Source organism: Macadamia integrifolia, chromosome 3 (genome assembly GCF_013358625.1).
Source record: "Macadamia integrifolia cultivar HAES 741 chromosome 3, SCU_Mint_v3, whole genome shotgun sequence".
Taxonomy (NCBI): Eukaryota; Viridiplantae; Streptophyta; class Magnoliopsida; order Proteales; family Proteaceae; genus Macadamia; species Macadamia integrifolia.
In genome coordinates this window covers 19,554,904-19,620,499 of record NC_056559.1, presented here as the reverse complement: position 1 = coordinate 19,620,499, position 65,596 = coordinate 19,554,904, and the positions used below count along the sequence as shown (strand labels likewise).

The 65,596-nt window shown below is 39.8% G+C and overlaps 1 protein-coding gene and 1 non-coding gene across 3 annotated transcripts; both read left to right on the top strand.

Annotated features, from left to right (window-relative positions):
* The first annotated feature begins 8,567 nt into the window (after positions 1 to 8,567).
* Positions 8,568 to 24,183, top strand: LOC122072775. Of its 2 annotated transcripts, none has more exons than XM_042637179.1 (3): positions 8,568 to 8,713; positions 8,877 to 9,429; positions 23,577 to 24,183. In XM_042637179.1, the coding sequence occupies exons 2-3, from the start codon at positions 8,895 to 8,897 to the stop codon at positions 23,819 to 23,821; spliced, it is 780 nt and encodes a 259-aa protein (XP_042493113.1). In that variant the 5' UTR covers positions 8,568 to 8,713; positions 8,877 to 8,894; the 3' UTR covers positions 23,822 to 24,183. The 2 variants fall into 2 exon arrangements, with proteins under 2 accessions (XP_042493113.1, XP_042493112.1); XM_042637178.1 differs by having other exon boundaries at positions 8,583 to 8,690.
* A 24,672-nt stretch (positions 24,184 to 48,855) lies between these two features.
* LOC122075040 lies at positions 48,856 to 48,962 on the top strand. Its single transcript, XR_006139175.1, has one exon. It is a non-coding gene; the product is annotated as a small nucleolar RNA R71 (small nucleolar RNA).
* The last annotated feature ends 16,634 nt before the right edge of the window (positions 48,963 to 65,596 follow it).

Below are 65,596 nucleotides of genomic sequence, written 5' to 3'. Positions count from 1 at the left end.
CACTGAAATCCTTCCTTTCTTCCTCTTCCTTTCTTCTTCCCTTTCTTTTCTCTCTCCTCTTTACTTTTCTCACCAAACGTACGAGGATAATAAATGGAAAGAAAAGAAATCATAAAGCCTTATATACTATTCCTAATTAAGTGAATAGTGCTCTTGGATGGGTCACTCAGGTGGGTGCACCCACCTGTCCTACCCACCTGAGAGCCAAGACTTGGGATTTTGACCGGGTTCGGACCTCGGCGCAAACCCCACCCCAGGAGTACGATGTAGCATACGTGTATACCTTAAAATATGGATATAATACATGTTTTATCCGTACATAGCCTTATGGTAGGTGCACGTACACAGTTTGGGCACTCCCGTCTCTTCTGGCACTGGCTCGGACTTGTCGGGCCAGCCGGTGTTTAAGGTCACCCGTGCCATCATAGCCCATAAGGAACCCGCTCTAATATCCTCTAGCTCGGTTCCTGCATGGTTAAACCGGTTCAACCGCGAAATCAGACCGGGTTTAAGAAGCGGGGTATTACACAGGGCCCTCGAGCACAACCGATGGGCCACCCTGCCCGCCGGTCTTAGCAGACCCCCTGGCCCAACTGGCGGGCTAGATCAGCGGGACAACCGATGGGCCGACCTACCGCCGGTCCAGATCAATGGGTCTGACTGGTGGGTTAGGCAGGTGGGCTGTCCGACCCACCCGAGAGTCTCCGAATGTGATTCTTTCGTCCGATTGGACCCAAATCGGATGTGTGACCTTCTTTTAGGGTTTTAAACATGATCGTGTCATTGGATCGTGTTAATATTGATTCCAAAATGATGAAATACTAACCCCACTCACTCGTGATAGGTTCACCAAATCTCACGCTTCTCGCACCGGATCTCACCCGTACCGAACGGGAGTCCTTGTACGCTACAAGTAAGTGGGGAGAGGACGTTTGGCCTTATTTCAAGGCATTGTTTGGAATTCATTTAATTGTATCTAGTCTAGTCATGCCATCATGAAAATGCTATGTAGATTAGTCATCCTCACATGGTTATGCATGGGTGTTGTGTTTATTTTCTAAATGCCAAGTGATAATATGCTTCTGTGATGAATGTTGACATCATTGTGCATGATGCATTAATAGACTAGATGCCGTAGTCAGCTTGAAAACGAGTGCATCGGTGGCCTGTGGTATGGGACGCAGTGGTACTATGCAATCGTACTATTGTCATATAGGAGCATGCGGTTTAGGATTATCACCTTCCCGTGCTACGACCCTTCCCTACAGGGGTTAAGGTGTTGGGTTACCATTTGGGGGGAAGCAGTGGTCGTGGTTGTCGGGTCACTATGGCGGTTAGACATTACGCCCGGCTGGTCATTAGGACAGTTGGCAACCCCGGTGGTATATTCAAGAGGGCCAATCGTATTGCTTTTAAATTGCTGGAGTCAGCACCTTTAATTTTCAGTCATTTACTTTATGTTGAGAGCTGGTGGTCAGCATTATTTTTACTTTTCCGAGTACTCACGGTGGGCCTTCTCCAACAGCCCTATGGGCGTATCGCGGGATGGAGTTTACGGCTCGTACCCGGAGTATACTCACACTGTGGTTGTAGTAGCACTAAACCAAAGACTTAGTAATGTTGCTTAGGTGGATGTGATTTAAAATGTATTGCATAGCATATAGTGCATATAGTTGTGATTTGTTGTGTGGACTGTTGTGTGGTCCATCTTTCCACTTACTGAGCTAGTGAGCTCATCCCACGTGTGCACCTCTTTTAGATGATTTTGCAGGTCATCCATCTGAAGAGCACGGGGCGGGTCCACAGTCGAGTTCCCTGAAGAGGACTGATGGGCCCCTGAGGAGTTAGAGCACGACATTGATTGCTCGTGCGAGGGTTGTGCTGTGGGACCGCAGTTCTGATGCCGAGCTGAGCTCCCCTTTTGATGCCGAGCCAAGCTCTACCTTGTGAAGCCGAGCTGGGCTCAACCTTTGATGCCGAGCTGAGCTCTAGGGTCTGATACCGAGTCAAGCTGTATATTTTGATTTTTGATGATTTCTTTTATGTACTTGATATGTGAATTGTACTCTTATTTGGTAAATATCATGCCTTCGGGCCCACATGTATATAACTATTGTATCACAATTCGGGTATCAAGTATTATGGGAATATTCACAGATAAACCAAGTCTTCCGTTAAACTGATAAGCTTTCTATTAGTTGTGTGCATGCTGTGGTGGAATACTGTATCAGATGATCCTGGCAGGTTTGGGTTAACCGGTGTTAACCCGATCACCGGCCCGGTTCGGTGTGAATGGGGTGTGACAAGAACCCTAACCCATGGTTAGACAGTTTGGATGAAGTCATTTCTTTTTCTTTAACTATAGATCCTAGACCTTAATCTTGGTGGGGACTCCCATTCAATAGATGTCATCAAATTCATACCACTTTTTTCATAAGGAGAGGTTCGTGGAACCCCTTTGTCCTCACACTTATGTCTCTTAGAAGCCGAATATGCACGAGAAGTACATGAAGGAATGTGTGGCCAACATAATAACAGAAGAGCTCTTGCCCCCAAGATACTGCATAGGTTTATTATTGGTCAAGGATGCACAAGGAGGCGATGGAGTTCGTCTAGAGATGCGAAAATAGATAATACTTCATGCTTGTACCCCACTAACTAACTACTCAACTCACTTCACTTTCAAGCCCCTCACCATTCACAATGCGAGGGACAGACATACCTGGACCGTTCCCACTAGCTACAAGGCAGAGGAAGTTCGAGGTCATTGCTTTTTTTCAAGTTCTTAATGGCCTACAGGTTTGGGATCCCTATTGTACTTATTATAGACAACATAAAACAGTTTGACAATATAAAGTTCAAAACGTTCTTTGATGGGCTACGGATAAACCACAAAAAAGACATCAGTGGGATACCCTCAAACCAATGGCCAAATAGAGAATACTAGCCGAACATTGTTGTAGGGAATAAAAAAGAGACTTGATGAAGCCTAAGGCAAAAGGATGGACGAGCGATCGAGCATCTTATAGGTTATATAGGACCACCGAGTGGACTACAACTGGAGAAACCCTATTCATGCTTGTGTATGGTACTAAAGTCATAAGTCCTATCGAGATAGGAATCTCCTCCCTTCGCATCCAAAGTTATTATAAGCAGACCATTGAAGAAGGCCTCAAGGAAAATCTTGATTTTCTTAATGAAATAAGAGAAGAAGCTCAATGAGAATTCTAGCATATCAGCAAAAGGCAACAATGTACTATAGCTCTAAGGTTGAAGGAAGACTATTCCACCCCAGTGACCCAGTACTCAGGAGAGCCAAGGTGACAGACCTAAGAAGTTCAAGAAAATTGGAACCAAATTGGGAAGGACCAAAAAGTTATCAAAATGGTCCATAGGGACGAAGAAGATAAAGAGAGCCTAGAATTCAGACAACCTCAGGAAGTTTTATCAGTTTAAGATCCGCATTCTGCATTTTTTATATATTTTGTAATTTGAATATGTTCTTTCAATCTAAGAATGAAAAGTAACATTCACACTATCTTTAAGCTTTGGTCACATGATTTTTCATAGTAAACAACAAAAGAAAACCCTAAGGTAGTTGTTCGATGCACTAAAGCTAACAACCTAACCCTTAGAGTAACTAAGCCTAAGGTAGCTACACTAAACAGAGCAGCCTAAGCCTAAGGTAGATGTTTGGTGCACTAAGCCGAACAACCTAAGCCTTGGTGTAACTAAGCCTTAGGTGGTTGTTTGGTATATTAAGTCAAACAACCTAAGCTTTAGCGTAACCAAGCCTTAGTAACTGTTCGGCGCACTAAGTCGAACAACCTAAGCATTTTCATTAATAAACTCAATGTAGTTGTCCAGCGTAACAAACCAAATGGTTGAAATCCCTAAGTTATAAAAGAATTAAGACAACTATTTGACATAATGAGGCAACTATAGATTTGAAGTATATTTCAACAAATACAAATCCAAAAAATTTGAGATTTGTAAAAGAAAGGAAAAAAGAAATCATTATTCATCAAGCTTGAGGAGTGAAGGAGGAAAAGTATGGAAAATTCGGAGGGCCACCAATAGAGTCCAAAACTAAGGAAGTATCCACCTCAGCTTTTGTTACTTTATTGCTTTATGGTTAACTTCAGTGGAAGTCTTCTCAGCAATGGAGACTTAAGCTTCTTTAGGATTAGCCTAAACCCCTTCAGTAGCTGAAGCTTGAACCTATTTGGGGTTTACTTGAGCTCCCTAAAAGGACGTCCCCATCTTCCTATCGAAGGTTGGTGGTATCTCTTCAAGTCTAACCAGTTCCCCTTCTAGGGGTGGTTTCTCCAATCCATATTTCTTTAAAAGTTCAAGCTCCTTCATCGAGATCAAAGTTTGGGACAAATTTTATGGTTGATCTTTGTGCTAGCCATGACCAAATCCTCTTTACAAGATCTAGACTTCTTGTCTGCTCTACAACACTAGCAATAACTGCTTCTTTCTCCTATAAGCCACTTTGAATCTCTCATTGGCCACAACAACCTTTTGATTAGCCACCTTGATCAACCTTGAAAGAGTATCGTTATGATGTCGATACTCCCATATCTGAGCTCTCAGGGCTTTAATTTCCTCATTAACCTTCTACACCTGGTGTTGGCCTCCATTGATGCCTTCTCTAGAGACTTCCTCACCTCCATGAGGGACCGATAGTCCCCTTTCTTGGTATCATCCTTTCCTCCATCTTTTTCCTCTTCTATAGATTTATTTTTCTTTTCCTCAGCACTCTTCAACTTCTCCTCTAGTTCCTCACTGAGGTCATGATAATGCTTTAGCCGTGTGCATAACTCATCTATATATAATAGCCCTATATAGAAATAACGTCAGCACATAAGATAACGAATTGTAAAAAATGAAAAAAGCAAGTCTACCCAATAACATGAGTAAAAGACATTTCCAGATGAGTTTCAATCTATAAATTGGCTCCAAAAGCATGGTCTCAATGAAGAGTACCCTCAAGCACCATCTCTTTGGCCACCCTGGCAATCTCCAGAGCTGACTCAGTAATGTAAGCCCCCAAGAGGTGGAAAAAATCAATGACGTCCTTGAAGCCTCTCTGGTAGCAAGCATCTTCTTCGACATTTTTCAACCAGGGGTTAGAATAGGAGGACGAGCAGAAGCTAGAGGAGGATGAGCAGAAGTAGTTTGAGAACTAGAGCTTGAGCTAATTGGCGACGGTGATCCACAAGACACCATAACACTCTTCATAGGAAGGACTCATGTTTTGTTCTTGGAGGAGGTATCGTGGCTCTCCCTCTATGCTCGATTGCCGCTGACATCATGCTTTTGTTTCTTCCTTTGCATGGCCATAATCGAGGAGACACCAATGGTCTCCTTGTGGACTCCCTTAGATCGAGATTTCTCCTTCCTCTTGTTCTCCTCGGAAGCTTCAGAGGGTCTCTTGAACAATGAGCTCTGAAGGTCGTTAGGGTTGAAATCCACTGAAAATAAGTAAAAAAGAGATCAGAATCCGGAAGTAAACAGATGAGGAGGAAGAAAATCTCCCACTTCAGATATCGATGCTCACTAGGACTAAGCCTGTTCTTAGCCAAAACCTCCTCATACCCTAGCTCCTCTGAGAGAATAGTGATAGGATAAGTTTGGAGCAACTCAATGTTCTCCTCATCCTCCTCATCAAGAATAGTACTATTTTTAAAAGACTTGGTGTCTAGATCCAGCTAGACTGTCCTAAACTTGGAGGGCTCCACGTCCTTCGCCCATAAGAAATTATCTTTTCATCCATGGATGGAAGAAGGCATCACATCCAAAACCTTTATCTTAGATGACCGATGACGAAAATAATAACACCTAAGGTGTGATGGATGGCCATTCAAGGTGAAATAGTTGATGAACATGGAAACAGAAGCAAACTTGGTCCAATCTATAACATAGAATAATGAATCCCAATACACATTGCCAGGCATTGGGTAGAAGCTGACCAAGGATGATCTCATAAGAATGGAGCATTTGACTAATCAACCCATCAATCGGGAAATGGAAACCAGCCTTGGAAGCATCGTGTAAAGATTGATCTCCCCCTTACCTTCATTATAAACCCTCTCATCTGATGTGGGAACCCTTAGCTCGACATACTCAGGTATGTGGTAATGATCTCATAAGAGGAGTAAGTGCTCCTTAGTAAGGACAAAATCAACCTCATTAACCCCCTTTTTATAGGTCGGATCACTTCTAGCATTGGCCTTACTTTCCTTTCCTTTTGAGGGGTACACAACCCTAATGGCTAGGGTTACTAGACTATAGACGTCTAATGAACCATTGAAAGGAGGACCACTAGAAAAAGAAGACATTACAAATGGATGAAAGTGAGAAAAAATTATTGGCAGATGATCAACGGTTGGTTCAAGCAGGTGCAAAGGAATGATGAAGAGAACTACACCACTCTGGCAAAGGAGTAAATATACAAGCCACGAAGAAAATGAAGATAGTAAGGCAAAAAGCTACACCGTTGAACTAAGTTGTAGAGCACACTATTGAATTTCTTCACGACAACGAAGATGAAGGTAGGAGAAGACCAACATTGTTCTTTTCATATTTATATAATCGGGAAAGCATAGGTCCAACAAACCTAGTTCTTCGAGATGAATAGATGGAATGGCATGACTCATCAATCCGTAAAATGGCTTGACAAGTCCCCAAGCACGGACATGTATATACACTAAATCCAATGGGAACAAAAATTGTTCTAAATCCCATTGTAATTCCTTTAAGTCACACGTGACAAAGTTGACTTTTCAACTTCAGGTGGGGGCATGATAGATTCCAAAATCCACGTGTCAATTGACATTAAATTAGCCATGACATGTGTCGATATTCGAAGTTTGAGCCTTACTGTAAAGAGTAGTACTAAAGACATTATAAATGAGCAGGGTTAAAGGGGACCAAAGCCAAGCACCGAGCACTAACTACAACATATTAGATACTGAGCATAATTTTGAACATGTAAGCTGAGGTACCAAGCACAAAAAGGAATTACAAACAATCCCTCAGCTCTATCTAAGAGCCAAGGGAGGGGGCATCTGATAGGAAAAACACTTAACCTACCACTAATTAGGCGACGTATGGCAGGTTGGGAACCTTTGTTGACCAATGACCACGTGAAAATAACCATCAAAGACCTAATGATCGGGAGAATAACTCCCTTTGATCAATAGAGCCCTCCCACGATTCATCAACCTCATCCATTACGATGGTTGAGAGGCAAGGGCCACCCACAACAGTAGACATGGGTAACCAGTGCAGGTAATTGAACCAAGGAGCCATTAGCATCCTCAGGGGTAATAGAGGAAAATAGGGAAGTGAATCTAGAAGAAGGCACATATATTCAACCGCACAAAGCTCAATTATATTTTGATTCCCAAACTCCTGAAATTGCTTATCTAGATTTATGACTTAAGCATCAGAGAGTCCCCAACCAGAGCACCCTCTAGTCATCTTTTCGTTACCTTCTCTATTCTCTTTGTGTGCAGGTTAAACCAATCATGAATGATGTAGAAGAGGTCTCCGAGGCGTTCCTAAGCATTTGGATTGGTAGAAGACCACACAGTTTGGCCAAAGATACCTACTGATTTCCTTGAATTTTTAGCATTTTCAGTAATACTGCTAAAACCCTATCTTTTGACTCGGCTAATGTCATAGAAGCCGTAACTTCAATTCAGAAATTGTAGCAAATGCTCTAGAGGGTCATTCGTGTTAAAACGATATCTAACCCACTACACTTTCAACTGCATCAAGGAATTTGCAACATCACCTCCTAATATAAAAGCAATCAAAGACATATCACCCCTAAAAACTGCGAAAGCGATAAATGGATTCCTTGGAAGAATTCAATGCATCATTTTTTATTCATAGCTCAGTTATTTGTGGTATGTGAACTAGTATTCAAGTTATATAAAAAAAAGGATAATTACTTCGACACCCCCTGTACTATGGCCAGCTTTCTTGACACCCCAACCTATTGTCAAATTTACTCAAAGCCCTAGGAAACCTACCGTTGTTGGTCTGCTGTTAGTGGTTGAAATATGAAAAAGATGCCAAATCGATTTAAGTAGTGGGTTAAAGGATCCCCTGTTCACCCATCTTCCATCTTTGACTCTTTTGATTTCATTTTTTTCTTATGGAAATAAAAATTATATTAGGAATAACTATCCGATAATACATCATAATAACCTTGAAAATTCATAGACCTAATTTTATCACACATAGCTATATCCCATAGACACTTCAGCACTGGAGTCTTCAATAGGCATTTATACAAGAAAGGAAGGGACCCAAATTTAGAATATATTTCCCAAAAAAGGGCGAAAGAAAGAAATGGCCAACTTGTGCTTAAAGGTTTTGAAATAATATGAAGTGAGGTCTTTGTGGGAAACCACACATCACTGATAATATTGAATTTTCCCCGAAAAGGAATACCAAATATCCAACCTGCTTTTGAGTCCAAAAAGTAGTAATATGTGATATGACCAAAAGAGGAGATATAAGTATCTCTTTATGATGTCTTTCGAATCATCTGTAATGGAGAAAACAAGATCAGATGAGTTAGTGGGGTGCAATAGATTCAGATCATTAACCCAATTATTAATATTATGAAGAATAGCCATAGGATTCCTTTTCTTTTCTTGACATCAAAAGTAAACACAATTACACCAACCAAGTAATGGATATAAATTTATTTTTCCTATTTACCAAAAAATAAAACATATAAATTTTCCTTTTTATTTTTTGTGTGCCCTCCTCCTGATTTCTGCTGCTTTGTCTTCATGGGGCAGATCTATGATCAAAATTAACAAAACCGTCCTGTTCTTATTGTGTTGCAGTCATTCCAAACTGGTAAAATGGAAGCAAGCCAATTAGCTGGACAGCTTCAAAATCTTCAGACTCCTAATAAAGAGAAGGATTTGGAAATAGCAGAAAAACCCTGTCCTAAATCTCGGGTTATACCTTCTCGTTGCACTCGTTCTCAGGTTGCTGTCGAATGGACTCTACAGGAAATGTTAACTCTCGTGAATGAGATCTCGGCTGTTGAAGGGGATTCCCTGAAGGCCCTGCCCTCTTACCAGAAGTGGAAAATCATAGCTGACAATTGCAGCGCTCTTGATGTCGTACGATCTTCAAATCAGTGCCGCATAAAGTGGGACTCATTGCTTGTTGAATACAAAAAGATCAAGGAGATGGGATCTCATACAGTGATCGATTCATATTGGTCCTTGGAAAACGAAAGAAAAATGAAGTTAGGGCTTCCTACTACTTTTGACAGAGAACTGTTCAGATTAATTGATGATATTGTGAAGGGTCAGGATGATCAATCAGATATGGATCCAGGAACTGATTTGGAAGAGCCTGACATGCTTGAGGTCTTAATGGATCCTGGTATTCATCTTGTCTGTGAGAAAATTGTTATGCTGGTTACTTCTCATTATTCTTTATTTCAAGTAGGCAATCAACATCATGCATTGCCAATCTGAGTTAATTGCCATTTCGGTCTCTTTTCTTCCATCATTAAATATGAATAATTAATTTGTCTGAGATGACTCTTGGAGTATTTGAATGTCTTAAAAGATAACTTCATATATCAGTAATACAATTCCAGGAAGTGGATCTCACCATACTATGCTTGAGTAATTTAATTCCGTATTTGTATCTACATGTGAATGGCTACAGCTCTTTGTTTTAACATGTAATGACTATCAACTTCAATGTGCTCTTAGTCCTTTCGTGAAAGACATGATTGTAGTTCAATATAGATGGCAGCCTGATTATCACAATACATGTTGATAAACCTATTAGTTGGAAAACCAAGTTCTTGCAGAAAAGAATTTAACCATATCAACTCAGCTGCAGTATGAGCCACATCTCTGTACTTAAATTCAACATTAGACCTCATCACTATAGTGTGTTTCTTTTCCGTCAATGACAAGGTTTCCACCAATAAATATACAATTACTAGTGATAAGCCTCCTATCACCGTTAACACCAACCTACTTAGCGTCATAGTAATCAATAATGTTAACATGTCCATGAGGTTTGTAAATAAAACGCTTTCTTGGAGCACGCTTAAGATACTGAAAATACAACCTGCAACCTCCCAATGAACTTGCTTAGGTGTCTCTATAAATGGGCTTATAATAGTCATTGCGAATGATATGCCTAACCTAGTCACGATGAGATAAATAAGCTTACCAACCAAAAATCTATCTTGATGCTTGTTTGCGAACTCTTTACAAATAACATGTCCCAAGAGTTTGATGAGGATCCATGGGAGTATTAATAGGTTTATGGGCTAACATACATCTAAATATTTCATCTGAAAGTGTTGCTACAAGTAACCTTTGAGATCTTCAATACTAGAGAAATCATTATCTGATATGATGATATCGTCTATAGAAATAGCCAAAACTATCTCTCCTTGTGGCGATGAATGAACATAGAGTGATCATAATGACATTCTGTAAAATCTCAACCAATATCATTTTTTGCTGAATTAATCAAACCAAGCTCTTGGCTGTTGTTTCTAACTATAAATTGCCTTGTGAAGCTTGCACACTTTCCTCATCCTCTCCTAAGCAACATATCCAGAAGCTTCATCCATGTAGACCTCCTTAAGAAAATCGCCATATAGAAAGCATTCTTGATGTCAAGTTGGTGTAATGGCCAATCAAGATTAACAACCTTGGAGGTAGGTACATGAACAGAGTTTAGATGGGCAACAGGAGAAAATGTCTCAAAGTAGTCAATACCATATCTCTGATTGTAGCCCTTTCCCATGAAGTGAGTTATAAGCTGTTCAATGGATGCATCAAGGTTATACTTAATGGTATACATCCAAAGACACTTCACAAGATCCTTAGAAAGATCTTTAAGTGCAAGAAGGTATTCCTTTGTGAACGGCAACCGGTAAGTCAGCAGTAGTGGATGAAGGAGTAGGATCTGCAGAGAGAATCAGACCATGTGGAGGGCGTAGAGGAGCAACATCAACTGGTGTAGATGGCTTGGGACAATGCCAATACACTTGTAGTGGTGCGGACCGTGATGTAGATGGAAGATCTGCAAGAAGATGCAATGCAGGAATACGAGAACTAACGGGCTCATTTTTAAAACGCGACCTTCAACAAAGAAATATGGAGTGCTCTCAAATAAGGTAATATCAACATTAATAAAGTACTGTTAAGTAACTAGATCATAATATGAATTTCCTTTTTGAGTTCGCAAGTATCCAAGAAAGACATATTTGACAGCACGAGGAGACAATTTATCACTATCAGATTGTAAATTATGTACAAAACAAGTACAACCAAACACTCGAGATGGCGAAGGAAACAATTGAGAGATAGGATAAATAACAGACGTAAGGGAATGGTTTTGAAAAACAGACAAGGGCATTTGATTAACCAGGTAATAAGCAGTTAAAATGGCATCCCCTCAAAAGATAATAGGAACATCGAAATGAATTGGCAAGGAGCAAGCAGTCTATAGAAAATGTTGATTTTTCCATTCAGCCACACTGTTCTGCTGAGGGTATAAGAACAACTAGTTTGATGAATAATACCATGCTCAGAACAAAAAAATGAAAATTCATGTTGAGTATACTCAAAATGAATTATCAGAACGAAGCTTTTTTTTAAAGCAAACACTAAACTAAGCTGTTATTTCATTATAGAATTCCTTGAAGACATACAAGAACTCGGAACGACGTTTTAACAAATAGAACCAACTCAATCGACACAATACAGACCACCAAATATCAGAATAAGTAAAAATAAAAAATAAAAAATAATGATGGACTCCTAAGATGTCACAGGAAGGAAGAGAGGTGCGATGATGCTTGCTGAGCTCACAACCTTCACACTAGGCATGAGAAACGGGCTTGCAGCTAGGAACCATTTGTTGAAGCTTAGAGAGCGACATGTGTCCTAACAAAAAATGCCAATGAAGAGGGGACATACTACTAGAAGCATAGTTATTAAGGCGTCGCCAAGGCGCTGGTAAGACGACGCCTAGGCACTGAGGCGGTTGTAGGGGTCTTAAGGCAGTGGTCCACTTTATGTGCAACACATAAGGTGACTGCCTTAACAATTAAGGCGCTATAAGGTGTCCCCTTATGACCAGGGCAGTTGCCTTATGTAATTTTTTTACATTACTTATTTTTTTAAACTAATTTACACAGATTCCAAATGTCATTTGGTGATTGGCAGGTATATGGGGAAGAATACACTTGAGATGCATGGGATCAAGGCTATTAATACTAAATCTCTACAAAAAAAATTTACAAATCAGTCCTAAAATCGCAAGGTGTTTCTTGCAAGGGTTTACTGAATTGAAGAGGGAAGAACCCGCGCCTTCCTCCTTTGGATCTTGCTCTGGCGGCGACGATTCTTCACCGGCAGTGGCAGCAAACCTTCGTTCTTCTTCATTCTACCTGCTGTTTTTCTTCTTCTTTCTCTTAATCTCTTCTGTTTCACTCTATTTTTTTCTTTTTTCTTTTCTTACTGCAGCTTATACATGTATTTTTTTTCTTTTCCTAATTTCCTCTCCCTTCTTCTTCTTTTTTTTTTTTTTGGCTTCATTTACTCTGTTTTTTCATTTTTTCTGCTTTCTTTTCCTCTCCCAATCTCCCTTCTTCTTCTCCACTTCTTCACTGCAACAGTACAATTTTATTTTTTATTTTTTATTTTTAAAGAGCTGCAACCTGCAGCTCTCTTTTTTTTTTTTTTGGATGGGCAAAATGTGTTGCACTGTTGTCCCCTTTATTTTTTCCATCTTCCGCGTGTGCATGACTACTATGAATATTCATATGATTGTATGCCCTTTAGCATTTTACATATTCCTTTCTTTTTTTTTCCAATAATTTGCTTTCCTATAGAACAAAGTTTGACTATTTATTATGGCTGCCATCTGTGCATCATGTTTGGAGATGCTAATATGTCGTCCAATAAGGTTGGTGATGCAATTTGTCTCAATTAAGCTCACTAACTTGGTTTGCTATATGAACTCTATTAGCTGTAAACACTTTTTCATCTTGCTGTAAATAGCTCCTCTAAAGATATTTTGGATGTATAAAAAATATAACACAAGAACGCTTTATTCAATAAGGCGACGCCTTATGCCCGCCCTATCACCAAGCACTCCGAAAGACCCTCAAACGCCTTGGTCCCCTCACCACCTTAATAACCTTGACTAGAAGTAGCAAAGGCATTCGTAAATGACAAAATATCATCAAGCTAGTAAAAACCATCTTTCTCGTGCCCTCCACCAATCTTCTTCCTAGTCTAAAGATCCTGCAAGACATAATGAGAAGGAAAAATATGTAACAGAACAATTTCCAGCTTTGGTAATTTGACTTACAGTTAGAAGATTTAAAGGTAGTTGAGGTACATGAAAAAACAAAAGACAAGGATAAAGCTGAGATAGTAGGAACTATAACATGGCCAAAAATGTGGGTAGAAGACCCATCGGTTAAAATAACTCGAGATTGATGACTAGTTTTATGGAAAAGAAGAGAACACATTGTATTTACCTCTGATGCCATTCACTCTTGTATAGGTAATGGTTCTGCAACCAACCTGTGGCTTGACAATTGGCACCCAGATGGAGTCCTTTTCCTGAAAGTAGGCCCAAGAGTAGTCTACTCCTCTGGTCTTGCAAAGGACTCTTTAGTCTCTTCAATCATCTACAATGGCTCTTGGTCTCCTCCTTGTGCTTCTCCTACTATTTTTGCCCTTTGATCCTCTCTCCTTGCCCTTTCCCTTAATGGTGGAGATGATAGAATTGTTTGGTCCCAATCCCCCTCTGGCCAATTCTCCTCTTCCTCTTCTTGGCATCTAGTCCATCATCCAGCCCCACCATCCCTTGGCATAACATTGTTTGGTTCAAATCCCACATCCCGGCGCAGCTTCGTTGTTTGGAGAGCTCTCTCCAAATGCCTCCCTATCCGGTCTTTTCTCATACATCACCATATCTCCGTTCCCCCTGCTTGTTATTTGTGTTGGAATGGTATAGAAGATACTAGTCACTATTTTTTGAATGCCCCTTCACCTCGATCATCTAGAAGCGTGTCCTTGCCAAATGTTGGCCTGCTAGGAGAAGACCCCTCTCCCTTGGGAGAGAATGGATATGGGTTGACATGACCTTTGGTAATATCTCTATTTGCGACATTGTCGGGAAACTCGCCTTTGGGGTAGCCATTACCCATATTTGGATGGAATGCAATCGGTGTAGTTGGATTTCCAACTCCAGATCATTTGACAATATTTGAAATGCCATCTACTTTGATGTTTCCTCCAAACCTGTCGTGACCCCTCATCGATCGGTTGTTGATTCCCAAAGAAACAAGCTCATTGTTGTCTTATGGTAGGGGTGTCAATCGGTCGGTCCGGCTCGGTTTCGGTCCGGGTTGAGTCGGTTTCGGTGTGGGAAAGTTGAAACCGAAACCGAACCAATAAGGAAATTCCGGTTTCGATTTCGGTGCAGTTTGGTTTCGGTTTGTCTTCGGTTTCTTAAATCAATTTGTAACCGGGTTGGTTTTGGTTTTTGGTCCAGTTTGAATTCGACTTTCCATACAAATGTTTACAAAACTATGCAAATTTTGATTTTTTTTTAATGAATTTTGGAGTGTTTCGGTTTCTTACCGGTTTGGTTTCGGTTTCGGTCTGGGTTTTGAGCCGGTTTCGGTTTGGTTTCGGGTTCATCCGGTTTCTGGTGCGGTTCGGTTTGGTTTTGGGGTTGCAATACTCCAAACCGAACCGACCCAATAAGGCTTTGGTTCGGTTCGGTCCATGTTGTTATCGGTTCGGTCCGGCCGGTTTTACCGGTTCGGTTTAAGAATTGACACCCCTATCTTATGGGGTGTTCCTTTTGTCTATTTTGACTTCCCCCATCCCCCCTTAGGGGTGTATCCTCTTATTTCTTAGGCCTTTATAGGTCTTGTATATTTCCTCCCCCTTTTCCCCTTATTTCAGGTCTTGTATGACTTACCAATCATATGGGAGGAAGCACCACAATCTATAATCTAAGTGGTAGGAGATGAATAATAGTATGGTGGTGGATGAGTGAAGCTGCTGGACATCCTTCAATAATTGAGTGACCAAATTTTCATAAGACAATGATGCCGATTGACCACCTCTAGACGAAGAAGCAAAATTACTATCATTAAATGACACCACGTCAGAACTCCCCTCCGTCACTAAATATGGGCAAATTTGTATGCCCAATTGCCCACTGAGGTTTGCCATATTTATTTCAACACTTATCAATAGTATGATTGACCTTTCCACAATGTGCATAATGACGTAAGGCTTGGTCGGTTTGCTTTCCTCTCCCTCCACTAGTACCACTGTCACTACCACATCCAAGACTTCCCCATGAATTATAACTTCTTCCAGAGTTGTCCTTAGAAGAGGAATAATTCTCAGACTTAGGAAGAGAGAGAGATACAATGTGCTGAATACGATGAGTCGATGAAAGACTTCCATTCATGGAAGGGACTCTTTCACTAACAAGAATTTGGCTTTTAATAGGATGCAGATCAGAGTTCAAACTAGATAAAATTTTTCCAGTTGAAACTCTGTTTGTTGAGTCTTCAACAAGTCCAAGTCAGTAGTGAGGGGTTGGTGGACATTAAAGTTCTTCCTACATGCTCTTGAGGGTACTGTAGTACTCACTTATGGACTTATCACTTTGCTTGAAATAGAAGATTTTCTCATAGAGAGAATACACATGAGATATATTTTTATCTTGGGAAAAACTCTTTTTTGGATATGTTGGATGGGGTAATGACTTGTGTCAAATATGACACTAACACTCTTTATTTATAACAATGGAGAGAAAGTTCTAGAGAATTACAAAGACCATTAAATCCCTTAGGATCCGTTTGGCAGCTGACACTTTCCTTAAAATCATTATTACAACACTCCCTCTCAAGTTGGTGCATAGATATATGTCCAGCTTGCAGATAATCGGATGAAACATCTTACTACTAAGACCTTTAGTAAATACATCAGCCAGTTGTTCACTAATGGGAACAAAAGGCACAGTGATAAGACTAATATCCAGCTTCTCTTTGATGAAGTGCCGATCGATCTCCACATGCTTGGTTCGATCATGCTGGACATGGTTGTGAGCAATGCTAATGGTAGATTTGCTACCACAAAAGAGCTTCATAGGAAGGTGGCAGGGACAGATAAATTTGTGAGAAGACCATAAAGCCGTAGGAGCTCACAAATGCCATGTGCCATAGCATGGAACTTTGCTAAGACACTTGATCGGGCAATCACTGTTTCTTTTTTGCTTCGCCATTTAACAAGGTTACCACCAACAAAGGTGCAATAATCAGTAGTAGACCTGCGGTCATTAGGGGAACCTGCCCAATCAGTATTCGTGAAGGCCTCCACTCGAAGTTGATTATGAACAAAAAAAAAGAGAAAGATGCCATGTCTTGGGGTAGATTTCAATACCGAAGAATATGCAGCATAACTTCCATGAGAGTAGATTATGAATCATGCATGTACTTATTAACCAGGCTAACGGCAAATGCTATGTTAGGGCGTATATGAGGAAGATAGATCAAGTGCCCCACTAATCTCTCATATCTCCCCCTCATCCATATGATCACCTTCTTTGCTACTCAGGTGACTATTAGCTTCAATAGGGTGTCTGTCGGCTTACACCCCAACATGCCTGTCTTAGAAAGAAGATCAAGCACATACTTCCGCTGAGACAAGTAGATCCCACGAGAAGGCTTGGCAACTTCAATGCCAAGGAAGTAACAAAGTTGTCCTAGATCTTTGATCTCGAATTCCTTACCCCAAGTATCTCTTGAGGCGAGAGATCTCAGGTCATCATCAGTAACAACAATATCATCTTTATAGACTATCAGGATAACAATCTTCCTACCAGATCTCTTGACGAACAGAGTGTGGTCGATGCTTTGAGGGTCGCATATAGCAATCATAGCTTTGTGGAAATGCCAGACCAAGCACGAGGGGATTGCTTCAGTCAATACAATGCACGCTTCAAATTGTATACCTTTGCTTGGGTTTTGGATCAAGTGAACCCAGGAGGAATGTCCATATACACTTCCTCCTCAAGTTCCCTATGAAGGAAGGCATTCTTCACATCTAGCTGCTGAAGATCCCAATCTAAGTTGGTGGCAAAAGCTAAGATAACATGAATTGTGTTAATCTTAGCAATTGGAGCAAAAGTCTCTTGGTAGTCAATCCCATAAGTTTGCAAAAGTCTCTTGGTAGTCAATCCCATAAGGAAGGCTATGACTAGAGAGTTGGCACACTCCCATTTGTTAATCTCAGGGTCGATGGTTGGACGCTTCGTGGTTCCAGTGAGATACCCGTAATAGCCATGGGACTTGATGGAGATGCAGACCGAGCGTGGCCACATAAGGTAGTTTGTGCCATCAAGCTTGATAGGACAGGGAGGAAAGGTAGGAAGAGCTTGTGTCTCCGCCAGTAGAAGCAGATGAGCTGGTAGATATGGTTGCTACTCAAGGGAGGACTGTGCAAATAGAAAAGACACTAGCCAGAGATAGAGAAAGCGCAAAAAAACAAGAAAAGGCTAGGAAACCAAAAAATCGATAAAGGAAAAAAACCTTAAGAAATTGATTTTGGGGATATCTCTAGAACAGAGACCTCAAACGCAAAAGTGGTTGGTACATACCACTATAAGGATAAGGAGCACCAATCGTAACAAACATCAATATGATCGGAGGATCGAACAGGGAAACAACATATTGACAATGAAAAACGATTTCAGGGGAAAAAACCCTTGAAAAAGTGGTAAAAAAGGGTATGGGTCTCTTAGATCATTGTAGAAGAGAGTCTGAGACCCCAAGCGAAGGATAGATGGAGGTTAGAAACCCTCTTGGTGGTTTAAGAAGCTCCCACCACGAGAGAGAAGCAAATGAAGAGAGATGGAGGGAGGCGCATATGGGAGGAGGCATTGAGAGGGAGAGAGAAACGAAAAAGAGAGAAAGAGATGGAGAAGAGAGAGAGCCTTTAGGTTTTCGGTTCTTATGGCCCTGATACCATGTTGGATGAGGTAATGACTTGTGTCAAATATAACACCAGCCCTCTTTATTCATAACAATGGAGAGAAAGTTTTAGAGAATTACAAAGACCATTAAACCCCTTTGGGTCTGTTTAGCAACTGACGCTTTCCCTAAAACCCATTGTTACAACATGATCATCCCAAACACCTTTATCTATAGTATGATACATAACATTCACAGGAATAGATGGATTCATAATATTCCTTAGCCACACAAGTATCATTCTCACACATCCACTCATAAAAGGGCGTACCTAGCGCAAGAGGTTCTAGCCACTGTGGGGTCTAGGGAAGGTCATAACATACGCATCCTTACCCTCACTTTGTGAAGAGACCGTTTCCTGACTCGAACCCGAGACTATTAGCTCGCAACGAAGCAACCTTATTGTTGCCGAGCCAGTCCTTAATCTTTAGAATTGAACAAAGGGAGGTTTTGAAATCAAATACTTCAATTTTCCTTTTGCGATGTATATCTTCATAGTCTTTGCCCATAAAAGATAGTTGGATGCTCTATTGAGCTTAATAACAGTAATTTGGATATCATCGAGTCCACTGAGAATTTTGAACTACCCATTGAATCAGAGAATATATAACAACGCCAAATTTGTCACGACAGAAGAAAAGAGTACAAACTAATAAAACCTTGATTCCTTCCTTTGCCTTATCCCCAAAAATAAGGTGCCTCTTCCATGCCGGATTTCAAGCCGATCTCCCTTTGTAACGTCCTGTACAAATTCATAGTCAAAATCTTTGCAAATGGGATTCAGCTTCTTGTTGATTCCCTTGTCAGCCCCAACCAATTTGGCTTCATTGTGGGCAGAAGCCTGGCTGACAACATCATCATTTGCCAAGAGATTGTCAGGGGGTTTGATAGAAAATCCCATTCCCCGGCGACCAAGGATTAAAGTATCGGTATCGGTTGTCGTATCGGTCAGCCAAAATTAAGATACGTATCGGAGGGTATCGTATCGTATCGGAGATATGCTAAGATACGCTAAAGATATGCACATAAATGGATAGGAAACACTTTTATAAAAAAATAGTTAAAAAAAGTTATATATAACATGTATTATGCATAAACAGTAAATTGAGAGTATCGCACTAAGAATCCAAGGTTTGTAATTGTCCCATAAATGTAAAATCCTTGTTCCTAACCTTGATTTCCACTTTAGTTAGAGAGAAAAATGGTTGGCAGCAACTTTGGAACAAAAACACCTCAAAAAATTGTGTTTTTCTAAAAAATTACCCATTTTGGCCATTTTATGACCGTATCGGTATGTATCGGTGTGTATCGGTCGATACATATCGATACGCACCGATACATTCCGATACATATCGAAACGTACATTTCACTTCAATTTTGATTTTTTCATAGAGTATCGGTACGTATCGGTGAGTATCGGTGCGTATCGGTGGTGTATTGGTGTGTATCGTAGGATACGTATCGATACATAAGGGTTTTAAAATTTTCATGATACGTATCGGTATGTATCGTGCCGATGCCTACCGATACGGAACGATACGCACCGATACTTAAAACCATGCCGGTGACCCTCCTTAAAATTGACATTCACAAAGCATTCGATTCCATTAGATGACATTTCATCTGCAAAGCACTCCATAATGTCTTTTCCTCCTATTTTCATCAATTGGATCCATTCCTGCATCTCTTCCCTCATATATCCTTCCTCGTTAATGGCTCCCCTGTGGGTTGGCATCCGCTAAGGTTGTCTTCTCTCCCCTTTCTCTTTTCCTTTGCCTTAGAAGTTCTCTCCAGATCTATCCAATCAGCTATGATATCCATCTCATTTCCCTTCCCCCTAAATATAAGGCCCTTAACCTCAACCATCTCGCTTTTGTTGATCTCATGATCTTCTCCAAAGCGGATCCCCTCTCATTCCAAGCCATTCTCTCCTCCCTCTACCTTTTTGAATCCCTATCTGGCCTTCACATAAATTTCCTCAAATCCCATCTCTTTTTTGATGGTGCCTCTAATTCCATTAAAGTCTCGCTTCTCTAATCTTCAGGATTCTCCCTAGGCTCCCTCCCTATCAAATATCTTGGCCTCTCCCTCATCTCTTCTAGCTTCTCTCCCCACCATTGCACCCACATGCTTGATCTCATTTGCAAAAAACTTCAACTCTGGAAAGGCAAGCTCCTCTCCTATACAGGTCACCTCGAACTTATTAGATCAGTTCTCCAATCATATTTCATCTATTGGTCTGGTGTTTTCTAGCTTCCTTAGTCTACCATCAAGACTGCGGAATTTCCCTTATGTGTACCTTCCTTTGGAAAGGGATTGACCCGCTCGTTTTTCCACCCCATTAGTTGATCTTCCATTTGTCGGCCCCCAGGTGAAAGGGGGCTTGGATTTCGAAGAATTCAAGATGTTAACTCTATTGGCACCCTTAAACTTATATGGAAGTTAGTCTCTAAGCATAATAGCATTTGGGTCTCCTAGGTCTACTTTACTCTTCTCCAATTTGATTCCCTCTAGACTATTCCCTCTCAGTCAGACTCATCATGTGTTTGGTGCCAAATCCTTAACCTTGACCTATTTCCCTAAGGACCATCCATTCCTCCATCTCTGATGGGCTTTTTACTTTGCTCTGGCCTGACAATTGGCACCCTTCTGGGGTCCTGCTTTCGATTGTTGGTGCAAGAACTATCTACTCTTTAGGATTTACTACAGATTCCTCTGTTGGATCCATCATTTCAAATGAGTCTTGGTCTCCCCCCATCTCCCCGCCTCCTCTCTCGGATTCATGGATCTCTCTCCCCCCTTTCTTCTTCACCTAGAGGCAAGGGGGACAAAATCATCTAGTCCCCCTTACCTTCGGGCATCTTCAGCTCTTTCTTCGCTTGGAATTTCATCCGTGCCCATAGTCCCCTATTCTCTGGCACAAAATATTTTGGTTCAAAGGTCATATTCCCCGCTACTGTTTCACCCTTTTAAGAGCTCTCTCAAATTGCCTCCCAACCCAATCCTTCATTCGCTAATGCCACATTTCAGTGCCTCCTTCCTGCTATCTGTGTCGGAATGGGATTGAAGACCCGAATCACCTCTTCTTCACTTGCCCCTTCGCCTCCTCTATTTGGAGAAAAGTCTTCTTTCTGCTGGCCTAGTAGGAGAAGCCGATTGCCCCTCTCTAGGGAATGGATTTGGATTGATATGAATTTTGCTGGATCCACTATTTGTGACATTGCTGGGAAGCTTTCCTTTAGCGCCACGAGTAACCACATACGGATGGAGCTTAATCTTCGCAGATGGACCTCCAACTCTCGTTTTTTTGATAAGACTTGGAATACAAGCTACTTGAAGTCAGCTCTAAACTTCATATGCTCCCCCTCCGTCTTGTTAGAGATACCCCAAGGAACATGCTCATTGTTGGGTCTTGGGGTCTTCCTCCCCCCGAGGGCTTGTTTCTCCAATAGGTTTTAGTTGTTTTATTTTTCTTTCCCCTAGGGCTTGTATATTACTTCTTTGTTTCTTTCCTCTTGGTAATGAATTTATTATTCACCAAAAAAAAAAAAAAAAAAAAAATGATAAAACAGCAACAAATATACCCAACAAGCAAAACTGTAGGGTGTCAGGAACCAGCAAAATAGTAGATTAACAGCAGGTTACAAATATCCCCAACAAGCAGAACTGGAGGGTGTTAAGGACCATCAGAATAGGAGAAAAGTAATAATTAGGCCCAAATTCTGGTTGCGTATAGGTCTAGGTTGGGGTTTAAAATCCTCAAAATTTGATAATGATCCACTGGTAAGATAGGCTGTTATAATGATTACCCAGAAATAGTAACTTGAAAATTTCAGAATTTGGGAACTAATAGGATATTCACATTCAGTTGTCTGATCAGGATCAAGTCTGGGTTGAAGCTTATGTTTGATCGATAGATAAGAACCCTGAATATTTCAAGGAACCAGTGGTTATGGGCCCGTTTGATAATGTTTCAAGAAACGCGTTTCTGCCATTTCTGTGTCTAGAAATGGCAGAAACGGAACAAAAAGCGTTCGATAAAACTGTTTCGTTTCATTTGTTTACAGAAATAGAAATTGAAATTTCTACCTATTTATGATTCAAGAAACGACCCAGGTTCGCTGTTTCTGGAAACGACTCGTGGCCATTTTTTTGCTGGTTACTATCGACTTCCAGAAACATGATTTATCAAACACCTTGAAACAGAAACGGAAATTTATGTTTCTACCGTTTCTTGAAACCAACGTTATCAAACGGGCTCTATATCTAGGAAAAAAGACAATATTCAGTTGCAGAAAAATAACTCAAAACAGGGGTGCCGCAAGGTGTGATATGAATAACATGAGCAGGGTAGAAATCTCCATGTGTGGGGTATATCAACAGTGCTCCATGCAGGTATCATCTTCATCTTTCACATTCCATCAACTAGGGTTTCCCAGAAACCAAAAACAGCATAGGTTGCTGCGCACCACCACAGTGGAAAATCCTAATGGAACTCTCAAAACAAGAAAGGGGATCGAAGAAACTGGTTTTCAATGATCTGATATCATGTGACAGTTTCACACCTAGAACAACCACCAATAGTGACAACAAGAAGGAAACAAGGTAGAAAAGAAGAGAGAATAGAGAGAAAGATAGCTACCAATTGGGGGAGGAAAGAAGAGAGAATAGAGAGAAAGATGGCTACTGATTGGAGAGAATAGTTAGTCCATCCAATTGGTAGCAGTTCTTATATTTATAACCATATATCTGAACAATTACAAGTATAACCTCTTATGTGAACTTACACATAAGTCCCCAAGGTACATATGTAATTCCCAAAATATCCTTACGATACATATGTCTTAGCATCTCCATCCAGTCATCTTTTCCTGTTTGATCATTGAACAGCACAGCTTCGTGCTTATTCAATGTATGCTCCTTCAACTTGACAGCATAGAGAAATGCTCAGAATTTGCTGTTTTCTGGTGGAGATGATTCAGTGAGACATCTTGTGTTGTTCTGGGTTTATTTACTATGGCTTTTGATGTGACCACTACTGTTTCTACAGAAGCTACTACCATTACTACTAATACTTGCATTACATTTATTTTTTTTGGCTATTGATGCTGCTACTGCTATTGCTATGGCTACCGAAGCAGCTACCGTTACTTATACTCGCAACATTTGTTGGTGCTTAGTTATTAGGTCAGTTATCGATACAATTACTGTTTCGTTTTTGGACAAGCGTATTTTGTGGTGCATGAGTTATTTCTTCAGCTGTCTGCCACTACTAATACTACTATAATGGATATTATTGTTTTGCACTACTTTCTTTGCATGCAAGTGCATGAGCTGCATAGCCTTAAAATGAATAAGCTGTTACTGCTTACCCATTTACATTATCTGAGTCTCTAAATTAGCAATCTGCATGTAGCAGACCAGCATAACTTTGCAAGACAAATGAATTATCACATATCTTATATTTGGGTTTTATTAGGTTCAAAGAAATGTAGGCGCAAGAAAAGCAAGTTAGGCAGGGAGAAAGTGATGGCTACAAAATTACATGAGAAGGCGGAACTCATCTTTGCCATAGTTAAAGGGGATCTGAGTGGAAACACAGACAACAGGTTGGCTGACATGAAGAACCAAACTAATTTTACAAGGCAGCAAGGTGATGAACTGATCAAAGTCCTAGGAAGTCTTGCTGGTACCCTTGACGAACTTTCCAATTTAATCCAGTAGAATCAGTGCTTTTTCATCACAGTCAACTGTAAGGTTATCTGACAACTAATTTTTCTCTAGGATGTAGCTTCTATCATCTCTCATGTTGAACTCAGATATGGTTATTTAACTGTGTTGGGGTCATGACTTGACTTCTTAGCTTGCTTGTTTTATGTATTCTTTTGTTTATTCTGTAAAAAATTTAAAAGGATTAAAGGGTGGGAGAGGCTGGGGACTAGCTTATGGTAGCACAGTAGGTCAAGAATTCAGTCCGGGGTTCTTTTAAGGCATGTATGCATAAAAACACTTTGAGAGTTGGAGAACTTTGTTATCATGTTGTTTGGACAACTCAATTCTCATGTTTCAATTCGGATTTGGTGTTATATTTTGCTTAACTTGAAATTTTGTCCCCGACCTCCCCTGTATAGCTTAAATAAATAATATAGAGCTAATGTGCTGTGGGCTTCCTTTAGGTCTTGTGCTCAACAAATGAACTTTAGAGATCTTTGGGGCTTGAAAGACGCTATTCCCATGTTTAAATTTGAATTTTTGTATCAGATTAATATTTCCAAGTTGAATTCTTGTGCCGAATTTCCTTCGAATAGCCCTTATGCGGCATATTAACTGTTTCTTCTTTGGTTGTCTTTTTAATGCATGTATGCACGAAATGCACTTTTAAGAGCCTTGGGTGTCAAGAGTCGAGGTTTTAAAACTCAGGATCAGTCTCAACCAATCAGTATTGGATTGTTTGGGATAGGACGGATTTACCCCTTCAAAATAAAATTATTTTTTGGACCATTTTACCCTTAGTACCAGTAGATCGGTATCAGGTAGGTCAAGATTCAGGATCAGTCTTGACTCTTGACTGATGCCAATCCGATTTTTAAAACTATAGTTGGAGTATACCATTAGTAATTTCGGTTCAAATGTGATGTTAAAATCCAAATTAGAAGTTTAGTGAATGAGTTCCCTAAAACATCTAAAACCCAAGCATATGGTTATTCTTTTTTTTTTTTTTTTTGGGGGGTTGGGGGGGTGGGGGTGCTCCTATGTTACTCTGAGCGTCCTCTACCCCCTCCCCCTTGGGCAATTGTTAGGGCATGTATGAATGCTTAGGCTATGTTTGGTATGCATTTTCAGATGCACGATTCCATTATCTAAAAATGCATTATTAACTGAGAATGACAATATTGTTGGGATACATTCTGTTAAAGTGCATTCTTAATTTTAGAATGCTCATATTCCTTGTCAGCATTTTCATGGAACCGTTCCTGGGCATTATAATCATCATGAGTATGGCAAACAGTTATCAATCCAACAATGAATAACCCAAGCAAAAACCAAACATGAGAGCCACCGAAACCAAATCTTCACCTTACAATCCAAACTTTCCTTAGTTTCGCTCAAGATAGCCCTGATCGTCAAATGAATAGGAAACTGTCAGAAAATGTTCTCTGTACAGAATGCATATCAAACACAGCCTTAGTGCACTTTTTGGACCCATGAAAGTTAAAACACTAAGTTGATGTTTCCCTTCTGTTTTGGGGTGAGTAAATAAAGTCTGTTGGAATTATATCCTTCAATACATACATGAAACTGCACGTAATAGGGATTTAGCTTACTTATCTGAATTGTGACGTTGGAGGCCAAAAGAGGTATTTTAGCTTAGGAATTTATCCATTTTTCGAGGTCTCAAAGGCACCTGGTACAAGTAAGAAAAGAACTCTTAAATGGAAATGAACAGAACCAATTGAAATTCATCAGATACTCTGGGCTTTTTTTAAGTCATGCGTACATATGGATGTTCAAATTACCGTAACTTTGCCATTTAAATCGACATTGGGTGAGGTTTCTCCTATGGACTCCTAAGAACGTAAAGAACACCTTGACAGTGGTTATATGACCTGAAGACACCCCAAATGCCCATAATTGAGTGGAGAAGATTGCTCTACACATTGAGGACATTTGGACTGCAGCCAAATGAATGAACCTCATCAGTTGGACCTCCAAGAGCATGGGAAGGTGATGATGATGGAGTGTGGATTTCTTCGACTGGTTAATCCACTTTGGTAATCAATAATTAAACCCCGATTGTATTAGCTAGTGCTTGCTGATTGATGTGTATGCCTAACTATATGTTGTAATGAGTGTTGGGGGTGGGGGGTGGGGGTTTACATTTTGATATTAAATTCCATCGTAAAGGACCTATGAGTTGGAGATTTTTGATATATTGCCAAGTAGGCAGTTTGACCACAGTTGTAATTGTGAGTGTTGGGGGTTGTTGCACCTTGCCTTCGTATCCCAAGGGTTGAAGCAGGAGAGGGTGCTCCTGAGTTTTGTTGGAGCTGAAAATCATAATCGGTGTTGTAACCCTAGTTCTTGTATGATCAAACAAAAGTACGAGCATGTCCTATCAGTAGTGAACCAGTTGTGTACTGGGCAAATAAGAAACCCAAAGGGGTATTGCTCTGTTGATGTAGGAAAACTGCCGAACCATGTATACCTTGTGTTATGGGTGTGTAATTGTGGTATTTGGAAGTGTGTGTCTTTTGCAAAGTGTGTGTGCATCTCTTAGTGGTCCTGACCAATTTGGGTTGAAGGCTGGAGTGCATATGATCTATAATCGGTAAAATTGGGATTGCCTTTGTCAATGGTGTTAGAGGCCGCCTAGAATTTTGGAGTTGGCAGTATAGTTCAGTGAGTCTAGGGTTTGTAAAAAGGGAAAATTTTTTGAGCTTACTAATTCAAGCTCCTATCAATAGCCTCCTATCAGTAGTGAATCCAATTCAACAAAGGAAAGCAGTTGAAGGCAGAGGCATAGTCAATATTGACAATAGAAGAATCAAATTCGGTAATCCTGTATGTCAGTGGGCTGAGACACAACCTCCTCAGTTTGAGTCAGCTATGCGACAATAAGGTCTTGCTCACCAACGAAGGTGCCAGTGTATAGTCAAGAAGGCTAGGAATGCAAGACTAGGCCACAGGGGACAAAGACAATTGGAAAATTGATGTCTTGTCCGAGGTAGAAAGTGTTTAGGCCTGAGGTTAATTTTGTATTTTCTTGCAAGAGGTCTTTGTTTTCTTTTTGCATTTTTTTAATAGTCTCCAAATGACCTTTTTTCTTTTTCTTTTTCTTGCTTTGTCACATAAGTGGTGAGCTCATTCAAGGTAAATTAGAGATTATCTACTTGCTTTTCTAATGCTTTATTTTCTTTCACTATCTTTTTGCTATTTTTGTATAATTCTAGAAAAGCATCATATAGTTCATCATATTCAAGGTTTTTTTCACAACTAAAATTTGGACAATCTGAGTTTGTGGAGCTTACCTCATTATCTACTTGATCGGATGTAGTCATCAAGTCTAGATAGGTTTGTTCATCACCAGACTCTTTTCTTCATCACTATTGTCGGATGAGTCATCCCAAGTTTCTTCGTAAGTCTCTATTAGTTTTTCCCACATTTCTTTGGCTGAGCTATACATGGATGTTCTGTTAATTCCTTCTCGCTCAATGCATATTGAAGGAATGTAATAGCTTTGAAGTTATGTTGAATTTTAATTTTATCTTCTGCTGTCTATTCTTTCTTTTCTTTTTCTACTTGTTCTTCTCCTATGCTCTTATAGACCTTGTATGGACATTCTTCAAAGATATTCCATACATCTAAGTTATGAGCACAAACAAAGTTTGTGAATCGGGTTTTCCAATAAGCAAAACATTCACCATCAAAGTATGGAGGTCTAGAGGTGTTAAGACCTTCGACTTGTTGGTGTTGAAATGCCACGGATCTTTGACTCATTTTAGAGAATATAAAGTCTCAGTTTTGAGTTCCCACTCAATACCAATTGTTAGAAACACCTAGAGGGGGGGGGGGAATAGGTTTTCTTGAGAGTACTTGACAATATTTTGATTTATGATAACTTAGAAGAAATACAGAAATAAAGTGCAGAATTAAAATAGCAAGACATAAAGATTTTATAGTAGTTCGACTTATAACCAAGTCTACGTCTACTCCTCTCAATATCTCTTGAGAGATTTTTCACTATATGTTTCTTTTACTAGGCAAGAAACAAGCCTTTACAATCGTCTTAGTTACGGGTCAAGTGTAACCCACTTTTGAGTACAAGCAAGAGCAATTCACAATCGTCTTCGTTATGGGTCAGGGTCAAGTGTAACCCACTCTTGGGTACAAGCAAGAGCAACTCAAAATCGTTTTAGTTACAAGTCAAGTGTAACCCACTCTTGAGTCTAAGCAAGTGCAACTCAAACCGCTCTTGAGTACGAACAAGAGCAACTCACTTCTTGAGTACCGACAATTGAAATGTAAATAAAAATACAAATTACAAGAGTTAAACGATGTTACCCGTAGTATGTAGAATAAGTACTCTTGTGTAAATTTGCAAGTGGATGAATGCAATGAATGAACATGCTTGCACTTTGAAGCTTCTAAATGAGGATAACTTGAATGGTTAAAGCTTCTTCTTCTCTTCCTCTTCTCACTCTTTTCTTAGAGCTTCACTCACAATCTCTCTCTTTCTTTTTCAATGTATTTCTGACTCAATTGTATGCACAAAATGTGTCTTATGATTATGTAAAGAGGTGTCTAAAACATTGCCTAAGAGTGGGTATTTATAGCCAAGAGAGTGAGTGAGAAGAGGTTTAAAAAGTCCTCCAACGGATCTATTTTCCCTGATCCGGATTCAAAATAGCCATTTATGACCATTGGGATTTGAAGTTCTGTCCTGATCCGGATTTCTGGATTGGAGTTTTCTCAATCCGGATTGATCTGGATCCATCTGGATTGAATCCGGATGCCTCTGTGAATCAGGTTTTTTGACATACAATATAGACTGTACAAAAATAGTCATATCTTTCTCGTCCCAACTCGGATTGAGATGATTCAAGTTGCGTTGGATTTACAACTCAATGTTATACAACTTTCATGAAGAGTCCATTTCTTAATACTGAATTTAAGATTACCCAAAATGCCCTTATTCAGGTCAATATGGTTTTCACAGAATTTCACTAGAACATATTTTTCCTAATATGTTTCTAACCACTTAGGGACTTTCATACTTGGTAAAGGTATGTCATAATGTCATTCTAATATGATGTTATGTAATGCATGAGGTGCTTGCACGTATATATGGAAGTTTATAGATTACATATAAACAACTATTTTATCCTAGAGGTCTTCATCTCCACTTGAGCCTTAAAGTCTTTATCATGACTTCTACTCTTGACACTTCTTCCATTCTTCTTGTTTGCAATTCTATGACTTTGAAGTTCATATCTTGATATCTTGAAGCTTGAATTCTTCTAATACCTTCTTCAACATTGATCCAACCTTGTTGATACTCCTCATTTGATGACTTCATCAAATTCGATTTTTGATATGAAGTCTCTGTAAAACAATACTTGAAGGCAAATTGTTGTTATCATCAAAACATGAGTGTGGAGGTGAAATACCTTCTTTGATATGTAATGCATGCTTATGAGATGCAGTGTAGTGCTTGTGTATGGTGTGTGCACTATTACATTGAGTATCACTGAAGGTCTTCTTATTCTTCTTGCAGTTGGTCCTCAAGAGTCTTCATGTTCTATTACATTGACCTTGCATGCTTGAAGTCTTCTACATACTTCAGTGTACTTCAAGCTTTGATGCTTTAGAGATCTTCTTCAACTCTGCTAGAGGTCAGGCAGCCTCGTGTTTTGATCCTTTACATCACACTTGGTATAAAATATTAGTTACATACACACTTGTTTGTTATCATCAAAACCAATGTGGAGAATGGTATAGAGTGGTATTCCTAATAATAAAAGGTGTTTCCACTAATTCCAAAGGGGCACTGTGTGGTCACTTTTGTTAAAAGTTGGATGTGGCAATGCTTCTGGGTGATGTTATGGGAGTGCTTCACAAGGCTTTGAAATGATCTACAAGTACACTAGTCTTTTAGAATGGATGCCAATGGCTAATGGGTCCCCACTTGTCTATGTGGCATTGATCGCATGGCAAGTGAGGTGTATATATCGCATGCATAAGTGATATGAAACACATGTAGTATGATAGATGCATATATATTGCAAGATGTATGGCATAATGCACATGAAACTATGATGTGGTATGGCATTATGTGGCAATGACATGAGTGATATGGTGATGCATGGCATGTAGACATGGTAGGTTTACTGCATTCATGATGTTTTGGGATGGTTGTATGACATGGCATCTGAGGTGCTAGCCAAATGGCATAACATGCCTAGTTGGACAGATCATAACCAAGGCAGCTTGTAAGGGTCGCGGCCTAGTAGTTCAGTCCCCCTCTCGAGCATCTGCAGGCTCTGCACCACTGCATCCCTGCTCAGGGTTACATAGGGGCCTATTTCCCGTGGTGCCTTCTTACATGTACCCTCATGGGTGGTGTTGAGAGTGGAACTTTCTAAGGGATTGTTGATGATGATCTAATGTCGGGGATTGGGAGGTATGATATTTAGGGTTTGGAGTCGCCACCTAAGGTTTGGGTCTAAGACTAGATAGATGGGCCCAATCTATGCAGAAAGGGCCAAAAAATTGGTCTGGTCCAAAAATATAGATGAGTGTCAGGTTACGGAGTTGGGAAGATATTAATCACCCGCTCCATCCGGTTCGATTGGTCTTCCTATTAGATGTATAAAATGAACATTCTCCCCTAATTAATCCTATACCGTATGCATGGCTAAATTGTTATTATACTACTATGTACACTACCACATGTGAGTTAAGAGTCTACATTTTACATATTGAGTCAGAAAATTATACCTGAGCTTGACCCCTATAATAAAAACATAACTTGAGCTGGGAGAACATTGGAGGCAGGTCCAAATCTACTTCAACAGGTTCTCTTAAACAGGGGTCAAGAGGGGTGGGCCACTGTTGAAGTAGACTTAGACTGCCTTTGTTGTTCTCCCAGCTTAGGCTATGATTTTATTTTTATGTCATGCTCGGCTTTGACACCTGGGCTAGTCTCCAATCTGTAAGTTAAATTTTATGATTTTTCTTAAATTTTTTATTTCACCTAATCATTAGCCTTCCTAGTATCTTGTAGTGTTGTGGGTTAAAGTAGAGTATCACGCTCTGATACCACTCAATCACACCTCGCCTCTATAATCATGGCTATGTGACATGGACACTATTCAATGGCCAACTAATCCTCAGAATCATAAATTTAGTACTTTAACAACACATAACTTACAAGATAATCTATTAGAATCACATAGATAATAGGGTCATATTATGAACTGCTAATGTTACCATAGTTAGTTACAGACATTGTTTTGAGATCACCATCAAATAAATACAGTATCAAGAATCAACTTTATATTTACATGAAAAGAATAAAAAAGAATATAGGATGATGCCCATTGTCCCAACAGATGCTTGGAAGCACAAACCTCACAGCTATAGTTCTAGTCGTGCTCCATGTACTCCTGAGTACATGACTCCTCGATTATGCTGAGTGGGATCTCACTCTGCTTTGATACCTGTACTCCTGAATCACCATCTAAAAAGGAAAAACAACGTGGGATGAACTTCGCAAGCCCTGTGAGGGGTGGAGGTGTACAAGCACACAGAACTATAATAGTTCTATGATATGGTCAAACAAGTTCTTTAATGCAACATGAGTCCATTTTAATTAATAAACTTAGACAATTGCACTAAGTCCAATCGCTTGGTTCGAGTGCAACACAACATAGGTGGTATCCCTCTTTAAGAGTAACCATTGGTCCCTCGGTGATACAAGTTAGTTGCAAGTAGGAGCATACTGGTCCCTACATTTATACTTCAGTACCCAGTAAGCCCTAGGGAGTAATCCCCTAACTACATCGGCCCATCTATGCAGCACTCGTGTATGACATTCACTCATTGTACAACGTACATAGTTTTTCGGAACAAACCCCAGACCTATTTGCTGGGATTAGTCAATACCTCATCCCCTATTGGCAATGGATTGTAGCACTAGTGTTGTGATCTTAGCTATGCATACTATTTATGAATGCAGTCATAAGATTCACAACAATACAATAGACATGCAACTAGGGCACACATCATCAAAATTCCCCCTTCAGCCTCACCGTGCCCCTCACCATGTAATGACTAAAGTATATTTGACAATTTAATGGGTTTTTGACTAAACAAAATTAATCTAATGGTTGATGGTATGGGTCCACCTCCATGGGATACATGTTCATTAATCCATCACTATGAAGGTGTGGACATTCATTGGAGTGGTTCCGAGGCATACGGGTGGGTAGCCGTGGGTCCCACATCCAAATAAATTCATTTGGAGTAGTTTAAGTGTCACACCTCAATTCCAGTAATCCCAACTTACTATTAGGAGTACCAGTGGTGTGAGTAAGATGCTTACCCGTCTTACCAACCTACCAGGACCTCTGATAGCAATACCTTAACATTCACAATCTCGCACACCGAACCAAATAAGTTACAATATAATCAGAGTATATCATAGTGGAATCATACTTAAAGTGGGGAATCATCTAAATGATACTGTATAATCATAACCATGTTATTTGTTTACAAATATCCACGACTTATAAATAATAACCTTAAAAAGGATACCATTCACAATTTTGTATCAGAATAACACAAAATGACACCCAACCACTCAAGGTGCCGCATAAGCACAGGTATTGCATGCACAGTCTTGGTTGTGCTCTTCCACTTCTGGCATCCACCAGTCGGTCACTCTATACTTGGGTGCGGAGATAGACATCCCATTGGTACAACTGTATCTGCATCATCATCTAAAAAACAATGTCCACAAGAGGTGAGCTCCAACTAGCTCAATGAGGGGTGGGATTCATACATAATCAAGCACAAAGTATGAGATTTAAAAGTAATCGCAAGCATACGGATCATCTTAGCTACAGGTCAAACACAAGGAGAGCAGCCACTTTATTTTTTGCTTCTTTTAGTAATGCAAAAATGCACTAATTAATTATGGTGATCTACTTCTAACTACCATCCTAACACAAATGCATCTAAAAGCGTCCTAACCAATAAATCTAGGGAAATTGAAATTGCAATAAAAATTAAACGACCTAACTATTCATATCTAACCCTAACCATTCATCATCTAGGAATTTAATTACTCAAACCATGCAATTAATAAGCAAATAACTGAAAGTAAAAGTACTGAAAAGTAAATAAAAATATGAATAAATGGGGCAAAGCCAGAGAGAGGCACACAAGTAGGTTTTTCTGCTTAGCCCGAGGGATGCACCATAAATAATATGAGCTTCCCTACTTGACCAGAGATTTACTCTTACAAGGGCTGCTCTGCTTAGCATTAGTAGAAGGGAGGCAAAGTAAATAACTGAAAGTAAAGGCAATAAAAGGATGGTTCTATGGCTAGAGAGGGGCAAAGCCAAATGCATAATCTAGCCATGAACCTTGGGGGAAAGGAAAAGCATCAAAGTAAAAATTAAAATTTAAATCCTAAATTAAAAATGAATGGGTAGCAATAAGAGGGAATGAGAGAGGGGATGAAATGACTTGTGAAGAAGCCTACTTACCTGAACTTCAATACTTGAACTTGAAAACTTGGTTGATAACTTGGTTAATTTGAGTTACTAACAGCCCTAAAAATCAGATCTGGACTAAACCAAATCTGGAATTGCAAGGCTTGGAGAAAACAATTATTAAAGCGAAATTTGAACAGAGATGCTCCAAAGCTTGGGTCTTATCACCTAGATCTAATCCTTGAACTAGAGATTTAAAATTATTACAACTTGAATAACATGAACCATAAAAATAAAAGACATTGCATTAACTAAATAAAACCAATTACAAAAGTGTTTAAAGCAAAAGCAAAGGAGAACTAAAACTAGAACTAGAGCATAATGAAAACTAGAGAAAAAGAGAAAGAGAGAAAACCCTAAAAAAGAAGTGTGCCCTCTCCCCCTTTGGTCGACTCTCTTATAAAGGGAATGGGGAGGTAGAGATAAAATAGGAAGTAGGGGAGAGGAGAGAGGAGAGGACGGTCAAAAGGGATCCTCTAGGATCATTTGATGAGGTAGAAATAGGAAAGAAGAGAAAAAAAAGGAGAGAATGGAGATAGGGAGAGAGAATCCAACGATTTGGGTAATGAGGTGGAGGGAGGAGAGAAGAGAAAAATGAGAGAAAATAGGGGAGAAAAGGGAAGAACACCCAAGTGTGGCCCCTCTTGGATTGTTTGTGAGGTGGAGGAGAGAGAAGAGAGAAAATAGGAAAGAAAGTAGGGGAGGAAAGGTCTCCCACGATTTCTCTTTTTGTTTCTTTTTTTTTCTTCTTTTTTCTCTCTCTTCAAACTTGCGCACAAAACCCCATTTGGACAATTTTTCTTACTTTGCTTTGATCAACCTTCTAATTTAATGAGAAATCTCGTCCATGCCTTTGGTGCTTTAAGTAGGTGGAAAATAGGAGAGAGAAAATCTTCACAAAATCTCTAAAAAGAGAGAATCGTTTAAAGTGGAGGAGAGAGAGTGTTTAACACCCCATGTGGGTTCTTCCATCTTGTTGGCATCTAAAATATTCCCCTAGGACAATTGCAGAAGGGTTGGCCTGCATCTTAATTTAGTTCTGGTCCATTATTCTTTTTCTGGCCTGAAAATAATAATCACTTGTCCGGGTGTCTTAAACGAATGTGTACTTTTAATGCAACACGTCTATCTTGCTCAAAATTTTATCCTCTTCGCATCCATAAAATGAATTGAGACCTCTTTATATGTAAAATTGAAGATACAATACCCGATAGTCCTTAAGGCCTTGAAATTACAAAACCTATAAAAAGAGAGTAAAACCTAAGGTAGCTCCATTCTAAATATGTAAAAATGCATGCTTTACTACCTAATATTTCACACATAAATGTGCTCATCACAAAACGAATAACATATATAAAATAAATCATGATGCCATGAGTACAAAAAGAAACACATAGTCCATGATGCAAATGATGCAATCCATTTGATTATTAAACCACCTAACAATACAACTAAGTCTAATAAATACTACTACAACACATTAGGGTGTATCCCTGGGCCCGACACTTGTACATCAGTCACCTAGCTATCCAGACCTTAGTCGTGATTAAGAGCCTGCTGATCTTGGTATGTGACCGTTGGTCACCTAGTAAACCCCTGATAAACCCCTCTTGATAGTCACAAAATCAGAATTACCATCGGCCACGCCAACAAAGTGTTCATAAATCTTTATCATCCATTACTCCTGTTAACTCTCCTTTTATTGAGGATGCAAGTGTGCCTCTTATTCCAGGTTCGTCTGATGAACCTAATGATTTTTCTGAAAAAGGGCAAAACCCTAACAGTCTTTATGTTCCTCCTGTCCCATTTCTTAATTGCTTGGTAAACAAAAAGAAGACTGCTTCCACGGGTAAAATTTTAGTAGTCTTCAAAAAGGTAGAAGTGAATATCCCTCTTTTGAATGCCATATCCCAGATCCCCGCCTATGCAAAGGTCCTGAAAGATTTGTGTACTCACAAACGTATTATTAGTGTGCCCAAAAAGGTATTTTTGGCAAGTAACATTAGTTTCATAATTACTTAGCATATGGTAGCCAAGTATAAGGATCCAGGGAGCCCTACCATAGCTTGTGTCATAGGAAATACCTACATTGAGCATGCCTCACTTGATCTTGGTGCAAGTGTGAATATTTTACCTTACCATGTGTACAAGCAACTAGGATTGTGAGAATTGAAAGCCACTGTAACTACTCTTCAGTTGGCAGATAGTTCTATTAAGATTCCTAAAGGGATGATTGAGGATGTCTTACTAAAGGTGAGAGAATTTATTTTTCCTGTTGATTTCATTGTGTTAGATACCAAGCTCTTTTCAACCGAGAATGAGATCCCAATAATTCTAGGAAGACCATTCTTAGCTACCAGTAATGCATTAATCAATTGCCGGAATGGTTTCTTAAGGTTATCTTTTGGTAACCAAACTGTTAAGTTTAACATATTTAGGATAGGAAAACAACCACATATAAAAGAAGAGATCAATATGCTTGAGGATTTTTTAGATTTTTCTGATGATTTAATTACTAACTTTGATATTAATTTTGATTCAGAATTTCAAGAGTGTGTGGATGAGTTGGAAGATGATAGTGAAAATTTATTTTCTGAAGTCTTGAGTCTTCGCACACCTGTGGATCCCTTAGGACCCCTTTCCAATTCCACTCCCAAACCTTCCATAGTTTAGCCCTCGAAGCTAGATCTTAAGGAGTTGCCATCTAATTTGAGGTATGCTTTCCTAAGGCCTGATCATTCTCTTCATGTAATGATTTTTTTAATTTGACTTCTAGCCAGGAAAAAGAGTTACTTAAAGTATTAAAAGACAATAAGGAAGCCCTAGGTTAGACCATGACTGATATCAAGGGTATAAGCCATTCTATTGTGCAACATCATATACATCTTATGGAGGATTCCAAACCATCCACGAAACCTTAAAGAAGAGCTAACCCTGTGATGATGGAAGCCATTAAGAAAGAGATCTTAAAGTGCTTGGATCATGGAATAATTTATCCTATTTCTGATAGCCATAGGTAAGCCCAGTTCATGTAGTGCCCAAGAAGTCTGGTGTTACTGTAGTTCCCAATACCAATAATGAATTGATTCTAACCTGTGTCCAATCAGGGTGGAGAGTGTGCATAGACTACAGGAAACTTAATGTGGTAACCTGGAAGGATCACTTCCCATTGTCATTCATTGACCTGATGTTAGAGAGGTCAACTGAACATGAATACTACTGTTTTCTTAATGGATATTCCGGTTATAACCAAATCCTAATTGCTTTAGAGGACCAACATAAGACCACTTTTACATACCTATATGGAACATTTGCTTACAGCCGTATGTCCTTTGGGTTTTGCAATGCCCCTGCAACGTTCCAACGATGCATGATGAGCATCTTTTCTGATATGGTCGAAAATTTTTTAGAAGTATTTATGGATGACTTTTCAATTCATGGGAATTCTTATTCTGAGTGTCTTCATCATCTTTCCCTAGTCTTGCAAAGGTGCATATCTAAGAATTTGGTTTTGAATTGGAAAAAATGCTATTTTATGGTTAAATTTGGTATTGTTTTGGGCCATGTAATATCCAAGAGGGAATTAAGGTAGATAGAGTTAAAATAGATTTAATTAATGATTTACCACCTCCTAAATCTGTTAAGGATGCCCGATTTTTTTTGGGCCATGTTGGCTTCTACAGAAGGTTCATCAAGGACTTTAGTCAGTTAGCCCACCCACTCACTGCACTACTTGCCAAGGATCAGACTTTTGAGTTTTTTAAAGAGTGCCTAGAATCCTTTAAGCAGCTCAGGAAGGAGTTAACCAATGCACCCATTGTTCAACCACCTGTTTGGACTGAATTTTTTGAACTGATGTGTGATGCTTCAGATTTTTTCATAGGTGCGGTTTTGGGTAAAAGGATTAGTAAGATACCCATTGTCATAGTAGTAGGACCTTAAATGATGTACAACTCAATTATACAACCACTGAAAAAGAATTTTTAGCTGTTGTGTTTGCATTAGAAAATTTTCGGTCTTACTTAGTTGGTTCCTATGTGGTGGTGTATACTGATCATTCTACTCTTCGATACCTAGTTCAGAAGAAGGATGCCAAAGCCCGTATCATTAGGTGGGTTTTACTTTTGCAAGAATTTGATTTGAAAATTAAGAATAAGAAAAGAGTTAAAAACCTAGTTGCAGACCCTTTATCCCGACTTTCCAATTCCTTAATTATCGATTCTCCAGTCAATGAGAACTTTCTAGATGAACAATTATTTGCAGTGTCTAGTGAACTGTGATTTGTTGACATTATCAACTTCTTAGTTTTAGGTGTAACTCTGGATCACTGGTCCACCCAAAATAAGTATAGGTTTCATTCACAAGTTAAGTACTTTTTCTGGGATGATCCTTATTTGTTTAAGATATATCTGGATCAGATTATCCGACAATGTGTTCCTAACCATGATCATGCATGTGATGGACACTTTGGATCTAAGAAGACTATCGTGAAGGTTCTCCAATATGGATTTTATTGGCCTACTCTTTTTAGAAATGCTTTTGATTTTTTTAAGGCTTGTCCTATCTGCCAGTCTTTTGGCCTTAACAATAAGAGGAACATGATGCCCCTTAATTATATTTTGGTAGCTGAGATCTTTGATGTATGGGGCATCAATTTCATAGGACCATTTCCTAATTCCTTTGAAAATTTGTACACACTTTTGGCTATTGATTATGTTTCTAAATGGATAGAGGCTATACCTTGTAAATCTAATGACCACAAAGTGGTGGTCAGGTTTTTCAAAGAAACATATTTTCCTGCTTTGGTACACCATGTGCTATAATTAGTGATAGGGGTACTCATTTTTGTAATAGGCATTTTGAAGCCTTGATGGAAAAATATGGGATCACCCATAAGTTATCTACCTCTTATCACCCCTAAACTAGTGGCCAAGTGGAGGTGCCTAATAGGCAGATCAAACAAATTTTGGAGAAAACTGTTAATCTTAACCGTAAGGATTGGTCCCTTAGGCTCATTGATGCCTTGTGGGCCCATCAGACTGCATTCAAAATTGACCTTGGTCAATCTCCCTACCGTTTGGTGTATGAAAAAGTTTGTCACTTACCAGTTGAGTTGGAGCATAAGGCTTTTTGGGCCATCAAGAAGCTCAAATTTGATTTATCTGATGAAGGAATTCATCGTAGGCTCCAACTATCTGAATTGGAGGAGCTTAGGAATGATGCCTATGAAAGTTTTAGAATTTATAAGGAAAAGACCAAAGCCTTCTATGATAAGCACATTCTACACAAATCTTTTACAATTGGTGATAAGGTATTATTGTACAACTCTCGATTATATCTTTTCCCTGTAAGCTTGGATCTAGATGAGATGTCCCGTTTATTGTTCATAATGTATATCCTTATGGGGCTGTGGAGATTCTGAATCCAGGAACAGGGGTAATTTCGAAAGTTAATGGTCAGTGTTTGAAACCGTTTCTCTAGTTTCCTACCACTGGTAGTGAAGAGGTCGTGGATCTCCATGAACCTCTTTACACTGATGACTAACTTTTAATCAGGTATGACCCCTTGCATTGTCTTCATTTTTAATTCTTTCCATGCATTGAGGACATTGCATGACTTAAGTGTGGGGGAGGGAAATCAGTTTTTACTTTTTTCACTTTGTTTTGTTTGTTTTTGAGCTTTCTAAGGATGAAGTTCTACTTTGGCTTTTGGTTAATGATCATACCATTCGGTTGCTTGATATATGAATGTAAGAATTTTTGATTAAGGTACCCATCTTGAACACATAAAAACCCTGTTCAGAAAAAAAAGAAACAAGTCTGTGTCTTGAGATGAGACTCTCTTTTGAAAAATAAGAAACCCTTGTTTTACGGTGTTGGACCATATGTAAGTCTTTGGTTTCCTTATACTCATGATTTGGAGTTGAGACCTTATTTTTAATTTGGCATGAGTTGATAAATGTATAATTTTAAATGAAGTGTGAAATGTGGTATAGAGAAGAGTAAGAGTTGATTCCCTTGGAACTAGACAGGGCATTGCGCCTCAGAAAGCGTTATGTCTTGATCGAAATTCCTAGGGAGAAAACTTCTGAAAAAACTCTAGCATCACTGTTTTTGTGGACATATGAAAAAGCAAAGCTATATAGTAACTTGGGTGTCTGGTGTTTGCTCCACCATGTCATTCAGGCCAAAAGTAGTATGTTAGAATAAAGTTTATTAAGCGAAAAAAGGAGAAAAAATGTGCAAATGTCATTAATGCTTGGTAACATGTTTGGTTAAAAACACTCCAACGCCTTAGTCATTGGTTCCTTATTTCTTCACAAGTGTTTTGCCTTAAGATAAGGATGCTTTGGAAGAGACGAGGTGAGTTCCAAATTAAGAAATATGATAGTGCCTGGAATTGATATGGGGTAATAAAAGTTCAAGTGTGGGGGTCCCTTGTAAGAGGAATTATCTTTGCTCCGGATCAGTATGGCCCTTACCTTTAGCTAAGGTTGGGATTTGTTTATTTCAAATTTTAGGTGTATATTCACCACAAACACCCACGAGACACAACTCGTCCACTAGGGGTGACCTAGGGGTTTAAAGGCTTGTTACACATATTAAGTGCAACCGTGATTCCTATGAAAGTGAGTTAGGTTTTTTGTTTTTATTCTTTTTCTTTTTGTTTTGCTCGAGGACTAGAAAATTCTAAGTGTGGGGAAATTTTGATGAGCACATTTATGTGTGAAAACTAGGGTAGTAAAACATGTATTTTACATATTTAGAATGAAGCTACCTTGGGTTTTACTCTCTTTTTGCAGATTTTATATTTTCAAGGCCTTAAGGACTATTAGGCATCATATCTCTAATTTTACACATAAAGAGGTCCTTTTTTTGTTTTTCATGATTGTGAAGAGGACAAAATTCTAAGCAAGATGGATTTGTTCAATTAAAAGTACACATTCGTTTGGTCAACCATATAAGTGATTATTCTTTTAAGATCAGAAAAAGAATAATGGATCAGAACTGAACCAAGATGCAGAACCAGCCCGTTTGTAGTTATCCCAGGGGTACAAGAAATATTTAAATGCCAACAAGGATTGATGGACCACACCCTTAAGTGATTTAAGATTCATTTTTGGTGACAACAACTACCTAGCGTAGTTGGTGAGTTGTGCGGTGTGCAAAATCCCTTCTTTATTAGGAGGTCTCAAGTTCGAACCTCTTGACTACCATTTTTTGGAGATTTTTTTAAAAGATTTTCTCTCTCCTACTCATCACTTAAATCAAGGAGTTCGCCAAGAGGGTTATGCGCAAGTTGAAGAGAAAAAATAGGAAATAAAAAGAAAAAAAAAAGAAAAGGAAAAGATAAGGGCATGGATGGAATTTTTTATTAAAATAGAATATTTTCCAAATCCAAGCATGAAAAATCATACAAGGGGCGTTTCTTGCGCAAGAAGAGAGAGAAAGAAAAAGGGAGAAAAATATGAAAAAAAAGGTAAGAAAAATCGTGAGAGATTCTCTCTTTCTCTCTTCTCTCTTCTCTCTCCTCCACCTCATCAACAAGATAAAAAAAATCATTTTTTTTAGATGCTAAAATCGTTAGCTTCCCTCCCCCATTCTCTATATAATGGAATCAACATAAGGGGAGGAGGCACTTCATTCTTCTTCTAGGGTTTTTTTTAGTTTTCCTCTCTTTCTCTCTCTCTCACTCTCTTTAGTTTTTGTTCTTCTTTGTTTTTTCTTTAATCACTTTTGTAGTAGATTTTTTTATTTTAATTAATGCAAGCACTCTTTTATTTTTATTCAGCCTTTTATGTTTATGATTTTTGCAATTGAGTTGTAATTTTTAAGTTATATTTCTAGGCTTAGATCTAGGTGACAAGATCACAAGCCGTGGAGCATCTCTTTTTCAAGTTCAGTTTTTTTTTTCAAGATTTGTTTTCTCTAGGCTTAGAAATTTCAGATTTGGTTCATTTCAGATCTGATTTTTAGGGTTGGCAGTATCTCAAATCACCCAAACATTCAAGTTCAAGCATTGATTCAGGTAGGGAGGCTTCTTCAATAGTCTTCTCTCCCCCCTCTCATTCCCTCTTCTGACTACCCTTTCTTTTTTAATTTAGGATTTTAATTTCAGTCATTACATTATTGCTTTCCCTTTTCCCCAAGGTTCATGGCTAGTGTATGTGTTGTCTTTGCCTCTCCTAGCTATAGAACCATCATTTTATTATTTTTATTGCCTCTCTTTCCCTAAAGCCAAGTAGATTTAACCTTGTAAGAGTGACTCTCTGGTTAAGTAAGAAAGTTCATATTATGATGCATCCCTCAGGTTAAGTAGAGAAATCTACTTGTGAGCCTCTCTTTAGCTTTATCCCTTTTCTTTTACTTTATTTTTATTTCAATATTTTTTTCCTTCATTGCTTTTTAATTGTGTGGATTGTTTATTTTCAATTATTTATTTATTTAATTTTAATTGTGTGGCTTACGTATTTAAATTCTTAGATGACGAATGGTTAAGACATTATTTTAGATACATATGTTTAGGACGGTAGTTGGAATCATATCACAACCATTAATCAGTTCACTTTCGCATTATTAAAAGAAGCCAAAAATAAAGTGGCTACTCTCCCTATGTTCGACCCGTAGCTACATTGATCCGTACGCTTACGGTTACAATTTAAACCATAACACTTTTTTTTTTTTTTTTTTTTTGTTTTTTTTTTTTTTTTTTCTCTCCTTTCCAACTTGCCACAAACTCCCTTGGCTGACCTCCTATTCCTTGCTTAAATCGATTAGGACATCTTCTAATTGAGTTGGAAGTTCCATCCATGCCCCTTTTGCGCACAAACTCCCTTGGCTGACCTCGTATTCCTTGCTTGAATCAATTAGGACATCTTCTAATTGAGTTGGAAGTTCCATCCATGCCCCTTGTGAGTTGAAAGTTCCATCCATACCCCTTGCTTTAAGTGATCAGTAGGAGAGAGAAAATCTTCTAAAAAAATCTCCAAAAAGATTGCAAAGAAGAAGTTCGAACTTGAGACCTTTGGTGAGCAAGGGATTTTTGCACACCACAAACTCACCATCTACGCTAAGTAGTTGTTATTACCAAAAAAAGAATCTTCAATCACTCGAGGGGGTACATCGATCCTTGTTGGCATTTGAATTATTTATTGTACACCTGGGACAATTGCAAACGGGCTGATTCTACATCTCGGTTCAATTATGATCCATTATTCTTTTTCTGGTCCGAAAAGAATAATCAGTTGTACAGTGACCAAACGGATGTGTACTTTTAATCCAACACGTTCATGTTGCTCAAAATTTTGTCCTCTTCCTAACCATGGAAATAAATAGGACCTCTTTACATGTAATATTGGAGATATGGTGTTCGATAGTCCTTAAGGCCTTTAAAATACAAAACCTGCAAAAAGTGAGTAAAACCCAAGGTAGCTTCATTCTAATTATGTAAAAATGCAAGCTTTACTACCTAATATTTCACACATAAATGTGCTCATTATAATTCCCATACACTTAGACTTTGCTAGTTGTCGAGCAAAACAAAAAGAAAAAGAATAAAAAGAAAAAACCTTATTCACTTTCATAGGAATCACAGCTGCACTTAGCATATGCAACAAGCCTTTAAACCCCTAGGTTATCCTAGTGGACAAGTTTTGTCTCATGGGTGTTTGTAGTGAATATACATCCGAAATTCAGAAAAAAAAAGTAAATCCAACCTTGGCTACAGGTAAGGGCCTTACCGATCCGGAGCTAAGATAATTGCTCTTACACTTAATTTAGGGACCCCCACACTTGAATTTTTATTACCCCATATAAATTCCTGGCAAAAACATATTTCTTAATTCGAAACTCACCTTGTCTCTTTTAAACATCCTTATCTTAAGGTAAAACCACTTGTGAAGTAGTAGGGAACCAAGGACTAGGGCGTTAGATTGTTTTCGACCAAACATGTTACCAAGGCATTGATGACATTTGCACATACTTTCTGATGTGTGATTTTTTTTTTTAATGAACTCTATCATACTCCACTACTGTTCCCCTGAATAACATGGTGGAGCAAACATCAGACACCCAAGTTACTATGTAATTTCACTTTTTGCATATGCCCAAATAGACAGTGATGCTAGAGTTCTTTCAGATTTTTCCTCCCTAAGAGTTTTGATCAAGACACCACGCTTCCTAAGGTGCAATGCCCTATCTAGTTCCAAGGGAGTCAACTCTTTCTATTACTTTCCACACTTCATTTAAAATTATGTATTCATCAACTCATGTCCATGTAAAAAGAAAGTCTTAATTCCAAATCAAGAGTACAAAGAACTCACAGACTCACATATGGTCCAACACTATAAAACAAAGGTTTCTTATTTTCAAAAGAGAGTCCCACCTCAAGACACAGGCTTGTTCCTTTGTCCTCAATAGGGTTTTTATGTGTTCAAGATGGGTACCATAATCAAAAATTAATTCTTACTTTCATACTGCAAGCAACCGAATGGTATGATTTTTAACCAAAATCCAAAGTAGGATTTCATCCTTAGCAAGCCCAAAAACAAAAGAAAAACAAACGAAGGAAAAAAACAAAAACAAAAAACAAAAAGCAAAAAAAACTGATTTTCCTCCTCCGCACTTAAGTCATGCAATGTCCTCAATGCAAGAAAAGAATTAAAAACAAAGACAATGTTAGGGGGGTCATACCTGGGTAAAAGTCAGTTATCTTTGTAAAAAGGTTTATGGAGATCCATAACCTCTTCACTAGCAATAGTAAGAAGCTTAAAGAATGGTTTTAGACGCTGACCGTGACCTTAAAAATAGCACCTTTGCTAGGGTTCAAAACCTCAATAGCACCATGAGAAAAAATAGTTTGCGGATTATAAGGCCATCCCAACGGGATCTCAACTTGCTTGAAAAAAATGCAACCTATAATTGTAAAGCAAAACCTTATCACCAAGAGTGAAAGACTTCCTAAGTATTTGTCTATCATTAAAACACTTGGTTTTCACCTTATAAATCCTAATCCCCTCCAACTCTGCTAGTTGGAGTCCTCCATGAGTAACAATAGTAGACAGATCAAAATTCAGCTGTTTGATAGCCTAAAACGCCTTATGTTCTAACTCAATTGGTAAGTGACATGCCTTCCCATACACTAGACGGTAGAGAGATTGACCCAAATTGGTCTTATAAGTAGTGCTATGCGCCCACAAGGCATCCACCAATCGATTAGACCAATCCTTGCGATTAGGGTTGACAATCTTTTCCAAAGTTTGCTTAATCTGCCAATTGGATACCTCAACCTGACCACTAGTTTGAGGATGATAGGGTGTAGCCAGCTTATGGGTGATCCCATATTTCTTCATCAAGGCCTCGAAAGGCCTATTTCAAAAGTGTGCACCCCTATCGCTAATAATAACATGTGGTGTACCAAAGCGGGAGAAAATGTGCTCTTTCTTAAACCTGACCACCACTTTGTGGTCATTAGATTCATAGGCAATGGCTTCAATCCATTTGGAAATATAATCTATAACCAATAAGATGTATAAATTCCCAAAAGAATTAGGGAATGGTCCCATGAAATCAATACCTCGCACATAAAAAATCTCAACAACTAGAATTGGGTTGAGGGGCATCATATTTCTCTTAGTCACACATTCTAAAGATTGACATGCTTTACATGACTTGCAATACATAAAAGCATCCTTGAAGAGACTAGGCCAATAAAATCCATAGTGTAAAACTTTGGCCATAGTCTTCGTCACACTAAAATGGCCTCCACATGCCTGATCATAACAAAAAGAGAGAATGGAATGCTGCTCATGATCAATAACACATTGTCAGATAATTTGATCCGGACACATCTTAAATAAATAAGTATCATCCCAGAAAAAGTGCTTAACTTGAGAATGAAACCTATATTTGTCTTGGGTGGACCAATGATCTAGAGTCACACCCGAGACTATGAAGTTGACAATGTCAGAAAACCATGGTTATTGGACACTGCAAGTAACCATTCATCAAGAAAATTCTCATTGAATAGAGAATCGATAGTGAAGGAATTGGGAAGCCGGGATAAATGGTTTGTAACTAAGTTTTCTCTTCCTTTCTTATCCCTAATTTTCAAATCAAACTCTTATAAAAGTAAAACCTACCTAATGAGACGGGCTTTGACATCCTTCTTCTGAACAAGGTATCTAAGAGCAGAGTGATTAGTATATACCATCACATGTGACCTAACTAAGTAAGATAAAAAATTTTCTAATGCAAACACAACAGCTAAAAATTCATTTTCAGTGGTAGTGTAGTTGAGTTGTGCATTATTTAGGGTCCTATTAGCAAAGTAAATGATAGTGGGTAGCTTATTAATCATTTGTACCAAAATCGCTCCTTTAGCAAAATCAAAAGCACGACAAATTAGTTCAAAAGGTTCAGTCCAAATAGGTGGTTGAACAATGAGTGCATTGGTTAACTCCTTCTTAAGTTACTCAAAGGATTCTAGGCATTTTGTAGAAAATTCACAAGTTTGATATTTAGCAAGTAGTGAGGTGAGACTGGGCTAACTGACTAAAGTTCTTAAGAAACCTTTTGTAAAAGCCAGCATGACCAAGAAAAGACCACACACCCTTAATAGATTGGGGAGGTGGTAAATTAACAATCACATTCACTTTGGCTTTGTCTACCTTACTTCCCTCCTTGATACTATATGGCCTAAAACATTCTCAGATTTAACCATAAAATGATATTTCTCCCAATTCAAAACCAAATTCTTAGATATGCACCTTTACAAAACTAGGAAAAGATGGTGGAGAAACTCAGAATAGGAATTCCCATGAATTGCAAAGTCATCCATAAATAATTCTAAGAATTTTTCAACCATGTCAGAAAAAATACTCATCATACATCGTTGGAATGTAAGAGGGGCATTGCAAAGCCCAAAGAGCATATGCCTATTAGCAAATGTTCCATACGGTTATGTAAAAGTGGTCTTATGTTGATCTTCTAATGCAATTAGGATCTGATTATAGTTGAAATATCCATTAAGAAAACAATAATATTCATGTCTAGCTAACCTCTCTAAATTCTGTCAATGAATGGTAATAGAAAGTGGTCCTTCTAGGTTATAGCATTAAGTTTCTTGTAGTCTATGCACACTCTCCACCTTGATTGGACACAAGTTGAAATCAGTTCGTTATTGGCATTGAGAACTACAGTAACACTAGATTTCTTGGGCACTACATAAATTGGGCTTACCCATTAGCTATTGGAAATAGGATAAATTATTCCATAATCCAAGTACTTTAGGATCTCTTTCTTAATGGCTTCCATCTTTACTGGATTAGCTCTTCTTTGGGGTTCTGTGAATGGTTTGGAATCCTCGTTAAGATGTATATAATGTTGCACAATAGAAGGGCTTATACCCTTGATGTCAGTCGTGGTCCAATCTAGGGCTTCCTTATTGTCTTTTAACACTTTAAGCAATTCCTCTTCCTGGCTAGAAGTCAAATTTGAAAAAATTATTACTGGAAGAGTCTGCTCAGGCCCTAGGAAAGCATACCTCAAATTAGATGGCAATTCCTTAAGATCCAACTTAGGAGGTTCAACTATGGAAGGTTTGAGGATGGGATTGGAATGGGGTCTTAAGGGCTCCACAGGTGTGTGAATACTCAAGACTTCAGAAAAAAAAATTTCTTTATCATTATCCAACTCATTCATACACTTTTGGAATTCCGAATCAAAATCACTATCAAAATTGGTAATTAAATCATTAGAAAAATTCAAAAAATCCTTAAGCATATCGATCTCTTCTTTCATATGTGGTTGCTTGCCTATCCTAAATATGTTGAACTCAAGAGTTTGGTTACCAAAAAATAACCTTAGGAAACCATTCCGGTAATTGATTAATGCATTACTGGTAGCCTGGAATGGTCTTCCTAGAATTATTGGGATCTCATCCTTGATTGAGAAGGGCTTGGTATATAGCACAATGAAATCAACATGAAAAATAAATTTCCCCACTTTAAGTAAGACATCCTCAACCATCCCTTTAGGAATCTTAACAGAACTGTCTGCCAACTGAAGAGTGGTTCCAGTGGCTTTCAATTCTTTCAATCTTAGTTGAAAGAAAAAGATTCACACTTGCGCCAAGGTCAAGTAAGGCATACTCAATGTAGGTGTTGCCTATGCCACAAGCAATGGTAGGGCTCCCTAGATCCTTATACTTAGCTGCTATAGGTTGATTAATTATAGAACTAATGTTACCTACCAAGAATGTCTTTTTGGGCACATTAGTGATACGTTTGTGAGTACACAAATCTTTCAGAACCTTAGCATAGGTGGGGATTTGGGATATGTCATCCAAAAGAGGGATGTTCATTTCTACCTTTTTAAAGACTTCTACAATCTTGTCTATTTCTTTTTGTTTACTAAACGATTAGGAAAGGAGACAGGTGGAACATAAGAACTACTAGGAATTTCCTCTTTTTTAGAAGAATCATTTTTGGTTTCCTCAACCAAATCATCTTTTGTTGCATTAGGTTCATCAGACGAACCTGAAATAGATGGCACACTTATGTCCTCAACAGAAGGAGAGTTAATAGGAGTAATAGATGAAAAAGATTTAGGAATACTCTGTTGGCACTTTCGGCCACTCCTAAGGGCATAAACAACATTACATTGGTTGGAAGGCCCTTGCTGGGTTTGAAATTGTATCACATTTAGTGATGCATTAGTGGGTGCTTGTGAACTAGCAGGCTGATGCCTAGGGTTAGGCTCTGGTTGACTGGGCAATGTTCCCTTCTCCCTCTCACACAGAACTGAGATAACTTGGGTGAGTTCTCTCATAAGATTTTGATGGCTTGTCATGAGGAGGGCCATATTCTTTTCCAAGTCACTTATTCTAGTTGCCTCTCCAGTGTTGGTAAACCCAGGGGGTTGCTAATAAGATGATAGGAGAGGGGGCCAAGGAAGACTAGTTCTTACATTTGGCCTAGAAAAAATATTTAGAGCAAAAGGCTATTGTGCAAAGGGAAGTGTTAGAGGTCAAGGTTGATATTGATTATAGAAATTGGAAGGCCCTGCTTGTTTGCCTTGATTCCAGGATAAGGCATTAACACGTACATTAGAAGTGCCCCCAAAGGTGTTAGGGCATTCTTCTATTACATGTCCAGGGGACTAGCACCAAGCACACATCTTAACCAAATTGACTGATGATGGCTCTCTAGGAACAATAGCCTCAATCCTCTTGATTAAGCTATCCAAATGGGCTTCCTTGGCTACTATCCCATCCACAAAATATCTTTTCCCTCTTATGGTTCTTTCACTTTCTTGGGTTGACTCCCACTCATGGGTTTTATCAGCTAGGTGAAGTAAGAATTCACATGCCTCTCTTTCATCTGTAAAGGATGTGAATCTCCCAGGGCACATAGACTCTATCATTTGTTTAATTGGGTAATCAATACCCTCATAAATAATTTGACATAAATGCCATAAGTCTAGGCCATAGTGAGGGCATTCCTGGAATAGATCGTTGAATCTCTCCTTAAGTTTAGAAAATGACTCACTATGCTTCTGCCTAAACTGGAGGATATCACTTCTAAGCTTACTGGTCTTGTGAGTTGGGAAAAACTTCTTAAGGAAGACAACTGTGAATTTCTCCCATATGGTTATGGAATTTGTGGGTAACCCATACAACCACTTCTTAGCTTGGTCTTTTAATGCAAAAGTGATGAACCTAAGCTTAACAACATCATCAAAAAGCTGTTGGACTTTAATTAGAACACATACCTCTTCAAATTCCCTAAGAAATAGGTATGCATCCTCAGAGGGTAGCCCATGAAAATGGGGCAACATAGTGATGAACTTAGATTTGAAATCATAATTATTGCCCCAGGCTTATGGTAGAACTATGCAGAAAGGTTGGGCTGTTCTAGTAGGATAGAACCTATCTTTCAAAGATTTAGGTGGAGGGTTTTTCTATTAGTCTCCTATATTGAAAGGTACTAAAGAGAATAAACATGTAGGGTCACTACTTGTTGGATCTCTTATTTCTAACCTTGCACTATTACGTACTCACCCAACACTCATGCAATAGAACACTATCCACAACTAGAGTAAGAGAAACAACAAACATAAAAGAATGAGCTTACCGGTAGGGATTCGGGGTTGCTTAGGTCAATTTTGGGGGTACTTCTACTAGGTGAAACCTATCTTTATCGTATTGTGAGGCTTAGTGACCTCCACCGATACAATTATTATTGCAAGTTATTCTTCTCAGGAATTCAATAAAAGAAAAAGTAAAACAAAATAAAGCAAGCAAAGCACTCTGATTTATCAAAAGAAAGCTAAAAATAACATGGAAGTGTCTCCCCTGCAATGGTGCCAAATACTTGTTTGAGATTTAAAACTAACTGCGAGTGTACGGATTAGCCACTTTATTTTTATCTTCTTAAAGTAATGCAAAAGTAAACTAATTAATTATAGTGATCTACTTCTAACTACCGCCCTAAACCAACACATCTAAGAATTTAAATAATCAAACCACGCAGATAAAAAGTAACTAAAATTAAAAACTAAAAATAAAGAGGATGGTTCTCTGGCTAGAAGGGGCAAATCCAACGCATACACTAGCCGTGAACCTTGGGGAAAAGGAAAAATAATAAAGTAAAGACTGAAAGAAAAATCCTAAGTTAAAAAGGAAAGGGTAGTCAAAAGAGGGAATGAGAGGGGGGAGAGAAGACTTATGAGAAGCCTACCTACCTGAACTTCAATACTTGAAATTGAAAACTTGGTTGAGATTTGAAATTCTACCGATACTAAAAACCAGATCTGGAATAAACCAAATCTGAAATTGCTAGTACTAGAGAAAATAAATCTGAACTTGAAAAACTGAATTTGAAAGAGATGCTCCACAACTTGTTCTTGTCACTTTGAACTAAACCAAGAATTAGAAAGTAAACTTACAATTGAATAAAATAAAACCATGAACATAAAAGAAACTTGCATTCATTAAGTAGAACTCCATTATGTAAGTGCATAAGCCCAAAAGCAAAAGCAAAGAACTAGAAAAGAACTAAACCTAGAGGACAAGAGAGACTAAAGAATATCCTAAGAGAGAGTGGTGCGCTCCTTGCTTGAGTGTGTTCTTTATATAGGGGATGGCGGTAGGGTTAGGACAACAAGTTGGTTTTCTAGTTGGAATCTAAAATACTGAGGTAGCAGCAAGTGAAAGTTAAGAGGTAAGGGAGAGAAAAGAGAGGAAAGAAAAATCATATGGAGAGGGAGATGTATCCAACGATTTTGGTGTGATTGGGGGGATCCACAACAGCATATTCTATATGTTAGTGATGAGGTGGAGGAGAGAGAAGAGAGAGAAGATGGAAATCGTGTGGGAGAAGAGGAGATCCAACGATTTTGGGTTGCTTTTTCCCTATTTTTTCTCTTTTTTTTTTTTTTTCTTTTTTCTCTCCTTTTCGAACTTGCACACAAACTCCCTTTGCCGACCTCCCATTCCTTGCTTGAATCGATTAGGACATCTTCTAATTGAGTTGGAAGTTCCATCCATGCCCTTTGCTTTAAGTGATGAATAGGAGAAAGAAAAGCTTCCAAAAAAAATCTCCAAAAAAATAGCAAGCAAGAAGTTCGAACTTGAGACCTTTGGTGAGTAAGGGAATTTTGCACACCACAATCACCAACTACGCTAGGTCGTTGTTGTTTCCAAAAAAAGAATCTTCAATCACTCAAGGCGGGTCCGTTGATCCTTGTTGGCATTTAGATATTCCTTGTATACCTAGGACAACTGCAAATGGGCTGTTTCTGCATCTCGGTTCAGTTCTGATCCATGATTATTTTTCGTACCTGAAAAGAATAATCACCTGTACGGGTGGCCAAACGGATGTGTACTTCTAATGCAACACGTCCATATTGCTCAGAATTTTGTCTTCTTCGTAATCATGAAAAGAAATAGAACCTCTTTACGTGTAAAATTAGAGATATGGCACCCGATAGTCATTAAGGCCTTTGAAATGCAAAACATGCAAAAAGAGAGTAAAACCCAAGGTATCTCTATTCTAAATATGTAAAAATGCAAGCTTTACTACCTAAGATTTCACACATAAATGTGCTCATCACCTGTCTCCCCTACTCCTTCTTTTCACCCCTTATTAGAGACACCCTCTCTCCCTGTCTCTCCATCTTATCTTGTCATTTCTTCCATCAGGTCTAAACCTTTGCTCTCTGCCATCCCCTTCTCTGTAGAGCAACCATGTCCCTCTTCCTTCTCCTTTTATCCCTTCTTCTCTTTTTGTAGTATCTGATTACCTCCTTATCTACTCCTAACCCTAACGTCCTTCCACCCCTCTCTTGCTAGGCCTTACTTAGGCCCACTTATTTTGTCAGTCCATCTACTTTAGCTAGCTCCATTACCAACCCCCTCCTTTCTCATCCCACCTCCCTAACTGAGACCACCCAACTGACCCTGTCAATCCATCCTCCCCTTCTTCTTACCCAATTTCTAACCCTGCCTTACCAAACCCTCTTAAACCGCACTTTTCCCTTTGGGATTCTTCTTCTTACCCACCCTTGCCTCTCCCCTCCTTTGTTTTCCCTTGCAGAGGCCCTTCACATGTCGTCAGTTAGGTCTCCAATTGTTTTGTTGCCAGTTCCGACAATGACCCTCCCTTTCAGTCGCTATGCGATGTCTCCCTTTGCCATGGATACCCTGGCCTCCTGCTCCTATGCCCTTGCCACAATACCCTCTTCTCCAATTCCTTGTCTATAATTCAATGTTTCCATTCTCACCTTGTGCTCTGTCGTCTCTCCTTCCCATGGTTGCTTTGCCATGCCTCCATCCTCTATTTATGCCACTTTGCCTCCTTCTCGAAGCTTTGCCATTGCCATGTCTCTAACATCTCTGACCTCATCGCTTGCACCTGGAAACTCCTTCTAGGTCTCCATCGAGGTCCCTCCTGCGATGTCTTCTCCCCTAGTTCCCCTGCCATGTCCCCCTCAGGCACAGATGCCTCAACCACGTCTTCATCTATCATGGTTCTTGTCCTTGTCGAAGAGATTGGTCTCACTACCTCTGCCCCTATCTCTCTTGCTGGGGTCAAAGAAAAATTGAAACCTAAAAGAAAAATTCTACTAAGTCCTCCAAGATGAATACCTCCATATGGTCTAACTGTAGCCATCACATTGTTCCCAACAACATGTTGCCTCCTCTAATGGAATACCGCAGAAAGAAATCCAAAAGGAACTCTATTTCCTCTTAGGTCTCAGGTACAATAAGCTCTCATGAGCTCTTACCTCCCTCCCCAATATTTCAATATGATCAATTAGTGGATTTGGAATATTCGGGGGCCTAATTACTTGTATAAGCAACGGGATGTTAAATCCAGCTCAAGTCCTCCCATTTTGACATCTACTGTCTCCTTGAGAGTAGAGTCCCTGAAACCAAATCTTCCCAGATTGCCTCCCTTATTGCCCCCTCTTGGTCCTTTGTCTTTAACTATTCCTCCCACCCCCTTGGCCATATCTGGATCCTCTAGAACCCCTCCAAAATCCAATTCTCCCTCTCCCTCTCTTCCACTCAACTCATGCACCTCCACATCTCCATCCCCTCCTCGGCCTCCACCATAGCCTTCATTGTGATTTATGCCCTTAATAGAGCCATCGATTGTATCTAATTTTGGGATGGCATTCTCCTCCTTGCCCCTCAAATGGATCCCCTCCTTTGGGATTAGGAGGGGATTTTAATGTTGTTAGAGCTGCCCCTAAAATACATGATGGCTCTTCGATTGATCTCCCTATTGTCGATGCATTTAACTCTTGTTTAGAGGACATTGGCATGCATGATCTCAAATGGTCTGGTACTGAACTCTCTTAGCATAACCGAAGGAGTGGTTCTGATAAAATTGCTTGTAAGTTGGATCAGATTCTCTTAAATGATCTTTGGTCATCCCAGTTTCATCCCATGCTACCTTTAGCCTCCCGAGCATCTCTGATCACTCTCCCATTTCCCTTCTCATCTTCCATTAAATCTCCTTCCACCCTAAGCCCTTCAAATTTTATGACATGTGGATCCAACTCCATGACTTCCTTTCGCTTGTCAAAGAAGCTTGGTGTATCCCGTCTCTTTCTTCTCCTCCCCACCGTTGCCTTTGCCAATCAGCTTAAGAATGTGAAGTCAGCTCTCAAATCCTAGAACTCCTCCAATTTTGAAAATATTTCTTCCTTGGCCACTGAGTGTAGATCTTAGTTGATCTCCATCCAATCCAATCTTCAATCTGATCTCCTCAATCCCCTCCTTGCTGAGCAAAAGAAAGCTACCTCTCTTGAGCTCGCCTCTCTCATTTCTTAAAAGGAAACCTTCCTTAAGTAGAAGTCCCGAATAAAAGTGCTTGAGCTTGGTGACTCGAATTCTGCTTATTTTCATAGCTCCCTTAAAGCTTGAACTAATCACAACTCCATTCCTAAGCTCATTGCTAATGCTGGTTCCATCCTTTTTAATCCTTAAGAGATTAAAAATGAAGCCAAAGACTTATTTCTAATCTCTTCAGCTCCCCTCTCCACCTCCCCCTCCCCTCCCTCCTCTGGCCTAATAAACAAACTCATCCCCCCTCACATTTCTTCTTCTCTCTGGGCTATCCCCTCTGATGATGACATCTCTACCACTATTCTTGGCCACAAAGGCAGCCATGCCCCTACCCTGATGGCTTCAGTATTGGTTTCTTTACTGCTTACTGGGACATTATCAAGCATGATATTCTTAAGTCTATTTGCAGTTTCTTCCTCTCCCTCTCCCAAATCCGTCGAATAAATCACACCTTCCTCTATGTTATTCCTAAAAAAGAAGGCGCCTCCTCCATGGCCGACTTTAGGCATTTTTCCCTTTGCACCCTCTTATATAAGTTCATTGCCAAGATTCTGGCCAACAGAATTCAGCTTGTGGTTGATTCCCTTGTCAGTCCCAACTAGTCCACCTTCATTGCTAGGAGAAGTATTGTTGAAAACATCATCCTCTGTCAAGAAATTGTGACAGGCTTTGATCGCAAGTCTCATTCTCCCTCAACATTTATGAAGATTGACATCCACAAAGCCTTTGATTCTATCCGTTGGGATTTTATCTCTTCTTCCTATATGACATGGCCTTCCCCCATCCCCCATCTTTATTAACTGGATCCATCTCTGCATCTCCTCCCCTTGTTTCTCTGTCCTTGTCCAATGGCAGCCTTGTGGGCTGCTTCCTCTCTTCGGTTAGAACCTCTCAAGGATGCCTCTTTCCCCTTTCCGCTTCTCTCTCTCCCTTGATGTTCTCTCTCGATCTCTCCAATCCTCTACTGACCTTTACCTTGTTGTTCCCCTTCCCAAGTGTAAAGCCATCAATCTCACCCACCTTGTTTTTGTCGATGATCTTGTGATCTTCTCCAAGGCTGACTCCCTCTCCATTCAATCCATCTTGTCTTCCCTTCTCCTTTTTGAAAACCTCTCGGGTCTCTCTGTATTAACCTTCTCAAATCCAACCTCTTCCTCTTTGGGACTTCAGATCTCCTGAAATCCTCTCTCCTGTCCATCTCCGGCTTCTCTTTAGGTACCCTCCCTGTTAAGTATCTTAGCCTCCCCCTCATCTCCTCTAGGATTTTTGCTATCCATTGCTCCCCTTGTTGGATATCATCCACAAGAATCTTTAGCTTTAGAAAGGTAAACTCTTATCTTATGCGAGCTACCTTGTTCTCATCAGATCTGTGTTCCAATCTAGTAATATCTATTGGTACGAAGTTTTCAAACTTTCAAAGTCCATCGCCAAGGTTGTGAACTCCCTCATGTGCTCCTTTTTTTGAAAAGGGGAGGACTCCAACAGATTCCTTCATCTCATTAGTTGGAAATCTGTTTGTCTCCCTAAGTCCGAAGGTGGCCTAGATATCCACTGTATCCAAGATGTTAGCTCCACTAGGACTCTCAAGCTTATCTAGAGAATTATGTGTAAGTAAAAGAACATATGAGTCTCTTGGGTCTATTCTGACCTTCTTTGCAAGGCCTCCCTTTAGACTGTCCCCGTACCCTTTGATGCTTCTTGGGTTTGACGTAATATCCTGTCTCTCTACCCAAAGCTCTCTAGGTGTAGACACCCAATTTTATTACCCTCCTCTAGCTATGATGAATTGTGGATCTTGGATGCAACTTCTTACTTTCGATCGACAGAGATGATAATTAATTGAGCTAATCCAACCAGAAACATCCTATACTCACCCAAAACCCTAAAAACCCCATGCAAGAGAAAGGAAGGGTCAAATTATGATGTTTCGTATACGAAGGAGTTCGGTCCTAAATGACCATACGGATGCGTAGTACTTGGAATTACGATTCCAATGATATATGGTACATCAAAATTGGACCATCGGATCTCTCACAATTGCTCCTGGAAAATTAAATCCTAGTCGTGCTCACCCCACCTGCCCCACGCACCCATGACCTACCTTGCACGCACCCTACCTGCCCCGCACACTCATGGCTTGCCTATCGTGCCCCTACCTAAGCCCCACACCCCCGTCAGCCTACTGCACGCCTGTTAGTGCCCCGTGCCCTTGCGAGCCTACCGCATCCCTACTAGCCTACCATGCCCCTGGCAGTGCCCCGCACCCCTGCTAGCCTATCGTGCCCTTGCCTATTCCCCGTACCCCTACCAGTGCCCTGTGCTGGCCCTGCATGCGCCCTGCCTGCCCCATGCGCCATGCCTGCCTCGTGTGTCCTCGCCTACCCCTTATACCCATGCATGCCTTGTGCACCCCTGCCCATCCTGGTGTGCTGTAGTCAATGGTCGGAATATACATTCCAATGACTAGATTGGTACCCGCTTGTGCACTCTACACTATCCCGCTAGAGTACCCTACATTGCAACCTCCCATTGGCCCAAAAATGCATCTTTTTACCTTATTGGCCTAAAAAAAATTACTTTTTTCCCATTGGCCAAAGAAATTTACCCTTCACCCCATTAGTCCAAAATTCATGTTTTCACCCCATTGGTTTAGAAAAACCACTGTTTCATCCCATTGGTTAAGGAAATTCCTCTTTCCTCTCCATTGGTTCAAAAAATCTATAAATACCCCCTCCTTTTGGTTTTTCACACTCAAGCCTCTGTAGACACCCAATTTTGTCACCCTCCTTTGGTTATGATGACTTATGGATCTTGGACGCGATCTTTCGCTTTCGATCGATAGAGATGACAATTGACTGAGGTAACCATTCTCGGAAGCATTCCATACTTACCCAAAATTCCCAAAAAACCCATGAAGAGAAAAGAAGGGTCCAATTATGACATTTTATATACAAAATAATTTGATCCTTGGTGACCATATGAATGCATAGTACTTGAAGTCACGATTCTAATAATATATGGTACGTTAAAATTAGACCATCAGATCTCCCACAATCATTTCCAGAAGTTACTTCATGAACACCCAAACCCCGCCCATACAAGCAAGCACCCACGCCTTGACTTGAGTGCCCAAACCTCGGCCATGCGAGCACCCATGCCTTGCCTTGAGTGCCCAAACTCCACCCATGTGAGCACCCATACTTTTCCTTGAGTGCCTAAACCCTGCCCATGCGAGCCCCCATGCCTTGCCTTACACCCCTATCCGCGCCCTGTGTGCACCCAACCAAGCTAAGTGTGCACCTAACTAAGCCCCGCGCATACCTTACCAAGCCCCGTGTGCACCGGACCAAGCCTTGTGTGCAACTAATCAAGCTCCGTACATACCCGATCAAGCCCTGTGCATACCCGATCGGGTTCCAACACCTATGCCAGAGCCCCAGGACCCATGTCAGAGCCCCAACACCCATGCCAGAGCCCCAACACCCCTGCTGAAGCTCCAACATCCCTACTGAAGCTCTAACACCCCTGTTTTAGTCATAGCACCCCTGTTTAGCCCCAGCACCCCCGCCGTGGCCCGAACAGCCACTTTGGTGATCGGAATCTCCATTCGGATGATCAATTTGGAGAAGGGATTCCCTGTTCACTCGCCTGTGTATCACACATTGCCTTGCTAGCATACCCTACACTGCGGCCTCCCATTGGTCCAAAAAGAGAATCTTTTTACCTTGTTGGTCCTAAAAAATTACTCTTCCCCCCATTGGCCAAAAAAATTTACCCTTCCCCCAATTGGTCCAAAATTTCTTACTTTCACCCCATTGGTTTAGAAAAATTACCTTTTACCACCATTGGTTAAGGAATTTTCTCTTTCCTCCCTATTGCTTTAAAAATTCCATAAATACCCCCTCCCTTTGATTTGCACACCACAACAACCCAAGTCTCTTAGGAGCATCTATAGTAGAGAAGCTCTACCCTCTCTCCTCCCCTTTCCCCCTTGAGTTTTTTCAAGTCTTCGGAGAGATCTTCATAAGATCTTAAGTGTTCATCGGATCTTCGAAGTGTTCTTCAGGTCTTCGAAATTCTTCAATCCTTTCCCTTCTTTGAGTGTGATTTTTGTGTAGGAAGAGTTTCTCAGTCTCCCACCCCCTCTTGAGGTTCTTCAGGTCTTCAGAGAGCTCTTCGTAAGATTCCCTTGAATCTTCAAAGTGTTCTTCGGGCCTTCGAAGTTCTTCAATCATTTAGGTTTTAGCCTATTCCCAATGGAAGCTCTGTTGGAGTACCACCTCAGCCTAGCCCTCCCATAGCCTATCCCCAGCGGAAGCTCTGTTGGAGTGCCACCTCAGCCAAAATCCAGAAGTAGCTCATCTCTTGCAAAAACTCTGCCAAATTACCCCCTCAGCCTAAGCCTGGAAGTAGCCTTCCCTAGCAGAAGCTCTATAAGAATTCAAATCCAAAAGTAACTGTTCCTAGCCAAAACCCTGTTCGAATATTATAACTGTCAGTATCTCTCGAGAAAGGAAGTTGAAGGTCAAGACCATCTTCCCCTAAGTTGGGAGAATCCACAAGAAATTTCGTACCAACGTCAACCAGGGGGTCCACCCCTCTTGACCTGAAACAGGGGTTAAGCTTAGGTATGATTTCTTAATAAAATTAGCGCAATGTAGACTTTATATTGACGCTATTTTAGTGTACATAGTTATTTAAATTCAATCAATGTATATATGTGTGATAACATAGCCATACATGCAGAATAGGAATAATTGTGAAAAATATTCATTCTTAAGCATCTAGTTGGAAGATCGGTTGAACCGGGTAGATTGGGTGCCTAACACCTTCCCAATTCTACAACCTGACCCTTAGCCTAAATCTCTAGACCAGACCAACTTTTAGGCCATTATCTCAGGAATTAGGCCCACCCCCAGGTCTTAGGCCCATAATCCTAGGTGGCGACTTCAAACCCTTTTGCATGATCCCAATCCCTATATTGGACAATCATCAAATCCCTATCTTGAATGATGAACTTTACACTCCTGCGAAATAGGCCTCCACGTATCTTTGAGTGGTGATGTGGCGGTGCGAGCCCTGCAGGATAAGCACACACGACACAACCCTCCCTAAGAAAGAGAAAGAGAGGAGAGAAGGCCGAATGTAATTATTTTTCTTCCCCCAAGGGAAGAGAGAGAATCCCCAACCACTACCCTCACAGTGGCAACTCCACTGGGGAAAATGTTAAGCTCTGACACTAGATGCTACTATTAAATGCAAGAACATTTTTCACCACATCTGTTTAATAACATGTTTGGCTAACCCCATGTTTGTACTTGTATTTGCTAACCGCATCATGTATTGTGCTCAAAGTGAAATCATCTGGCGAGAAACTCCTTGTCATGCCCATGCCCGCACCCTTAGAGAGGTCAGTGCATGTCATGGAGAATAATCTGAGAGCAAATGGTAGTCGCTTCCTGTACAAGGGTGTGGGGTATTGTTAAATGGCGAGGATGTTCGTAATTATGCTAGCACCCTCGGGGAGGTCCATGCACTTTATGACATTCTGAGATCGAATAATGATATTCTCATATTACACTTTTGCACACAATCACTCACGGTTCCACCACCCCGTGGCCAGTTGCTTAATCTTGTGTGTAGTCAATAGTAATGGGCAAAGAAGTCACCCCTTTGATCTCGTACCTCTGGGTATATCAAAAGGATCACATACCTTGCGTATATAGATCCTGTCAAGGTAGCCTTGTCGGTCCTATTGCATCCACTGCATACTCGCATCATGTAGGAAATAGATGGAGAATGTCAGGAATGCCACAAGCTGATTTGTAGAATTTATTTACGGTCTTGAAAAGGAATTTTCCTATAATCCATTCTAGTTACAAAGAAATACTCTCCTAAGTGGGTTTTGGGTAAAAGGTGTCCTTCCTCCTTAGAAATGAAATATGGATGATTTGGTATACGAGATCCGGGTTGATTTCTGTTAAAGTCTCATAAAATGTTGAATTATCTGGACGACCTGAGGAAACCAAGAGGAAGGTCACCTAGTGGGATAAGATTAAGGAAAGCTTGGCTTTATAGACGAAGAATGTCTATATCATTGGTTGATGATTGAGTGGATGAATGAATAAGGGATTGGGAATACAAGAATCCTAAAATAAGCCATTTTTTATTCAAGTACAATTCCACACCTCAAGTACTCCCCGTGGTCCATTTGGACATGTTAGGGTAACCAGTTGACTCGTTTTAAGTCTTATGTCACCTCCATCGCCTCTCTAAGATTGTCTACCGCCAAGTGATTACAACCTAGTTCACATAATCCACACAACCATGAAGCACCTGAGCAAACATGGGTCCACCTTGTAGAGACTTTGCCAAAAAAATGGCCGAGGTTAAGAGTGGAATAGCCCAGATATTGCATGCCCTCTGAAACCCTCCTAGGGCTGAACCAGCATAGGCTACTAGAGAATTGGATCAGAATGGACCTATGGATCATCGTGGGACTTCTTCCCAAGTAGACTCAGAAGAACCAGAGCAAGTTAGGCCAACCGGTCAGAGAGTAGCTTTAACTACCAATCCAAATGGTCAACGAGGGGCCTATTCCAGGGTCCCTCCTCCCAGGGTAGTGATTGAAGATGAGGAGGAGGAGTTTGTCGCACATGTCGCACATGTCCGAATTGAGCCTCCAGAGATGGAGAAAGAATGGAAACCCAGAGAGTAATTAGAGAAGTTGGAGAATATAATTCGAGTAGGAAAAGGCTTAGAAATTCAAATAGTGGATTCTAATGAAATGAGTTTCTTTTCTGGGGTAAGGATTCCTGAGAAGTTCAAATGGTAGACCAATAGATTTGATGGGTCAGGGGACGCCAAGGCTCATCTCAAAGTCTTTCTCAGCATCACCAAATCATGGCAGCTTGCTAACAACCAGATAGGACAAGCCTTCATGTTAACCCTATCAAGACCAGTACTAAGGTGGCTCACACAGTTGGAGTCATCCCAAACCCAGAATTAGACAATAGTGGTGAAAGCCTTCACCAAACAGTATTCATATAATACCAAAGTGGATGTAAAGTGTTGAGAGCTTGAGATGTTGAGACAATAGCCAAGAGAAGGATTCATCGCCTTCTTAATGAGGTTTAGGGATAAAGCCGCCAAGATGGCAAATCAGCCTTCAAAAGCAAAACAAGCAGAAATGTTGATTGAGAATCTTTCCAAGCCTTGCTATGATGTTCTCTACTATCAACACTTACAAACCTTTGAGGCATTGATCGCCACGGGAACGTATGTTGAGAACAAGATTCTAAGGTATGCACAATATCAAGGGACTTCTCTAGATCTGGGAAAAGATAAGGTTGGGTATGGTAAGAATCCTGAAACCATTATGGTAGGTGCAACCCAATTGTCACAGCCGTTTGTGTTACAATCAGATGCACCTACTCAGTAGGCTCCTCACCTAATAAGACAGTTCACAGAATTGGGAATGCCTTTGGCAACAACATATGAGAAATTGAAGAAACAAGGCCTTATGGGTACTATAGCTCCAAGAGTAATCCGTAATCCTCCCCCACCTTGGTACAATGACTATGAATATTGTGCTTATCACACTTAGAAAGGATACACCACTGAAAGGTTCTTGTGCCTTCAGCATGCAATCCAAGATCTGATAGACAATGGGACCATTGAAGTCGAGGCCGAACATCCTCCGAATATCATTATCAACCCACTCCCTGATCATGTAACTGCCAATATATTGGAGGAAGAATCAACAGAAAGTGACCCCACTCAACTCATCAAGCCACGGACTCAAAGAGATCGCTTAAATGTCATGGGAGGTAGGACCAAGGTCAAGAAAACCCCTGGGAAAGCAGTGCCATTAGAAGAAGAGTCAGAAGATGATGATCAAATACCCGCCTTCCCTCCTTCGTCACCGACCCCAGAAGAAGAACTCACTGCCTCATATCATTAGCTGTTGCCATTGTCCTCCTTCTCACCGTACCACTATAAAGTAGGACCCCCTTTATCATCCTATCATCCTCTACCTTCATCAGAATACCCTATTTCCTACATCACATCCCTTTCATATCACCCCACCCCATATCCTTCATCACCCTTACATCATTATTACAGGTCGATAGACAAACCATTAAATCCAAAAGAAGAATGGATTGGCTGGTACAGTTGGAAGGATATGCTTGTATTGGCAGAATCTCCAAAGATAACTTCATCAAAAAATTCAGTGAATGTTCTAGGGGAGGATCAAGAGACTAACCCTACACCATTGATTCAGGCAACCCCAACTCTAGAGGAGGATCTAAAAGAAGTTGAAAGAGTCACAGATGATCTTCTGAGAGTAGTAATGGCATTAGCATTAGGCAAGCAGATCAAGAGGCATGTTTACATTAACCTCATAAGGAGCAATATCGAGGATGAAGAGTCTATGCAAACATCTGAAATAGGAGAATTGGATGGGAATGAAGAGAATCTAGTGAGGGAGTGATCGGCCAATTTATAAGCAAGCAGTTAAAAGAAGGGAACAAGTGCAGCACTACAGAGGAGATAGCAGTCACCACCCAAGAAGGAGAAAATGGTCCATTGCCACATCTGTTTATCCATAAGTTTTTTAAGCCGCTTCTGAACTAGACAAGCATTGGAGAGAACTTCAAGTTTACTCATGCTACCTAGTCAATGAGCCTGAATACCACTGATAAAAGCATCAAATAAGTCATCGAGTCTGTAGTCAAGTCATTTGTTGAGTCTTCTATTTATAATTATGAGTTGGCCTTCCCTCTTGAGGAAAGTCTAGAGTCCATGTATGTTAGTCTGTTACTCCTTTCATGAATGAAATTTCTGATTCCAAGTATGACTTGCCTCCTTTTTTTGATGATAATCTTAATATGTATCATGATCTAATAAATAATGCAAGCCAAAGAAAGCCTAACCCATCCATGAGGATACCCGGGTTATTAATTTATGAACAGACCAATACCCTCGAGAGGTAAAAATTGGTACTACCCTGGATGATGAAGAAGTAGAGTAGATGGTCAGTATTTTAAAAGAGTTTGCTGAAGTCATTGCTTGGTCTTATGAAGATATTCCTAGGATAGACCCCAATATTGTGCAACATCATTTGCCAACCTACCCCGGGGCAAAGCCCGTCAAATAGAAAATCAGAAGAAAGCATCTAGAATAGAGTGAAACGATCAGCGAAGAAGTTATGAAATAGTGGAATGCAGGGTTTCTACAAGTGGTAAAGTACTCTTAATGGTTGGCAAACATAGTACCAGTTCCAAAGAAAGATGGAAGGGTACGCATGTGTGTTGATTTCTAGATGATGATACAATGGAGCATGCCTTGTTATCATGGATTATCAGGATACAATCAAATGAACATGCACTTGAAAGGTTATAAGAAGACAGCCTTCACCACTCAGCAGGGAGCTTATTACTACCGAGTGATGCCCACCAGATTGAAAAATGCCGAAAAAACTTATCAGCTGCATAAACCAATCTCGGGTTAAGGATCCTATTTATGAGGCAAAGCATTAAGAGGCACTGGTCCGTCACCTACGTGCCACTAACCAAGTGGGGTGATGGAAGCAGTCAACAAGAATATCAAAGGCACCTTTCCGAAAGATGGTTGAGAAGTTGTTGCTTGCTTTGTGGGCATATCAGGCTTCTATACGATCCTCGACTGGGGCAACTCCTTTTTCCTTGGTATAAGGGGTTGAGGTAATACTGCCTAAAAGAGACTCTGGTACCATCTCTCAAGTTACTTTTGGATAGCCAGTTACCTAGAGGAGAATGAGTGAAGGATAGAACCCAACTTTTTGGATGAAAGGCATATGAAGGCCATGGACAATCTAAGAAAATGTCAATTGAGAATGGCAGGGGCCTTCAATAAGAATGTGAGGGCCTGCCACATAGAAGAGAGTGAACTTGTTATTCAAGAAAAAAGAGCCCCAATTATGACCCAAGAGGAAAATTTAGGCCCAACTGGAGTGGCCCACTCATTGTCAAAGAGACTCATTGTCAAAGAGATTTTACCAGGCAAGGTTATAACACTCATAGACCACAATGACAAAGAAATACCCAGATTGGTCAACATGGAACAACTCAAGAAATATTATGTCTGAAAGGGTGAACAGCCTGAACTACGCTTGACCTGATTCCTCTCAAGGGTTACGTAGGCAACTTGATATGTGCAAGTGCGGTCTCAACAATCTCAAGGTAATAAATTGGTTCCTAGATTAATAATCAAGGTATCTAAAAGATCATCATAGCATGTGTCCCCCAAGAATCACTATTTGGCATGTAAGGCCATTAGGTATCTGTCATCCACCTATGGTCCTTCAAATTCTTATCCTGAATTTCATCTCTCAAAAAGTCACTGCTTGGCAATAGTAATCACGGCCAGTTCATTCCTCACCCTTGATTGGTCAAAAACAAAAAGAAAGATTGATGCAACAATGGTAAAAAGTTTGGTTGATGCAACAATAGTAATCACGGCCAGTTCATTAGTAGTCGATGAGTAACCTTGAAAAGAAAAGAAAAAAATCATCTCTTTGTTTGTTACCAAAAAAATATCATGGATTCTTTGGATGTGATCTTGGACATTAATCACCAGGATTGTGAGAATCTATGAACATATTGGATACACGAAGCTACATCATCACTTACTCCAACAGGCTTGCATGGTCTCCCCACCCAAAGGTAGAGTGGTTCAATCATCTTTGAAGAAAGACTATTAAGAAGAAATCCAAAGCTTCTTCAGATGGTGGGAAAAAGGAATAAAGAAATTCACAAGATATGGGTAGATTGATAGTCTGTGGGTTGTCACGATCTTCACCAAATGCTTGTCATTAGGAGGAATCCATCGACAGAGAACTCAGGGTGCATATCTATTTTGCATGTTATTCAAATTCCCGGACTTGGGGCATTACCGGTCCTTATGGAAGTAGTAAAGCAGCTGAAGGAAAGTGACATCGTCTCTGCAGTTCTTGCAAAAACACTCAGGGGATTTGACAACACAACCTCAGTTTGTGGCCCACCTATCCTATCTTTGGTCTCATGGGTAGGAAAGTCATTTCCTATTTTGATGGATTACTCAGTGAGGTGATATTTGAATTTTCGCGTTATTCTAGTTATTCTAATGAAGACTTGAGTTGTGGAATTAAACGTGCCTTAAAATTTAAACTAATGAACTAAAAAAAAAAAAAAGATTTTCAAAATGCTAAAAGATAAGTTTTCATTCCAAATAAAATGCCAAGCCTAAAAACAAAAAAAATGAACATGGGGAGGGAAAAAGAAGAAAAAAAACCACATCTGTGTTTTGTAGGAACAACAGGGACAAACCTCTAAGGATCACCATCCTCATCTGTGCCATACTCGGAGCTATCTACGGAAGTCATCAAGTTACTAGTTGTAATATGCTGACCGCGAACTCGCCAGTTGTGCGGTGAGGTCCCCAATCTGGGTGGCCTAGTCGGCATTCCATTCCCTCAATGAAGCAATCCACCCATCCTGGGGAGCATAAAAGATGGTCAAAGCAAGGAGTAATAACAAAAGAGAATCAAAGACAAAAAAGATCATAATAGTAATAAAAAAAATCAATGAAAATCCCCACCCTCAATACAGAATAAAAAAAAAAAATCAAAATCCAAAATGAAACTTCAAAGTTCAATATGAAAATCCAAAATAAAAAACTAAAAAAATAAAAAAATTCAAAAATCAAATTCAAAATTCCAGTCAAGATTCAGATCAAATTTCAAAGTTCAATTCAAAAAAAAAAAAAAAAAAAAAAAAAAAAAAAAATCAAAGGTCAAGAATCAAGAGTCAAGAGTCAAAGATCAAAGAATTAAAGATCCAAAATC

Bases quoted from the DNA above. Each gene is read 5' to 3' on its own strand.
- LOC122072775 (XM_042637178.1), top strand. From the start codon at position 8,646: ATGAAGAATAGCCATAGGATTCCTTTTCTTTTCTTGACATCAAAA. The intron at 8,691-8,876 runs GTAAACACAATT...ATTGTGTTGCAG, and splicing joins TTCTTTTCTTGACATCAAAA to TCATTCCAAACTGGTAAAAT. The intron at 9,430-23,576 runs GTATTCATCTTG...GGGTTTTATTAG, and splicing joins TGAGGTCTTAATGGATCCTG to GTTCAAAGAAATGTAGGCGC.